General features: G+C 34.4%; 4 protein-coding genes, 1 non-coding gene and 3 pseudogenes across 6 annotated transcripts; 6 read left to right on the plus strand and 2 right to left on the minus strand.

Annotated features, from left to right (window-relative positions):
- The first annotated feature begins 2,506 nt into the window (after nt 1-2,506).
- LOC143637324 (arogenate dehydratase 1 pseudogene) lies at nt 2,507-3,830 on the plus strand (annotated as a pseudogene).
- Nucleotides 3,831-6,086: 2,256 nt separating this feature from the next.
- Nucleotides 6,087-12,167, plus strand: LOC143637347 (uncharacterized; annotated as a pseudogene).
- Nucleotides 12,168-22,093: 9,926 nt separating this feature from the next.
- On the plus strand, nt 22,094-24,288 carry LOC143637298 (uncharacterized protein At4g22758-like). The gene is made up of 2 exons (XM_077104726.1): nt 22,094-22,652; nt 23,992-24,288. Exons 1-2 carry the CDS (start codon nt 22,349-22,351, stop codon nt 24,159-24,161), a joined length of 474 nt encoding a protein of 157 aa, XP_076960841.1. The 5' UTR covers nt 22,094-22,348; the 3' UTR covers nt 24,162-24,288.
- Nucleotides 24,289-26,111: 1,823 nt separating this feature from the next.
- Nucleotides 26,112-53,255, plus strand: LOC143637325 (histone deacetylase HDT1-like). Of its 2 annotated transcripts, none has more exons than XM_077104742.1 (8): nt 26,112-26,153; nt 26,228-26,298; nt 26,964-27,187; nt 52,282-52,298; nt 52,439-52,486; nt 52,594-52,820; nt 52,957-53,047; nt 53,134-53,255. In XM_077104742.1, exons 1-8 carry the CDS (start codon nt 26,141-26,143, stop codon nt 53,217-53,219), a joined length of 777 nt encoding a protein of 258 aa, XP_076960857.1. In that variant the 5' UTR covers nt 26,112-26,140; the 3' UTR covers nt 53,220-53,255. The 2 variants fall into 2 exon arrangements, with proteins under 2 accessions (XP_076960857.1, XP_076960858.1); XM_077104743.1 differs by having other exon boundaries at nt 52,624-52,820.
- LOC143637299 (UPF0481 protein At3g47200 pseudogene) lies at nt 32,179-33,708 on the plus strand (annotated as a pseudogene).
- Nucleotides 53,256-55,834: 2,579 nt separating the features above from the next.
- LOC143637326 (splicing factor U2af small subunit B-like) lies at nt 55,835-58,085 on the minus strand. The gene is made up of 5 exons (XM_077104744.1): nt 57,813-58,085; nt 57,034-57,120; nt 56,864-56,945; nt 56,659-56,785; nt 55,835-56,563 (listed from the first exon to the last, which is right to left on the minus strand). Exons 1-5 carry the CDS (start codon nt 58,047-58,049, stop codon nt 56,182-56,184), a joined length of 915 nt encoding a protein of 304 aa, XP_076960859.1. The 5' UTR covers nt 58,050-58,085; the 3' UTR covers nt 55,835-56,181.
- A 137-nt stretch (nt 58,086-58,222) lies between these two features.
- TRNAL-UAA (transfer RNA leucine (anticodon UAA)) lies at nt 58,223-58,305 on the plus strand. The gene has a single exon. It is a non-coding gene; the product is annotated as a tRNA-Leu (tRNA).
- A 3,241-nt stretch (nt 58,306-61,546) lies between these two features.
- On the minus strand, nt 61,547-70,912 carry LOC143637327 (DNA repair protein RAD5A-like). The gene is made up of 20 exons (XM_077104745.1): nt 70,319-70,912; nt 70,115-70,248; nt 69,896-70,031; nt 69,754-69,807; nt 69,514-69,660; nt 69,259-69,410; nt 68,273-68,357; nt 67,896-68,126; nt 66,914-67,060; nt 66,671-66,826; nt 66,071-66,138; nt 65,706-65,828; nt 65,513-65,612; nt 65,308-65,420; nt 64,115-64,390; nt 63,076-63,276; nt 62,880-62,973; nt 62,722-62,793; nt 62,531-62,629; nt 61,547-61,888 (listed from the first exon to the last, which is right to left on the minus strand). The coding sequence occupies exons 1-20, from the start codon at nt 70,829-70,831 to the stop codon at nt 61,766-61,768; spliced, it is 3,024 nt and encodes a 1,007-aa protein (XP_076960860.1). The 5' UTR covers nt 70,832-70,912; the 3' UTR covers nt 61,547-61,765.
- Nucleotides 70,913-72,089: the final 1,177 nt, after the last annotated feature.

Genomic DNA, 72,089 nt, shown 5'->3' on the forward strand with positions numbered 1-72,089 from the left:
TTTGGGTTCCGTTAGACATTTCGCATAGGTCGAAATGTTGCCAAATATCTTGGTTTCGTTTCGTGGGGATGACCCGAACGACGGTTTCTCCCGTGTTCGAGGCACCCATGTTGACCGATGAAGCAGCACTTTGGGAGGCCATGATAATCGACTACGAATTAAGAGTGGTATACTCGAGTATGAAATAAACGACTACGAAAGAAGAGCGTTTGGAGTTGTATAATCGCGTATGAAATAAACGTTTAGAGCGTTTGGAGTTGTATAATCAAGTGTGATCTAACCAATACCCAACCTAAACTATATATAGATGTTTGTGGGGGTAAAATGGTAAAAAAACAAAAAAAAAACGGCTAAAAAACGGTCAAAAAAAAAAAAAAACGGCTATAAAGCCGTTTGGTAACGTTCGAAAACCGGTTTAACCGGTTAACCGGTTATTAAAAAACCGGTTAACCGGTTTTTTTTATAACGGTAATAAACCGGTTATTTTAAAAACCGGTTAACCGGTTTTTTAATAACCGGTTATTAAAAAAAACCGGTTATAAAAAAAACCGGTTATAAAACCGGTTTTGGCTCCAAAACGTATAACCGATACGTAAACCGGTTACGTAAACCGGTCAAACCGGTTTTTAAAAAAACCGGTTTTTAAAAAACCGGTTTCCGGTTGAACCGGCCAAACCGGTTCCGTAACCGGTTTTTTTGAACACCTCTACTACCAACCAACAAAGAGGTCACGTGTGAACACTATTTGTATGTGAATGAAATAAATGTTACAACAATGAAGTGATGAACAACCAAACCATTACTAAATATTTTCATAAATAATTTCATGATAAAAAATATGTTACCTTTTTTATTTAATTCAAAAGACAAGTTCTGAAGTAATTAATAGTTTTGTCTACGACTTAATTAACAAATTCAAGAAAACATGTCTTTTAACCATACCTTTTAATTAATTAAAAATACGTTAAAAAAATACTATAACCTTTCAAAGAAATAATCGCTAAACACGCTTTCCAAATCCAGGCCCTTCGTATAAACTTTAATATTCCAAAAATAATTATTTAATTATTTAAAATACAATGCCATTTCCAACGTCAGTTTTTTAATAAAGGTTTAACTTCAATCTTTACAGACAACACTTTAAGGGACATGAGAGGCTTAACGAAGAAAAAACTAAGATTTTTGTGATCTCTAGTTCGATGGTCTTTCGGGTTTTACCATCAGTGGTCTTCAAACATGTACACTGCATTCTTGAGTTTTTTATTTAAGAGATTGGAAAAGAAAAGATAAGAAAATTTTTCTTTATTCATTATTGAGTTTTTTCATTAAAAGAAAAGAAAGAGAATGGAAGTAAAATTAAGCATTTTTTCCTTCAAAACTTTCCTGCCATATATGGCCGGATTGTGAAGGAAAGTTTATATCACATTACCATATTACCAATTTACTCTATCTTAATTCTATTTTCCATGTTGCTATGAGGACATAATTGTAAAGTTACAAATTTTTTTCCTATCTTTTCCTTCCAATTTAACCCAAGAATGTAATAAACACTTTCTTTTCTTTTCTTTTATTTTAACTCGAGAATGTCTTTTAAGTATGTAATTTCTTTTCCTTTCTTCCTCTATCCAATCTTATCATTTCTTTTTCTTGTATTTTAAACCAGAGAATGCAGTGGTAGTTTTCTCTGAATCTGGAGACAACTTTGAAACGCTTAAGACTCCGTAGAGCTAGGTTAGGCCAGCTGGCAGTAGGGGTGAGCAACTTAACAGTCATAACTATTTAACCGAACCGATTTTAAACAATAACCGACATAACCGGTGGGTCGGTTTAATGAAATTTAAAAACGTCAAATACACGGTTTTGGTTAAATATAGTTCCAAAACCACCATAACCGAACCGACCCATTTATTTAACCAACGATATGCTTGAGATTAACTTCCACCAAACATGTTGTTGGATTATATCATTTTGATGTTTTTGGTTCAACGATTTTATCAAATTAAGTTGAATTTCATTGTTGGATTATATAATTTCATTCTTTTTTTTTTGAATATTTGGTATTAATATTAACGATTATATACTTTGTTAGATTATGGTTTTTTTGTAATAAATGGTACCAAACTTTTAAGCTAAATTAATTTTTTTTTGTTATGGTTAACCGACTCACTTACCTACAAAACCAATTAACCATAACCGTCATAACGGGTCGGTTATGGTTATGGTTATCCATTAACCGACGTATCAGTTATAGGTTTGGCTCAAAACCGCTCCAAATCGACTCATACACACCCCTAACTGGCAGTGCACTTTTGCTGTTTAACAAAAACAATAATTTTATAAAGAAATTATTGGTGACGTATAATTGAGAGTGGTAGGTATGAGATTGACCTTTTCAAGTCTGCAACTCGGTTTCTTTTTCCCAATATATAAACCCCATCCTCTCATTTCCATTGCTCAGCTTGGCCCTCAAATTAACCAAGCTTTAAAAAACAAACAACTTCAAAAGATGCAGTCGTTAGCTCCATCTTCAACAATTAACATCAAGTCAATAATGCGAACGCCGTCACCGTTACCGTTAGCTAACCCCCGTCACCAACTCACCTTCACCGTTCTATCAGCCGCCAGCCGTTTCGACTCGGCTAAAACCAATCCAGCCGTATCACCACCAACCAGTAATAATAATAATAATAATAATAATAATAATAATAATAATAATAATAATAACCGCACCGATTGGAAAAGCTCATGTGCAATCCTCGCAAGTAAAGTTGTTTCACAGCAACAGAACACCGAGAAAACCGGCGGTGCGGATAACATAACCGTAGTAAACGGCCACAAGACGCTGGATCTGGTACCGGTTGACAAAATACCAAAACCGTTAACGATAACTGACCTTTCACCGGCGCCGATGCACGGCTCCACGCTGCGTGTGGCCTACCAAGGCGTTCCAGGCGCGTACAGCGAAGCCGCCGCCGGTAAAGCTTATCCGGAGTGTGAAGCCATTCCGTGTGACCAGTTTGAAGTCGCATTTCAAGCCGTTGAGCTTTGGATTGCAGATCGTGCAGTTTTACCAGTTGAAAACTCGTTAGGTGGAAGTATTCACCGGAATTATGACTTACTTCTCCGGCACCGACTTCACATCGTCGGAGAAGTCCAGCTTCCGGTGCACCACTGTCTGTTGGCCTTACCAGGCGTACGGAAAGAGTATCTCAACCGTGTGATTAGTCATCCACAAGCACTATCTCAGTGCGAGTTAACGTTAACGAAACTCGGATTAAACGTGACACGTGAAGCCGTTGACGATACCGCCGGAGCGGCTGAGTTCGTGGCGGCGAATAACCTCCGTGATACGGCGGCGATAGCATCCGCACGCGCCGCCGAGCTTTACAATCTGAACATCCTAGCCGACGGAATCCAGGACGATTCGAGTAACATCACGCGGTTTGTGATGCTGGCACGTGAACCGATCATTCCGCGTACGGACCGTCCGTTTAAGACGAGTATCGTGTTTGCTCATGATAAAGGGACGTCCGTGTTGTTTAAAGTGTTGTCCGCTTTTGCGTTTAGGAATATTAGTTTGACGAAGATTGAAAGTAGGCCTCACCGGAACCGTCCGATTAGGCTTGTGGATGATGCGAATGTTGGAACGGCTAAGCATTTTGAGTACATGTTTTATGTGGATTTTGAAGCTTCGATGGCGGACGTTAGGGCTCAGAATGCTTTAGCGGAGGTTCAGGAGTTCACGTCTTTCTTGAGGGTGTTAGGTAGTTACCCTATGGACATGACCCCGTGGTCACCTTCAAGAGAAGACTAATGGGATGGAATTATGACGTCATTACATTTATATTTATATGTTATTATAAAAGTAAGTTTAAACCCCCATTTTCATAATACGTTATTTGTTGTTTGTTTATTACTGTATTTACTTGTGACAATGTGAATACAAATTACAAAGTTACCAACCACCAAAATAGCCAAACTCTTTTTAAAAATTGAAATATATATATTTACACGTGTGCTCAATCATGTGTTGTCATTTTCAATACAACTAGATTAAGAAAAGGAAATTCCTGGTTTATTTTAAGCAATGTGGTTAAGCTTTTATCTATCATCATATATTTCTTAAATATTTATTACTAATATTCTTGGCTCTTCATTGAACTTCTTTAGACTTACTTATTTTAAACCTCGACCTTACTTATATGCCGCCGGAAGATGGTATATAATGTCAGCCTCACAGATATACCATCGGATCTTAACTTATTAATTTATTAATGGCAAGTAGCTATTGGTTTAAAATAAGTGAGCCTGACATGTTTAAGAGATGATCTGACGTTATTAATCATAAACATTTGAAGAATTTATAATGGTTATAGACAAAATCTAAACCAAATTATTAAAAATGGACATTTTAGGAATGTTTCCATTAAAAAAACATAGAAGAAAGAAATATGTATTTTTTACTTTTAAGTGAAAAGTTAGCTTAAAAAATGCCAACCAAGATGTTTTGAAGCTTCACACGTTTTATCAAACAAGCGTTTTTAGGGCATAAAAAGACTCAATGGGGTGATGACATGCGATAAGATATTGGTTAAGGAGTCTATCATCAAAGATAAGAGTTGATTTAGATGTAATTGTGAAAAGAGGAACGTAAAAAACACCTCTTGCTAGTTTTGATGGATTAAAGTGTCGATACTGAAAATAAAGATAAATGTATTTAGCATGGGATTAAGCTATTGTACAATTGAAGCTTGATCTAATCATCTATAAGACTATAACCATGAGGAGTGCGATCTTGACCTTCGCTAATTGTAAAGGCATGGGAAAATAAATATTTTTATAGTTCAGGTCAAGAAGTGTATATAGGTACCGATGATCAATATTAGGATACCATATCATTACTTAGCACAATGCAACTAAATAAAAAAGATTTGAGCTGAGAAATAACAAATTAGATGTGAGATAAAGTGTTTTTAGAACTACATCGGCTAGGGGTGTTCATCGGATCGGATAACGGATTATTCGGGTTATTCGGTTCGGGTTATTTGGATTTGAGAATTTTTGGACCCTATCCGAAATCCGATCCGATTAGGAATATTCCTATCCGATCCGAATCTATCCGAATTCAATTCGGATCGGATTCTGATAATATCCGAAAAAACCGAAATTATCTGAATAATCCGAAATAGCCTAACAAATTTTCCTATTTTTTTTGTTCATAACATTTAATAGTTTAGAATCACAATAAACATACAAACCGTAAAATACGAATTACTCTTAACACAAATTTAAAGTTTAAACTACAAATAATAGTCTAACTAATATACCAAACCGAAAAATATCACTAAAAACATGTTTTTTATTTGTATTAAACGGGTATCCGAATAATTCGTTTTTTGAAATTCCATATCCGAATCCGAATAAGAATTCGGATCGGTTATATGGGTTTCGGTTTTATTCGGATTTCGGATTTCTTGAACACCCCTAACATCGGCCAATTAGATCGGTTAGGCACTTGCATCGGGACCCGGACACATTGGTTTTAATATTATGTTCATACCATCTTAATTTTAACCATTTAAAAAGTTTGATCTAAAGACATATAGTATATTGAAAAACTCATTTTATATTTTACTAATATTGTAAGTTAACACCAAAAGAAATATTGTTATGTTTTATTTTTAATTCGTTGCATATTTAAATTTTAAATTTACAACACTATCTGGTTTTTAAATTATTTTTCGACCGATCTATCCAATAGAGTCTCAAGACGGCTAATTCGATAACCGATCATTTCACAAGAAAATTGGTTGGATATATTAGTTGCTCTAAGTGGAGATAGCCTATCATTCCATGAGAACATTGGTGGGACAAATTAGTTGTTCTAAGTGGGTATGATATTTATAGTCAAAAGCTCTTATTTTCCTTATAAGCAGTCAATCTAAAAACACATTTTTGTTTTGTCATAGAAAAGTTACTTTCAATCCATGTTTTAGGCTTGGCGTAGTGGGGCGTGAGATTGGACGAAAAGGGGCGACGAAAGCAAGGAACCCCCCCCCCCCCCCCCCCCGCGATATTGGGGCGAAATGGGGCGAGGTGTTATTGTCGCCGGAATAAAGAAAAAAATAATAATATAATATTATTATCACCGTTGGATAACGGTTAAATTTAAAAAAAATAAATTAAAAACATAATATAAATATCACACCAATTAAACCATTTTCACAATATCATACACAAACTCAAACATAAAAATACCAATCATTTTCATCATTTCATACTTCTTCAAACTCAATAAGTTCCCCGGATTCCACGAATTCTGCCGAGATTTGGGATCAAGCAATCAAGGAGAGTCAAAGAATTCATCAAATTCATCACGAGTGGCGGAAGAGCATTTAAAGGTCACGAACGCGGTTCGGGCCGTCGCCAATAACATAGTGTCCGGCTCTACTATCTATTCGCCACCACGTAGACGGTCATATATCATTCGGGATTGTAAGCAAGCGAACGATTGTTTGTTGAAGGATTGCTTCAACGACACACCTACATATAACCACGCTATGTTTCGACGTCGTTTTCGGATGTCTAAGCGGTTATTTTTGCGCATCGGTGGAGATATGGAGCGGGAGTATGAATATTTTCAACAGAAACCCGACGCAACAGGATATTTAGGATTCTCCGCCATCCAAAAGTGTACTTCGGCTCTACGCATCCTCGCATACGGTAACACGACCAACATCAACGACGAGTATTTAAAGATGGCTGAGAAAACGACGAGAGACTCGTTGGAGAATTTTTGCATCGGTAAAATTTAAATTGTTTGTATTAATTATTGTTTTTAATATAAATATTTTTTAATAATTTATTTGTATATGAATAATACAATTATACTCTCGTCGTTATCTGAGGATACCAACCTCAAATGACCTGACTTGCATATACGATGTACACGAAAGCAAACATTCTTTTCCAGGCATGATCGGGAGTATAGATTGCATGCACTGGGAGTGGGCCAACTGTCCAACCGCATGGCGAGGTCACTACACTCGTGGTGACCATAGAGTGCCAACGGTTAGTGTTCAAGCCATTTGTTCACACGACCTCTGGATTTGGTCAGCCTACTTCGGCTCAGTCGGGTCCAACAACGACATAAACGTTCTCAATGCGTCACCCGTGCTAGAGTATTACATCAGCCGTAGCATACCGGCCTTACCGTTTTATGCCAACGATACCTTCTATCGTCACGAATACTATTTGGGTGATGGGATATATCCAGAGTACTCGATCATCGTCAAAACGTTTCAAGACCCGATCGGAGAAAAAAGAGAATACTTTAAGAAGAAGCTAGAGTCCCTGCGAAAGGATATCGAGAGGTGTTTCGGGTATTTGAAAACACGTTGGCATTATGTGAAAAACCCATGTCGCGTATAGACGATGGCAAAAATGAGCGATGCCATGTATACATGTATCATATTGCATATTGTGATTTTAGAAGACGAGGGAAAAACAATATGTCAACACTATATACCAGGAAACGTTCTAGAACAGTTCCCTGCACTAACCCAAGACCAACGAACGTATAACATTCACCAGCTCACATCAAGTGATATACATAACCAACTGAAGACGGGTTTGGTTCAACACATGTGGGATAATCGTCCCGTTGAGGTCGAAGACGAGGACGAATACGAGGACGAGGACGAGGACGAAGACGAAGATGAAGACGAATATATTAGTTTATTTATTTGTATTTTTATATGTATTTTGTTGTGGTGTGTTTTTTTTATTATAATTTATTTTTATTATTGGTGTTTTTTTTAGTTTTATGTATTTTTTTGTATTTCTTTCTAATTTTAATGCATTTTTATTTAATTATTTAAATAAATTGATTTTTATTTGTTTAGTGTAATTATAAAAAGAAAATAATAAAAAAAGATATGGGTTCAATTTGTATTCCCTACATCATTACACCAAAAAAACAAATTTTCACCCCTTGCTGTTCGCGCCTAATGTCGCCCCCAAATCGTCTAAAACCAAGCCCCACTACATATGACCTTAGGGTGGAATTGGTATATAAATCATATTATCAAATGAGTTTAATATAGTTTTTTCTACAAAAGAGGGTTAACTAGGCTGCACGGTCACATATTCTTCAAAAGCGACTATGCGGCTATAATTTTATGAATATCCAAGTCAAATGCCACCATTTATTCTTTCTTTATTGGGGTTGAACTTTTATTTCTTCTCTTGATGTCTTTACATCTAGAAACACACGTCATACAAATGGTAGAAATAGAGGTGAGTGACGCAATGTTGTAACCTAAAACAGTAAAATCATAAATAATACAGTACATTTATAAGAAAACGCTTTATTAACCACCATACATAGATGAAAGTGGGGCGGAATCAGGGGAGGCCACTTTAGAGTGAACATAGTGGACGATAAGTTGGTTTTTCTAGGTGATAAGGGCCTACAACAACACCCCCTCTCGGCGATAAGTGGAGTGGTGTGGGGGTATATAGATTTGCCGCTAATGTGTGATGAAAATAATAATAATAAATTAAAAAATGTGGCTGGCAAAATGTAACCCAGTTTTTTAGTCCTCCACTACACATAACTTTACTGAAATATGTCAGCTTATTATAGATAGCATTGAGTTTTTTTTATATATGAGTCGGACTTATTCATTGTACTCAATTAAAATTATAATTTTATAATGACCATCTCTGACTAAACAATTCTGGTTCACCCACTGAATAATATTAAGAAGCACAATTGTTGTGTTATGATCATGTTTTGGCCATTCATGTTCGGCCATAGTTTTTTACGGCTCATAAACAAAAACTCAATAATTTGAAGTGTTTGTTTCTTGGTATACGTGGTATGGCGTTATTACTATTTTAGTTTTAAGTAAAGTTATACTTAGAGGTCTCAAGTCGTATAACAGGTCTCAAGTCACTTTTTTGTAACACTTTTAGTTCTTTCATTAACTGTTATCAAAAGTTTTGTGAAGCTTTTAAACCATGACTACTTTACCTTACTATTAACTGGTATGACTACTCTCTCTCTCTCTCTCTCTCTCATAATTGTATGTAGAGAGGAGAGTCATTTGTTTTTAATTGAACTAAAAAATAAAGAGAAGAGAAACACGTTTCAGTGACCTAGATAGTATTAGAAAATGGTATGTGTATATTTGTATTTTCTATCTCAATTGAATACAATTGTGAAATCTCTTATTATAGTATGATAGGAGTTTGATAAGATAGAGACTACAAAATGTTAAGAGTTTAACAAAAATGATAATAACATTTGTTGTTATAAAAATATTAATATGATAGGAGTTCTAAGAGACAACGACAAACTACATAGCCAATGCAATACGATATATTTACACTAAATTCCCCGCTCAAGCTAAACGAACTAAACAATGTGAAGCTTGGACCTAAAAGTTCAAAATACAAGTAGATGACAACCTTGGGATCAAAATATCAACAATCTAAGCAATAGGAGGCACATAACGAACAATAAGAGGCTTAGCAAGAACCATATATCAAATGAAAAGCAAATCAAAGTACACTAATGAAATACATGTTGTCTTTTAAATATGTGGTGTCAATATTGTCACAACATAGTCTAAGTGGACAAGGAAGGGTATAATATGTAGGTCATATAAAGCGAATGTAATCTAACGAAGCTCAATACAGTGTGAGCAAAAGCATGATACTAAGCTTTATACAAGATTGAATGATTGGGCAATGGTATGTTGTTTCTTAAAACTCCAACTTGTGAGGTATGGTCCAAGAATGACACAATAACTTGTAGTAATCGACGATAATTGGGGCGTCCAGTCCAATCAACATAAAAATAAGCATGCATAGCAAGGGTAGTTGATCTCCAAATAGTCATCCCATGAGAGACGGAACTCTTGATGATGGCAACACAAAATAACCCATAAACTATTAGTAGGTCATGTTGATACATAGGCACCTTGTTGACTGCTAAAGCAATCTAAGGTCGTGTTATGAAAAGATATTGGAGAGCACCCATAGTACACTGATATAAAAGAGGCCATCTAGAGGAAGCCGAGTAAAGATAGAAAAGTGCCATTCACGTGATATAATCGTAGATAAAGGTCGATAGTCAGCGAGGACAATTTGTTTTAAAAATCATGCAAATGATCTAAAATGTATGTATGTGTTTTGTATTCTCGTTATCTCAAATGAATATAGTGGTGAGTGGTTACAACTCCTAACTATGGTATGATAAAGAGTTCTAAGACATTACAACTAATGCAATTAAAGAATAACTACACTAATAGAGTGAATACTATAAGAGCTCACTATACCTCATTGTAGAACTTCGAACATCGTCAAACGCTCAGAAATTTATTTACTCAAAGCCCCAAACTAAAACTTAGAGATGTCGGCTGTCAACATATTATTATTATTTTTTAATTAGTGTTTTTTTTCTATAGATTATAGTCTGGGTTTGATGAACGCTAAGTTGTGTAAGTATAAGGAAAATTTTGATTTTTCTTAATATTATTAAACTATAATCATGTCAACTTAAACCAACTTGAAAATTTCACGTTTAATGCATGTTGACCCGTTTTTATCCTGTTTATTTCGTGTCGATTTATTTGATATTAAATACGTGCCATGATTTAGCTAGTGTCATCAATTGACGCCTTACAGATCCATAACTAAACTTTTAGCTATAACCCTAAGGGTCATGGCTAACAAAATCGAGTTAATTTTAATAATTTAATATTCCATGTAGACAAGTTTAGCCCTAAATAGTTCATTGATTTTCTATCATAAAACGATGCTATTAGAGGTTAATGGCTATAGTTTTTACTCAAATGTGAACATGATTTGGATTATGGTTATAAATTCCTTGTTTATAATTTTATATAGATACTAATTATGGGTTAATAATAAAATAAATAAAAATAGGGCAAAGGGGTTAGGTGAGAAAGTGCCAATGGCGGCAATTCTCGTAGGCGGTTGGTAGATATTTGCCATTTCCGTCGGTAAATCCTCTTTCTCGTCACTATTTCCACAACCATTTTTTTTAGAATAAAATACATTTTTTCAAGATTTAATAATATGTAAAATAGTTCGTGTAATATACCTCTTGAGAATACTTTTAGGTTTTATATAACTTGCTTAATAAGTCATATTTTTTAACGAAAGATTTAACTTTAGAGCATGTTTGGGATTGAGTTTGAAAAATAATTATTGGCTTATCGGTGTTTTTAAAAAGTCTATAAGTTAAAATGTGTTTGTTAATCATAAAAATCTTTTTTATTTTGGCTTTTTGAGATGGTTAAAAAAATAAAATGCAATTTTTCAAAAGCCCCAATTAAATCCTGGCTTTTTTAAAATGGTTTTTTGAAAATGTCAATAAGCAATAAACATTTTTCAAACTCATGCATAGATGATATAATGTACGTATAAGTGTTTAATTTAAAAACTTTATTAATTAGATTAACTTCTATTTTTTCACTATTATGACAAATTTCATTGACGGTCCCTTAACAGGTTTTCATAATTTGAAGGAAAATTGCTTTTAAATACTCCAAACTATGATGTATTGACAAATAACATGCTCAACTTTACACTTGGTTGGTGATGATTCCAACTAAAGGGGTACTTGTTTTTAACAGTTCTCGACAAACGGATTACTAACTCCGTTAGTATGATGCTGAGTTGGCAATCCTTAGTGTTAAAAACCATATGGCGTGGAACGCTTACGTGGTTGTGAACTCTTTATAAACATTGGTTGACATCGTTGAACAAAATCATAACCCTAAACATTAGGTAACAACTTCCATGCTATGGCGGTGGCGACGGCTTCTGCCAACGACAACACCGCACCTCCGTCACAATCCATGGACAAATCAGTTACAACAAACTCGTCTGATGCTGCAACCTCCAACGAATCTCCGGCGTCAGATCCGGTTGATATCACCGATTCGTCTCGTAGATCGTCCGTACAGCTCGAGTTTCAAGTGCGATTAGGTTTTGTAACGGATTAGAGATTGAGATATTGAGTTGACTGTTTGACCTAATTGCATCAGTTGACAATTCTTATCATTTAGGGTTCTTCAGTTGCTCAATTGGGTGATTTTAGGGTTATGATTATGTTCTACGATGTCACCTAATGTTTATAAAGAGTTCACAGCCACGTAAGCGTTCCACGTCATATGGTTTTTAACAGCTAGGATGGCCAACTCACAACTCAGCATCATACTAACGGAGTTAGTAATCCGTTAGTCGCAGACTGTAAAAAAAATACCCCTTTAGTTGGGACCATCACCAGCCAAGTTTGAAGTATTTAAAACCAATTTTCCTAATTTGAAAAACATACCAAAAACAAACTCAAAGAATTCAAGAGTAGTGCATACTAACACGGAACTCAAAAGCAGACTTATATTCATTGTCTTGATTTCAAAATAGCCGACAATAATATATTTACGTGTGATTGATTCTTGTTATCATTGAAATGAAGACATGTTTATATTCAAACTTTATAAGCATTTCAAACATTAAGAAAATAGACAATATATCTATCATTATAAGGTTGAATCAGAAATAACCAAACCATTAACATCAATACATTAAAACGTGCAACCCAACACGTAACTCCTATAGCTCGAATGAAGTCCTCAAGTTGGTTCAAGTGCAATTAAATATTATCAACCATTTTATTTAATTGAAATTTAGAAAAGACAATAGAGGATTTAGGTTAAGTTGTGGTATGGATTAGGTGTTGTGAAAGATATGTTAGTCTAAGTCGAAGTGACCCTGGCCCGACTTTACATGCCAATGACAACACCGTTTGTAGCAGCTAGCCATTCGTTTGTTCATGTCAAATTAACTAATTGTCGCTTTGTTATCATACATATAATATGATTTTCAGCCATAGAGGATGCATACAAACATAACGATCTCTATTTCGCTCTAATCATTCTGTTGTCTAAGACTATAGTACAAATTTCATTTATGTCATTATATAGACTACACTCCCAAGCAGTTGTTGAGTTGAAAATCGAAATACAACTTTTAGATAGTCTGTCTACTCGATCCATGTTTTATTTTATACTTTTCATAGGGAATTCAAAATGTTATAGCTATATATATTTAATTCCCATAAGTACATTGTATCATTCTTCTAACAAGATATAACTATATAAGGCCAAACCAAAGTCATCGAATTTATATATAGTGTATACTAGTATTTAATAATAAGATCAACCACCCCACCCACACTTGTGGTTATGGTTTTTCCAAAGAATCAACATTCATTTTCTTAAATATTATTCTTGTTCACACTTATACATGTGTAGTCGATGAAACCTCTTTGTAAGCGTTATGCGATATGTGACGTCACATCGGCATATGGGTTTTTTTTTGCTAAAATGCGTGTATATGGTGAATAGGGTCCATTCAAATCATTACCTTATTATTATTATTTATTATTAAATTTTATTATCAAAATAAACAAAAAAGAACACACAAATCACATCCCCCCCCCCACCCGGCGCTGTGTATGAAGTGCCCACCCCCTTCAAAGCGCCCATAGCATCCCGGGGACGTGTTCCCGAAGCTATCGGGCGCTTTCGAGGTAGACGGCGCCCCACTACGGTGGGTCTTATGCTATAATATAGTTATAGATAATGACGTCATAAAACTAATAAATAAGTTTATACAATCTCACATATTCTATATGTCCTGTAACAATGTGAACTAAACAAATGGTAACATAACATCACACCAACCAATATAAACCAAATGGGATGCTCCTCAACAATGTCTTCAAAAGGTTGGTGACTCCAATAGCTAACATCATCATCAAATGATAATAATTATATTTCCTTATACATATAATATTATGCTTACCTACTTCAAAATCCCGAGTCACACCAACTTCATCAATATAATTGTATAGTTTATAAAACTAAGCATGAGAAAATGGACGGGCCAGATTTGGACGACTAGTAAATGGTGGTGATGCCTACAACAATGATGGTTGGTGGTGATTACTTATATTGACCCTTTTAAGTTTACAAATTTTATAATAATAACTCTAACTTAAATGGACCATTTATATCATTTTTATTTTTTTTATCTAAAAGGCCATTTTTTTAAAAAGAACCTCAAGCAAGATGCCTATAAGGACGGGTCAAATTGAAATAATTTTAATAGAGTTCAATAAAAGTGTACGCAATTTTTTCTTATCTGAATCAAAATAAACTAGTCATAAGTCTATTAAGTAAGAGAGTTTTTGTTTGTTCTTTTTGTTTTTGTTTTTGTTTTTTGGTTGTCATTCCCACTTAGGTGGGGTAGTAAGATGGTTAGGGTGTAAAATAGGAGGTCGAAGGTTCAATCTTTATAGAGTGTAAAATTCCAGGGTTTATGCATCTTAAAATACGTGTACTTGCACCAAGGTAAGATTTTCTTAACCTAAACTATGACTTAGCGTTGACTTTACCGGTTTTTGAGGGAAAAATTTCGGGTTTTGCCTATTTAAAACCAAGTTTTAAGTGGTTCGATTAGGTTTGTCAAGATTCAAACCAGCTATAAAGTATAAGGTAACAACCTGATTTCAACTCTTTTGTTTGGTTTTAGTTGAAATCGGGCTCACTTAAACCGGTCGTAAAGATCGGGTTCAGTATCCAACCCATGCACCTCTAAACTGGACAAAGGTATCATGATATGAGTTTGATTGCTTAAAGTTGGACCAAGTGGGCTAGGCTACGTAATATGGGTGTAAAAAAGCCCAAATAACGTCTATTAAATTTGGGCACTTTGACATGATTTATCCAAGAGGAAACAGCCTTTTGGTATATGTTTTACAACTTTAGTTAATTTTAAAGTAATGAGCATGTATGCATATGCATATAGAAATTCGAAACAGGTAGACCATCAAACTGAAAAAACATATTTTCTGTAGCACGTGTAGAATACGTGGCATGTGTATTTTTAGAACGAGAGATAATTGCGTCCATTCTAGTACACAGATGTTTCACAACAGTATATTTATGTTGGATGTATTGTCGTAATGATTAGACATACAGTTAATAGGGAGGGGGAACTTTGTTGAAACTCATTGCAACAATGAATTTAACGCACCATGGAAATGGTTAGAAGCCCCCGCCAGGGCCGGCTGGACTATATATGGAGCCCAAGCCCAAGCTTGAGGCCTCCACTATATTTGGGCGCCTATTTTCTCATTAAAAAAATAATAATTATATTACTTATGTTTTTTGCTGAACGTCTGCCTAATCTTTTATATTAAATAAATAATAAATTAATGATATAAATGGTTTAGTTATTTTGTCAATTGAAAAAGATTTTTTTAGAAGAACTTAATTATGAATATTTGATTAAACAATTTGCATCAAGTAAAGCAAGAAAAGTAAGTTTTGTGTAAGTTTATTTATACACAAAATTAATACTAATAATAATAATAACAATTTTTTTTAACCCCATCAACTATAAGCTTTTTAGTTTATTATTGCCGGTCCCAAGCCCGGGAAAAGGAGGAGGGTTTAAATCAAATCATTTTGAAAAAGGCCCCCAACAATTTAGGTTGTGTTTGTTTTTGCTTATAAGGTCTGTAAGGAGCCTATGTCTGTGGGCGCGTAGAAATAAGCTCTTGAAGACTGTTTGTTTTTTAGAAAAAAAAATCTGAAAATTGCTTTTATGGTCTTCAAAAATAAGATTTTTTCATCATCTTCACACATGTTCACACTTCTTAACATCATACCAAATACCAACACCCAATGTCCAACACCACCACCACCCACCACCCGCCACCATCCACCATCCGCCGCCACCACCACCACCCACCACCACCACCGTCCGCCACCACCACCACCACCCACCACCATCGTCCGCCGCCACCACCACCCACCGTCCGTCACCCACCACCACCACCGTCCATCACCACCACCCCCGTCTGCCACAACCACCGTCCACTACCACCACCACCACCACCCACCGTCCGTCGCCACCACCATCCAACACCACCCGCCACCGCCACCGCCACCACCCACCGTCCGCCGCCACCACCATCCACCACCACCACCCGCCACAACCATCCACCACCATAGTCCACCACCCACCGTTCATCACCACCACCACCCATTGTCGGCCACCATCACGGCCTACCACCCACCACCACAACCGTCCATCACCACCACCCACCGTTCACCACCTACCACGATCGTCTACCACCACTCACTTCCATAGTTCATACACCACTAACAATTATTTTAGCAGCGTACAAACGTTAAATGACTTCTATCTACTGTGATATATATGACATGTAACTAATTTTCAGCTTATGCAGACAATATCCAGTTTATTAAACAAATAGTCTTATATTTTCAGATTGCAGACCTTCAGACCACATCTTCAGTTGCAAACATTAAATCAGATGAAATCAGATTGCAGACAATTTTTATCTTAAAAAACAAACAGCACCTTAGTAAGCTTTAAGTCTCCAAAAGCGTTGAGCCGGCTTTGGCCCCCGCTGTAGCATGTTTTGATGCAGCATTGTGAATCAGACATTTTAGAGAAGGTTGATTACTTAAATATAGTAATGTTATACTTAATTAAATGAAATAATTTTTTTTGTTTTTTATTATATGAAGTTTGAAAGAAAAGAGTAAAGTATATGCAAAAACCTTTTGAGAATAAAACCTCTATATTTAAAATTAATTGAGAAAATTGTTTTCCTATTCTCCAATAACTATCCACACTCGTCCTATATTAATATTGTTAGCAAGTGAAATGCTACGTGAGTTTTGTTTTATTTAATACTTATAAAATAATTTATATATTAGTATGTAGCGCAACCCTTTAAACAAGTCACACGTCGTATTGTAATGTCCACAAGACTACAAGTGACTGCCTCATTAAAAATTTGTTTGTCCAAAGGAGAGATAACGCCTTTTAAAGAAAGTACAGTCTTAAATGTTATCAACGTGTTTTGAACGCAGTGGTTGTTGATGAGAAGAAAACACTTCACGGTTAAGCAAACTCAAGTGTTGGTATTTCAAGAACATATAAAACGGATAATATTGACTGGTATGAGAAGTAAGATGTTATATATTAAATGATGAAAACACTATTAACTGTCATTCTAGTGACGACTGTAAGCAAATAAAAGATCTTATAAAAGTTGAAGTCGAGAGATATTATATTGTAAGGTCAGAGTTGTAAATAAAAGAGAGAAAAAAATAAGTGGGTGAAATGTGGAAAACGGAAAACATTTGTAGAGTACGTAGATAAGGTTGACTTGAGTTGATGTTGTTTTGTCTACCATCGTCACACAGTGAGTATAAAAATTGACCTTACTTTGGACCACTTCACTCATGATAGTGACCGAACCTACCTCTCACCAATGGCAGTTTCACATGACTCATTGTCGAAGCATGAAATGAATCTGACCTGATCCATGACGATGTTTCCACGGATTTTCGAGATGAACGAACCACGTCTTGATCTTCTTCTCCGGCTGCTTGAGACCTGCAATGGTTTTTTGGGGGTGTGGAGGTGACTGCTAAGAAATCCTGAGGATCTCTTGTTTACAGACACAAAAAAGTGGTGGCGGCTCTTATTGAGCATGACCCTTTAATAAGGAGGTGGAGACCTCCTTATATAGAGAGTCTCATGGCCACCATCATGGTACCCTAATGGGCCTAGCCCAGTTAGGGTTACCTCCACAAAACCCCCTCAGCCCAATAACATTGTATTAGTCCATATAATAAAATAAGCCAAACATAATAAATTTAGGGTCGTAAAACCGGGTTTAGCACCATACCCCTACAAGCCCCCCAAGTCCAGCGTTGCTCCTGGGCGCGCAAGCGTCTAGGTGGAGCGCTGGACTTTATGAGGTGTGTTAGGTCGTGGGGCGGTTTTTTCCCTTTCCTTCGGCCTTGTCTTTATTGTCTTTGAGTTTTGGGAGGTTTTTCCCATGATGGTGACATGTTGCGGTCCTTATGATAATGATGGTGCCCTGTCATAGATAAGATATAGCAGGCATCATAGTGGCGCGAGGCCTGACAAAAGATGGAGCGCGCATCTTGATAATAATGTAACATAACTTGCGCTCGAGGCAGCTTGAGAGTTATGAAAGTAATAAGGCCTGCGCGCGAGGCGACTTACGGATTTATGAAAATAATAAAGCCTGCGCGCGAGGCGACTTACGGATCTATAAGAATAATAAAAACTGCGCGCGAGGCGACTTACGAGATAAGAATAATAAAGCCTGCGCTCGAGGCGACTTACGAGCTATAAGAATAATAAGGCTTGCGCGAGTTGCGGCTTACGAGCTATAATAATAATAATGAAGCTTGCGCGCGAGGCGACTTATGAGCTGTAAGAATAATAAAGCCTGCGCGTGAGGCGACTTACGAGCTATAAGAATAATGAAGATTGCGCAAGTTGCGGCTTACGAGCTATAATAATAATGAAGCTTGCGCGCGTGGCGACTTATGAGTTGTAAGAATAATAAAGCCTGCGCGTGAGGCGACTTACGAGCTATAAGAATAATGAAGCTTGCGCGAGTTGCGGCTTACGAGCTATAATAATAATGAAGCTTGCGCGCGTGGCGACTTATGAGCTGTAAGAATAATAAAGCATGCGCGCGTGGCGCCTTACGAGCTATAATAATAATGAAGCTTGCGCGCGAGGCGACTTAGGAGCTGTAAGAATAATGAAGCTTGCGCGCGAGGCGACTTACGAGCTGTAAGAATAATGAAGCTTGCGCGCGAGGCGACTTACGAGCTGTAAGAATAATGAAGCTTGCGCGCGAGGCGACTTACGAGCGGTAAGAATAATGAAGCTTGCGCGAGTTGCGGCTTACGAGCTATAATAATAATGGAGCTTGCGCGAGTTGCGGCTTAAGAGCTTTATTGATAACTACTTCTCTGTTTCGGCTTTTTGACGCCATTTATGTCAATCAACCCATTCACAGACAGACTTGAGAGTGAAGATAATTAAACCATGAGCTTGGGTTTAACAAGCCACATAAGTGTTTGACCCAATACATAAATACATAATACGTCTCGACCCATTAAACTTAACTTCTGTTGGCCCAAAAGTCTGGATTATAAATTGATTAGATTTCAAAGGTCCATTAATTGAGCCATACAAAATTTGTAGCTTTTCAATCTTTACTTACGCTTTTCTTCTTCATCCTCAAGGAGACTGAAATCTTCATTTTCGTCACTATACGAACACGAGCTTAGATAGTTAGGCACTTACACCCATTGTTAAATTGTTAGATATCAATGGCATGAATATTGATCACAGCTGGTCGACTATTTTTTTTATTATTGAAAATGAATTTATAATTAACATAAAACAAATAAACATAGGTTTATAATCTTATATGGACCCCAAATTCCTACTGTTGCTAGGCTTCAAATATGAATTGAAAATTCAAATAAAACAAACGGATAAACATAACTAAAACTTAAACTTCGAGTAATTAACTTAACCCTTTAACTTTATGATCTCCTTCGTAACCACTCTTGAGATCATCCGTACCCCCCTTTCATGTCCTTCGAGTTCACCCGTCTACGAATACTTTATTACTTATTATTATTAGTTATGGTCATGTAACATGCCATACAACTAGTAATTGTTGGACTGGAATTATTCCAAAAATCAGTTTGTCTTAAGAACAATCAACGCATTACACATGTAGGATCTCATTGGCGAAATTTATGGTTCACTTATTATTATTTAAAATAGGTCAATGATTCATCAAAATATACCAATTTGTAAAGCAATCACGTTTATAGTTTTCTAATTTAAGTTATGATTAACGCGTACTCATTATGCATACATATAATCAATAATTTAGACAATATCTTCTCCATTATGTTTAAATTAATGATAAATCAATTTTTAAGCCTTTTAATTTAGTAAATCACCCACTACACCATATTGGATTTTTTAACTTTTGGACCAGTCGAACATCTTGTAAGCCAACAATGAATAACAGGGATATTGATGCCTTTCGTTCACGACAATTAACAACATGTTACATTTAGATTACTTTCACTTTGTAACCTTTCAGTTTCAATGTCCTGCGTTTGTTTCATTTGGCCAGATTAAAAATGTAAGCACGTCAAATGTAACACAAAATCTATGTTTCTCCTATTACTTATATTTTGTATCATGACTCTAAAGTAATCCTTCGAACTTGAGACCTCCAGGAAGAAAATCGTAAGAAAAACCTCCTGACCACCTCATTAAAATGGTAATGCAATAAAGAATATGCTATTATTTTCAAAGTTCTTTTAATAAATATAATTAAATTATTAAATATTTACAAAGCTAAAGAGAAGAGAGAAAATTAATATTTATAATATAAGCATGTAAAGTCTCGAAAATTTTATAGAGGTATTGCCTTTAACGTAATGGTCTTAAGGTGTGTAAATATTGAGCATTCAGATCTTGTATGAACAATAATGCAGATTTAGAGGTATGATTAAAAAGTTGAGAGTTATAAAAGTAAGGTTTGGATCAAATATAAATGATTTTTATTAAGAGAAGTGTACAACTAACTAGTGATTTTACGTTAACAACTAGGATAATTATTATTACACTATAACTTTTGAACTAAATTAATTACACTTATTTTTTACAACATAATTACTCTAATTTAAAATTGTAATTACTCTAATTATTTATACGGAAATCACCCCTATAAAAATATGTGTAAAATGTATGTGAATTGTAGCTCAACCTACAATATCTGCTTTTTTATATTAGAGCATCCACAACAATATTCAATTTTCTAGGTTTAGATCTATGTGGCAAAGAAATAAACTTGTGTGACAAACTTTCCTTGTTGTAGGATAAGTTTGTGAAGGTTGAGTTTGTGAATACAAACTTGCAACAAACTTACAAGGTGACATGTTTGTAGGGCCACTCTCTTTCTCTCTCTCACATGCATATATACATATATTATATATATATATAATTTTAATATATTTTAATGAGTTTTGTGTAGGTTTGTTGTTGTAGAAAAAGTTTGGGTTTTTGAGAAAAGTTGAAATATAATGCGGCTATTATGTGACGATTTGTGGATGTTTGTTGTTATGGATGCTCTTATGAAAATTGGTTTTGTAAAAAAAGTTACATTCAAGTTAAAGAGCCAATAAGCAAATGCCACTTTTTAATCGTTATTTGTAAAGAAATCAAACCAGATCTAACCATCTACCCAAAAGTTCATAGTACTCGGCTCGTAGAGTATCCAAAACATATTAGCGAGTGTTTCATCTAAACAAATACGATTAAAACAATATATATGAGTTCTCTTTCTTCTCGCATTATTTATATACTTTAGCACTGATCGTCCATCTCAGACCAATCTTTATATAGATTTATTAGACGGTTTGTACATGAAATACATAATACTATAAAGTTTGATTTTATTACTATGAATGTTATATACAAACGTCACACTCCTGGTGTTTGTACAGGCCCATGCAACTTGTAAAGACCACACGTGACCGATAAATGTACAAATAGAACAAAGAGCTAGACAGTATTTTGTAACATATACGACCACTATATACATACCCTATACGGATTTGTATAGGTTTTATATTGTGTCAGGCTATATACAAGTTTTATAGGCCTCAAATGATATGTGAATAACCAAGGTGTGTTGGAAATCAGGCACAAGAACACGAACACAAGGTTAATCACAGCCAAGATCGACTCTTTCTCTTTATTATAATGATTGACTCTCGCAAATTACATAAACCCTAACCATCTATTTATATGCTAACTAACAACTTGTAAAACAAGACAACTCATTCTAAGAGGCTAAATAACTAGTATATTCTCATCATACTAAATAAACTCACTACAGTACTTCTATTTAACCCTTTCAACTTTCTCGATAACCTATTTTAAGATTAACTTCCAATAAGTAGATGCTTGAATAACACATACCTATTACTATTTTTATGTTAAGTTTGGTGAATTCTAACGTGTCTTCATTTTCCTCTCAAAATAAAAATTCGTTGGCTGGTAAGTCACGTTATGTGCATTCCAACTTTTCTTGATGCACAACATAACACATGTCATTAAGAAAACCGGCTACTGCCGGTCACCACCACCCCTCACGATGGCAACGACCTGCAACATCCGGTTTCAAGCAATTAGCAACTCAAATAAATATCTCCTCCTGTTCGCCTACAATAATATTCATCCACGCAAATATGTAAATGCACATTCTACTCTAGGTTATGGTTGCAGTAATTAACCGCAAACCTCACCGGTGACGGAAACTTAATTCAACAATTATACGATGACGACGAAGAAGAACAGTCCGAAGAAAGCGAGATTAACGGAGAAATGGATGCCGTTTAACGGCCGTGTGGCTGAAGATATAGCCGTGGAGTTTACGAGGCCGAAACTGACGAAGTTATTGCTTAAAGTGACGGTTCAAAGAAGCTTAGTTCCTATGAACGTGTTGATATCGCCGGAATCCACGGTTGGTGACCTAATTGCAGCCGCTCTACGGCAGTATTCCAAGGAAGGCAGACGGCCGGTGTTTCCGACGATTAATCCTCCCGGATTTGACCTCCATTACTCGCAATTTTGCTTAGAAAGTAAGTTTAACCCTTATTCTTACACGCAGTTAGAAATTTTCGATCACGATCCATCAATTACGTAAAAAGTAGGCTGTCTTTTGCTTAGGGCTGCAAACGACTCTAGCTTTAACCGATACCTTTTATTTTACTCCATGTCTCAATTTAGACCGGGATACAAAGCCTTTCGGTTGAATTTTTTAGCTGGTTTATTATTTATTAATTGTTTTTCTATATATATTTTGAGAAAAATAATAAACGAGCCGAAATTTGAGCTTGGCTATGTAGTGTGAATTTATTAGCATAAAAGTTCATAAATTGTAAAAACAAAAATACACAACGATTAACGCTTGTTTCAAGCTTTTTTGCTATGCAGTGGATATCGCCGATATATAACCGATACATCGGTGATATATCGGTTATCGGTCCTTGACGATATATAAATCAAAATATCGGTTCAGAATATCGGCATCGATAATATCGACGATATTGACCGATATTTGACCGATATCGGACTAATATTTGACCGTATATCACTGATATTCACAAGATTAGTGTTTTAAGTCTTAATTATCAACTTTTAGTGTTCAATGTTAGTGCTTTAAGTCTTAATTATTTATTACTTGCTAAGATTGTTAGTGTTATGCAATTTGCAAAAGGTTATTTGTTAATGGTATGAGACTATACTGAATTATTAGTGTTAGATTGTTATATATATGAATTTTACATGATATTAAAATTACCGATATCTCATATATCGACCGATATCCGATATTTTTCCACATTAACTGCTTACTGGCTTAGCTTTTTTGTCAGTTAGTTCACCAAACTGCTTGGCTTGTTTGCACCCCTAATCCATACGTCATAGTTTTTTGTGGGTCAAAATTATATTGGCATTAGCCTTGGCTTGACTTGTTTGTTATTATTAATTAATTTATATATATATATATATATTTGATTATTTACCTTTGCACATTTTGAGAAGACGTTAAATGAGCTAGAGCTCGGCTTTGTAGTATGAATTAACTAACACATAGAAGTTCAAAAGTTGTAAAACTTGCATCTACACTAGTATCGTTCAGACTTGATGAAGGGACTATACGAGCTTTCCATACAAGGTTCGAGCTAAGTCTCAATAAGTTAGCTAGCTTCATTTGAGGCTCTTAATTTCGAGCTTTTTATCCATTTGGTTTCAAGTAGTGCATGAGCAGCATGACTTGTTTGCACCCGTAAATTTTCACTGTACGTTTTGCATTTTGATTGAAAAATCCGTACGGCATCTGAATTTACGCTAGTGATGTTAGTTGACCGAATTTGTTGCTGATCTGTTAATAATAATGTCAATTGTCAACTATGACAGGATTATCTCCAGACGAGAAATTGAATGAGTTAGGTTCACGTAATTTCTTTCTCTGTCCTAAGCAAGAGGCCGGAAGTAGTGGTGGAATTGGAATTGGCTATGGTGGGATGACGGCGTCGTCCACCTGCTCGGAGGAAACGAGAGAAGTGGATCAGTTTGGCTTAGATTGATGGAATTCATGCTCTAATTGAATTCTACAGCATCTCTAATTTTTAGTTCAATGTTTCACTTTCATAATTAATATTATGTCAACAAATCATGATGAAATTAGATATTTGTAGTAACATGTCATGACTCCAAAACTACTGCTTCACTACATTAATAATTAACTTTAAAATATCTTAAACTTCGAAGTTGACTACATTAAATAACTTTAAAATATCTTGGAGTTCCACACCGTAGAGAAGTAACCTTTTTGAATTAACCGGTTTTGATCTGAAGTTGTTCTAACTCGTAAGTCGTAACATGAATCCTAGCCAGACCTAGGATTCAAGATTTAAGGAGACGTAGCCACCTCAAGGAATATGAGAGGTGAGCAACCGTCCAAGGCTCGGTTTCTAGCCTGATATTCTTCTAAATTCATGTTATATATAAGAAAATAATAAATTTTAAAAATCAAATTTGATTTTAGAACTCAATAACCAATTAACACTGATTTAGTTTAGGCACGTTCAAATGTAGTTTCAATTAAACTCATTTCAGCCATTTGTCCAAGTAACCAACTATACCTATAAACCATTAGCCTATTAAATTGTAATTTTAAGACCGAATAAAAAAAGGGCATGGGAGACAAGAAGTGGGATGATCGAAGGCCAAGGGTAGAAGCAACAGTCAGGGACATCGATGATCAACATTGATTTAATCGGGCGTTGACGATCGAATATTGACTGAAGGAACACACACTACTAATCATTTAATCTCATATTTGATTTTTATTTTAATTTTTCATGTCTTTGATGTTTTTCATTTTCATATATGAGTTGACTTTATATTTTAGGGGTTCTTTTTTTTCTTCTTTTTCTTTCACTCTTTATGGTCCCTGAAATTCTTACGAATTTTCTAGGACTACCCTAGGACCGCTCATTTTGACCCGCGTTTACCTTTCATCGGCTCATTCTTGCTCGCAATTGTATAAGACGATTCACTCATTATACTCCGTTGAACTCACCTAGAAAGTAATTGACAACGAGGACTAAAATTCCAATCAAATCGTTATAACTATTCATATTGACCCAAATTCAAACATTTGAGTTTGTTTTGCCCAATGTTTTAAATATCGGTTCGTGTCGACCCGTTGAACCGACATTACCGGGTTTCGCATATCAGACCGGTATTTTAGCCCGGTATTTTTATGCTTTTTTTCTAAAACATCAAACCGACGATTTTTTTCTAAAGTACCGGTTAATAGCCCAATAGATTTTCGATATTTTGCGGCCTATATTTTTAAAAAAGTTACTTTTGACATAGTGAATAACATTGAAATGAGTATACTGAGTTATTTTCTAAAAAGAGTGTTTTTGTATTATATTTTGGTTATATATTACTTTTAGGTTGTATTTTATTATGGAATCTTATGCTTTTAGTTTATTTTTTGAGTTGAAATTGTAATCATATCAAATTACAAGGCAAACTATTCAACCCGGTTGTACTTCCCGGTACAACAACCAGTTGTACTATTTTTTTAATCCAATCCGGTACGAGTAAAAACCCGATTTTTAGAACACTGGTTTTGCTTTTGCCTGTCTAAGTTAGAGGTGGGGAAATCAGGCATTTTCAGGATTCGGTTTCAGGTATGGTCAATAAAAGTCAAAAGGCAGGTTGAGTAGGAACCAATTACGGATATGATCGGATATTTAAACCGGGTTTTTTCCCCCACCTCTAGTCTATAATATTTGTTGTTTAACAAATCAAACTGAGTTTTGAAACCCGGAGAAAGCCCAATACAAGCGGCCCAAACCCAATAAAATGAACCATCAGCCTATCAGGTCCCCAACAAAACCCTATGATAAACCCTAAAGTCTAAACAGTGAGCCTATTTAACCCTTCTTTCAAACCCACTTATTCCTCACTCCGCCTTCATCTCCACTTAACAATACAATACAATACAATACAATACACACATCTCTTCCTTCAATCTCTCTCATTTGCAATGGAATTCTGGGGTAAGCTTCATCCTCTTATATCAATTTCACCTATTTCTGTCACGTTTTTAATTGAAATTTGTTGGGTGTTTCAGGTGTTGAGGTTAAGCCTAATGAAACCCTTAAGGTTACCGTTGAAGACCTTAAGCTTCTTCACATTTCTCAGGTATGAATACTTCATCTGATTCAACTTTTGCTCATTTTGATTGTCGATTGAGTTAGTTTACTATTTACTAACGCGATGTAGTTGAAACCTAATTCTTTTATATAAATATGAACGGGTATGAATTTGTAGCTAAGTATTTGAAACCTATATTGCTTAATAGATATGAGCATTTTTAAGTAATACTTTTGAAACTAAAACCTAACTATTTAGGTTTCACTTTCTAATGTGTTGCTTTTATATGCTCATATTTATATTAAAGAGTTAGGTTTCAGTTTTATTGTTATTATTTTATACATGTTCATATTTTTATTAAAATTTCAGGTGTTAGTTTCATTGCTACTACTTGTCATAACTCATAAGTGTTTATATTTATATAAAGTATTGGTTTATTTTATTTTTAATACTTTATACTTAATTTTTAAATGAAATATTATTCCTTTTCTTTAACTTTTGAAATTTTAAGTCTATTAATGAAATTTTTGTTGAATTAATTTGTTTATGTTTTATATCGTTTGTTTTGGGTTCAATGGATCATCATATTTGAGCTCAATGAATATTTTAATTTGATTTTAAGCTAGTTAATGAGCTAGGACCTGGATCATGTTTATTACTACTTTATATTCATTTGGGGTTTTAAATAAAATTGACTCTATTTTTTTACAAAGGTTGCATTAGGAGAGGTGAAGAATGGGAAGAAAGTGGAGAATGTCCCTGTGAAAGTTAACATCAATGACAGAAAGTTTGTTGTCGGGACGCTATCGTCGGAGCATGTACCTCAAATCATATTTGATTTGGTATTTGAGCAAGATTTGGAGCTGTCTCATGGCTGGAAAGATGGAAGTGTCTACTTTTGTGGATACATTGCTGATAATCCAGTTGAATATCCTTTGTCACTTGCTTGTTTTGCATTATGTGTTTTTTCTAATTATGTTGATTACCACTTGTTTAATGATTATTTTGCTTCCTTAACCGTAGTGTTTTTCTTTGATCCACTATGGGTGATGATTCTTATTTTGGTGAGTCTTATTTTAGAAACAAAATATACGGTTTGTTATTTATTTCTTTTGTTCATTTTACTAAAGTTGTATAATCACTTGTGTTTTTACAGGTTCATCTGATGATGAAGAAGAGGCACTTAACTTCAATGCTAATGGTATAACTTTTGTTACAGTTTGTAAATCTTTTTTCATTTTGGAATTATGTTTTATTGTTGGATTGGTGTTATGTTTCTTATTGTTATTAATAATGATCAGGCGATCTTCAAGAAAAGCCAAAGGCATCATTGAAGAAAGTACCTGAGAAGGTAGAATCTGAAGATGATTCTGAAGATTCTGAAGATGACTCGGATGATGAAGACGGTGATGATTCTGATGACTCCATGGAAGAAGATGAGTCTGAAGAAGAAGAAGAAAAGGTATTAACTTTTTCCTATTTTTATTGTTGTCGAATCTCTTTAGTTGTTAATTTGCTCTAATATGTTGTTAAATGTTACTTTACTTAGCTTCTTTAGTTAGATTTTGAGACTTTCTTGATGTTATGTCTTGACAGGTTGTTGTGAAGCCTGTGAAGAGACCTGCTGAGTCTGCGCCGGCTTCTGCTAAGAAAGGAAAACCAAACACTCCTCAAAATGGAAAACCAAACAATCCTCAAAATGGAAAGTCTAACACACCACAAAAATCAGGTATTAATTTGATTGTCTGCTTAGTTGACTTCTGTTGACTTTGAAAGAACTTAACGTATGTTCTTAACCAGGTGGAAAGAAAGGTGGACAAGCAGCAACACTGCAAGCGAATTCGAAGCCTAACTTTAAGAAGGGCAAGAAAGGTGGCAACCGATCCTAGATTTGAGATGTGCTAGTGTTGGTGATTGGGGTATACTAAGTTTGGTTTTGGTCAATTTTGATTTTAATTTGTTTTTAAGATGTATTGTGTTTTTTGGTTTGGCAAGATCATTCTTGACATTGTACACCAGGGGAAGTTTTGTTGCAAAATGAATGGACGTTTTGATGCTGTTTTGTTTTTAGTTTTTTTGGTTATAAAAGTATATTAAAAGAGAGTTGGTTTTGGATTATAATCTCGCATGTTACACAAAAAAATAATAGGGGTTTAAGGTTGGACCAAATAATTTATTCACCTATGATGGTGGTTTCTGGAGTGGGTAGACCAAATTTGTATATTAAATTGCAGAGAAAAGTTGAAGGCCCAAATTTGCATTAAAAAACAGGTAGATTAGAATACGGCATCTATATTATATAGAGGTGTACAAATCGGGTTGTTCAAATACTCGGGTTCAAGTATAGAATCGGGTTTGGGTATGACCGGTATTGAAAAATCGGGTAGTGGTTATAATCGGGTCGGGTTCGTTTCTGGGTTTTGTCTCTAAAAACATACCATATGCATCGAGTTCGGGTCGGATATATAACCGGGTATTCTAAAATTGGATATTTGAATACCCTATTTTCGGATACTAAAAAAACCCTATTTGTGGGGGTTTTTCAAGCTTTTTTTCGGGTATTTTTTGAGTTTAAATTGAATTTTTTAAAATCATGCATTTTTAGGGGTATTTTTCGGGTATTTTAAGATATTTTTCGAACATACATTGGGCATTTGATATACCCGATTCGAGTATTGGAAATACCCGGTTTCGAGTATGGTACCGGTTCGGGTTTTCGGGTATTACTGGATACAAATCGGATCCGGTTCGGGTTCGGGTTTTAGTACCGAAATGCATACCTACGGGTACGGGTTCGAGTATTAAAAAAACCGGTTCCGGGTTTTTATTTCGGGTCTAATTTCAGGTTCGGGTTTTTTGTGCACATCTATCTATATAACCAAAAAGTTACACAAAAAAATTATATGTTTTTTATTTACATTTTCTCTTTTCTACTTACAATAACTTAAAAAAAATAAAATGAATAAATATTATGCGTCTCTTTTTGTTTAGTTATATAAATAAACTAGTTTTAGAGCCCGTGTAAGACACTAGATGATCTAATTAATTAAACTATAATAAAACAATACATAATGTATATAGATTAATGTATTACATTTAATCATTATACATAAATTGATTTTATTTATATCACAAAATGATTTTTTTCAAAAAAAAGCAAACTTAATAAAAAAACAATGTACGTGCAAAATCATACCAAAAACACATTATTTGTTGAAATTTATTCTCAGTATCATATATATATATATATATATATATATATATATATATATATATAATTGAAAGAAAATTTATTTATGAACCAATTTCGAAGAATATTGCTCATATAATAATAGTTTTGCGCTACACCATAAAAAAGATTTTGACGAAGTTTGAGGAGCTTCTCAACTTTGTCAATTGACAAAAAAACACAGTTTGTGAATGTTTTGCTTAACTTGAGCATAAATTTGTACCACATGCTTCACATACAATATTTTGATCGCCATTCAAGTAAAAATTAACACTGACACAAATGTTTCTAATTTGATAAAAGTTAGAATCATTGATGGCCTGGAGGTGACACAACAAAAGTGTTTGTTATTTTTTATTAAAACTTAAAAGTCATGGAAAAAATATTCAATGTGTAAAATCCTGAGTCTTTTGACTGTTTACAAAAATTTAATTAAAAATAATTTGAAACCTAATCACATTTAAAATTCTAACTTTATTTGTTTTACATTTTCAAGTCAAAACTTTGAATCTGTAACAAGTTTGACAATAAATCTATTTGCATTCTCAAAATTTTAAAATTATTCAGATTACCCTTTTTTACCCATAACAAATTTGAGCCAAATGTAGTTAATTTGTATCAAACGATCTGGTTACCGACTTTTAACCCGTAATAATCAAATTTAAGATCACAAAAAAACCCGAAACAATCCTTGATAAAAAAGCCCAAGAATGAAGAAACTAAATATGATAAACTTTATTATATTTGACTGAAAGTAATTGATATATAATATCCTTACAATTTAACACATATATGTATAATTTACTAAATTAATAGAAAAAAAACAGATTGATTTAAATCATATATTTATAATTTATAAATTTATATCATTATATGATAATGTACAAAAAAACCAATAGATAAATGGATTTATTTTTAAAATAGGATCAAATTTTAAGCATAATTAAAAAAATTAATTCGTAATACATAGTTTTAAATGTTATACATAGTATAATATGTTAATGATAACATTTAAAACTATATTCTTTTCAATATTTAACAAACACGGTTTTTTATTTTATTTTTAGATTTCATCAAGTTTGTTGTGAAATATATTCTAACAATGTATAGTTAGGGCTGTAAGCGAACCGGACGTCCGGCGGACGTCCGGGCGTCCGTTCGACCTGTTTAATAAACGAACCGGACATGGACACAAAAATTTCGTTCGGTAAGCTTAACGGACGAACACGGACAAGGGCCAAGTCCGTTCGATAGTGTTCGTGAACGTCCGGTAACGTTCGTCCGATTACGTCCGGTAATGTCCGTCAGGTATCGTTAGTGTTTATATCTATCCAGTATCGTAATTTAACTGCAGAATTTCTAGTGTTATTAATAACACTTTTATATTACTACACATGTTTGATGTCTCTTATATTATAGTGATCCACTTTATGTTAATATATTAAGTGTTAAGTATATTTGGATGTTATATGGTGTAATTCCTAATTTGTATGTGAAGTTGTTTAGATATATGCTTGGTGTCAATATGCAACCATTTATATTTGTCCATTAGTGTTCGTTGTCCATTAATGTTCACATGATTGTTTGTCCATTAATGTCAATTAGTGTTCGTTTGCCCATTATTGTCCGTTAACGTCCGTTTAAAATATTAATGGACGGACATGGACGGACACGGACAAACTCAATTTCTTAATGGACGGTCACGGACATGAATTTTCGTTCGGTAGAGTGTTCGTGAACCGTTCGTTGGTCCGTCAAAAGCTTAACGGACGGACACGGACATGCTCTCGTCCGGTTCGGTCCGGTCCCTGTACACCCCTATGTATAGTAGTATAATATGTAAATATTTATTTTTATAAAAGTGTACAGATCTAATATAAAAAGAGTTTAAAAAAAGTGAATAATTTAATCATGTTATAAATATAATATAAATTGAGTGTAAAATGAAAGTGAATAATTATTTATCTATGACATATATTAGTGTTGGATGGAAAAAAATTGTGAGGACTAACCACAAACTGACATTTGTCATAAATTATTTTACTTTATTAGAATATAGGCAGATAATACTTTTTATATATTTATCGTTATATTTCTCTCTATCATTTATTTATCGTCACATTTGCAACTTTTTAAATATACAAAAATATCTCAAACGCTTTAATTATTCTTTATTTTATGAAAACTCTTACACTCAAAATTTAAAGGATAGGATGCAGATAAAAAGTGAAACTACTTACTACTCCTTACACCAAAATATGGATCAAAACCATGTTATTACAATTGGCAAAAAGGTAAAAATTATCAATACCCGTCCAACTATAAAATATAAAACGTGATAACATGAACTTATTTACTTATGTTATAACGAGTTATATTAGTAAAATACCAAAATTTAGTGTATGTAAAAATTTGATTGTCGTTACATATTTAGGTTTGTGGCTATAATTTATACACAAATATACAAATATAGTTTGAGTCAGTAAATGTTAAAAAATTAAACGAAAATATAAATACAAAGAAAAACAACTTGTATATGAAATTGAAAGGAAATAGTTGAATGCCCAACACGCAAAACCCTTCAAGTTGTTGATAAACAATGGTGAAAGGAAGCACAGAAGAAACAATGAAATCCTTAAGATATTGACTTTTTTCATTCAGTCCATTTTTTCACTTCCAAGCACCAAATCAATTCAAAAATGACCACAAACATGAATCAAAGCCATGCTATCACAATAGATGAAGAAGAAGTGAAAGTCATGATGACTGAAATAGAAAAGCCACCAAAGTTACTCAACAAATCAGCTGGCAAGAGTTCTTGTTGCATATTTAGAGTCCCTCGAACTCTAGTTGAATTACACAAAGAAGCATACCAACCTCAAATTGTGTCCATCGGCCCGTACCACTATGGCAACAAGGATCTTGAGATGATTCAAGAACATAAAGGGAGGCTCCTCGTTGATATGATTACGAGAACAGGTAAGCCACTTGGTTTCTTTATGAATATTATAGCGCCAATGGATGATAAAATTCGAGAATGCTACTCGGAGTCTATTGATCATGGTCCTAATGATCTAGCTAAAATGATGGTCCTTGATGGTGTTTTCTTGATTGAATTGTTTAGAAAACTCGGGAAGTTGGTTTCCACTCACCAACATGATCCCATCTTTAAAATGGGTTGGATTTATCCAATTTTGAATAGAGATCTTTTGAGAATAGAGAACCAAATCCCGTTTTTTGTTCTACAAAAGTTGTTTGAAGAGTTTAAAGCCAATAATACGCGTACCCTTCAATCTTTAATCCTTGAGTTTTTCAATTACATGGTTGGTAGGAAACCTGAAGTTTTGATGAAGTGTGAGAATCTTGATGGGAAACATTTACTTGACTTGTTCCGAACAAGCTTTATATATACTAGGAAAAGAAACCTTAAAGCTTCAAATAATAATTATAAAATCAACAACCCTTCCCTCAAACTCATTCGACCCGCGACCAAGTTAGTTAACGTTGGGGTCGAGTTCAAGGCAAACAATCTAGCCGATAGCTTCTTGGATGTAGAATTCCAAAATGGGTTGCTTTTAATTCCTCATATCAACATGGACGATTTTCAAACTACATTTCTTATGAACTGTATGGCTTTCGAGCAATGTTATTATTGTTGCACGAAAGAGATTACAACATATGTTGTATTCATGGGATGTCTAATGAGCACCTCTGCCGACATAAGTTTGCTTTAGGAAAATAATATTATTGAGAATTATTTTGGTACAGATGAAGAGCTTGCAAAATTCTTCCAAAATGCCGGGAAAGATGTGGCCTTTGATATCAAGGCTCATTACTTATTTGACTTATTTGAGGAGTCAAACGAGTATTGGAATGGGTGGAATGTAGGTTGGGCTGGGTTTAAGCATACCTATTTTGAGAGCCCATGGGCTTTAATTTCGGCATTTGCGGCTTTTATGTTGCTTTCTCTTGCGGCTCTCCAAACATTTTACACCATTTTTCCATACTATCATAAAAATGACTAAGATAAGCGGTTCAAGGAAGTGGGCAGTGGTTGTTCGAGGAACAGTCTGGTGATGGTGCATTATATTGTTTTCTTATTAGATAGTCCATCTTATAAGAAGGTTGTTCAGTTTAAATAACTTCTTATTTGATTTGATTTGTTGCAATGTAAACGGATGTTTTGATTATTGGGAATGGTTAAATTATGTTTTGATTTCACTTTATGCATCTCTTTGTTCAACTCTGGATCCTTGATTCATTTTTGCTACTTAGGAGGTGTTTGGGATTTGCATAATTATGACTTAGGTTTTACAAAGGTTTTGAGATTGTTTGATATTGTAACTTATAACTTAATCTTAAAAATAAGTTATAAGGAATAATATCTTTTGAACTTAACAACCCTTCTTTGTATATGGTTTTTGTTTTGTAGTAACATGCCTTTAAACAAGGTTTGATGATCCTAGCAAGATCATAACTTACTATGAAACTATGGAATTTCTTCTCTCTTAGGATGCTAACAAACACCTACTGGACGATTATGAACTTGCTAGGACTACCCTTGCCCTTTTGACTGCTTGATCGATAGACGTTTTCTCTTTTACATGAGTTTTATGAAAGAAAGCTTCCGGGAACATGAATAAGAGTATACAATCACCTATTAGACGATTATGAATTTGCTAGAGAGACCACAAAGGCACAAAAGTTGCAAACTGGCTAGAACACAAGAACATTTGAATTTTCACTCTAGGACCGTCACAAATAATTAGACAGCCCGTTTAACTAAAATTTTGCATATTTTCAGTTAGAACATTGACTTTGACTTTGCCGTATTTACCATTTGGACCTTCAAGTTACAAAGTTGATATATTTTGGCACAAAACTTTTCAAGAAGTTATATTAAGTTTAGATGGTTGCTAATAGCTTTGCCTTAATCCATTTTGTCAAACAATCGATTTCTACCACAATGAATTTAACCCTCTTTGAGCCTAAGTGCAAAGGACCCACTATGTCAACAGGGAACATCTCATCTTTTGGGTGAAAAGATCACCCACTATGTCGCACATATGGATTTTGCCAACATTATTGTGCATTTCGGGTCACTAATATCGATGTTGATGAACTTAACCATGTCCATCCTAAGGCATGCATGGGTGCAACTAATCCCATATGAATCTGCAGCCTGAACCACACCTTTGAATAATTTAAGAGGTGAAAACGAAGCATTAGAGTGAAACATAGATGCCCTAAGTTAATGTCGGACACATTATACATCCCTTGTTTCTAAAGTGTACTCTCTAGGCTCTGGTATGAATAACATATATTATGTCGGGGTCGTGACTACATACTTATAGCAAATGTTCTGCCAAAGCTCATGGTCGGCCCAAGCATAGGGCGAGCCGAACAACCGACTGAGGCACATAATTTTTTGGGGCCAAAATTTCATACATTTAAAATAAAATAGGTATGAATCTTGATCATCCTATTATATATTGGGTTCAATACCTTTTTTCTAATCCATAATCAATTTAAAGTGTAAATTACTTGTCCCAAACTAAATTATAATAAAAACAAAAAAATATGACTGACGATTGTCGATTGAATTCTAGATTTCTAGTCACGATCCTTCTTTGGTGAAGATCAACGATTGACTAGAAATCCAGAAACTATCGTCGGTTGTAACATTAATTTCAATTATAAAAAATTAGTTTATATATTATGTTACCCACAGGACCTATGGGCCCTTTTATTATGGCTCAACCGAGATATTCAAAATTCTCGAAGACGGCTCTGCTGGAGCTACGTAACTCATATGTTTAGTTGCAATGTATGTTGGGTCAAGGATTGTTCATGGGGCTTTAGTAATAAATAAATAATAGGATGGTTTGAATTTGTGATCAATCGGGTCGGATCCAATTTTATAACCCATCGGGCTATACGGCAAAACCCAATTGTTAAACCCTAATCATTAGGAGGCAACTTCACCTATATAAACTCCTCTCAAACACACACAAACATTGGTCTTAATTAATTAATTGCAATGGAATTCTAGGGTACATAATTTCTCTTCTTTTCTTATAATAAAACCATACGATTTTGTATTTATAATCATCGTTTAATTTAATTATAACTTTGTATGTGTTGTACATAGGTGTTGAGGTTAAAGCTGATGAAAAGCTTAAGGTCATCGTTGAAGAGGATAAACTTTTTCATATCTCTCAGGTAATATCATTCATTCTTATTATTCAACTTTTAATCATCCTTCAATCTCTCTTCGTCTTCGATTTTTAATTTTTATTATTAACCAATTATTTATGATTTTAACTTAATTGATTAACCAGGTTTCACTTTCATAATTTATTATTATTATTATTATTATTATTATTATTATTATTATTATTATTATTATTATTATTATTGATTCAGATCAATTAACAACTCAATGAAATTTCAAATTTTATGTTAACCTATTTAAGTAACTAGATCAGTATTTGGTTTATACTTTCACTTGTTTTCGATTTGTTACAATTTTGGGATTAAATTTTTTTTACAAAGGTTGCATTGGGAGAGAGAAAGGATGGGAAAGGTGAAGAATATCCCTGTGAGAGTTAACATGAATGGCGAAAAATTTGTTGTCGGGACGCTATCGTCGGAGCGTGTACCTTAAATCATCTTTGATTTGGTATTTGAGCAAGATTTGGAGCTCTCTCATGGCTGGAAAGATGGAAGCGTCTACTTTTGTGGATACGTTACAGATCAACCAGATATTTGAGCTAGATTTTGATTACATGTTTTCCGTAAACATTACATTCCCAAAAACTCTATCATTGTACCTATATATATTTTTCTGTTAATCAATGATTGATAAAATTATAACATTTAAGTGTTACAAGCTAAAATGGTAAACGTATTCACCTTAAATAATATCATACCATTTGAACTAAACAATCCTTCTTTGCATATGGTCTTTGTGATACACCATAGATGTGCATCAAATTTCTATATTATTGTAGGATGTAGCTCCAGATCTTTTCAAAGTCTGGTTTTAAAAGTTTTTAATATTGTTTAAAATTGTTTGGTTTGTTTAAAACTTGCTAGAGAGACCACAAAAGTTGATAGGCTCCTATACAAACTGAAACATAACCTTCCTCCATGGTTTCTAACTTGCAAAGCGGCTAGAACACAAGAACACTTGAGTTTTCACTCTAGGACGGTCACAAATAATTAGACAACCCGTTTAACTAAAATTTTGCATTTTTTCAGTTTAGAACATTGACTTTGACTTTGTCGTATTTGCCATTTGGCCCTTCAACTTACAAAGTTGATAATTTTAGCACGAAACTTTTCAATATGTCTATGGTTGCTAATAGCTTTGCCTTAATCCATTTTGTCAAACGATCGATTTCTACCTCAATGAATTTAACCCTCTTTGAGCTGTACACACTATGTCGATCCGCCATTTTCGGTATTGTGATAGGGAACGCCTCATCTTTTGGGGTGAAAGGACCCATTGTGTCGCACATATGGATTTTGTCAACAACATTATGTTGCATTTCGGGTCGCTAATATCGACGTTGATGAACTTAACCACGTCCATCCGAAGGCATGCATGGGTCCAACAAATCCCATATGAACTGCAGCCCGAACCACACCTTTGCATCATTTAAGAGATGAAAACGAAGAATTGAAGTGCATCATTTAAGATGCCTTGAGTTAATGTCGGGACACATTATACATCCCTTGTTTCAAAAGTGTATTGCGTAACCTCCAAAATGAATATACATTATGGCGGGTGTGACTACATTCTTATAGGCTAACAGCAAATGTTTTGCCGGAGCTAAGGGTGGCAAACCCAACCCAAATGGATCGTTTTGGGTCAAGATGGATAAACATTAAAAGTTAAATAGGTCAGGATAGATCAAAAAAATTCTTCAAGGAGGTCAGGATGGGTTGAAAATATACAAGTGAGTTTCATTTATAGGTTAAAATGGGTCAAAACAAAATATCCAAGTTATCCAAAATTTATCTAATTCAAAATACCCACACTATCACGTGCGAAACAAAACTCATCCGAAACACAAAAAAACGACCAAAACAAAACAAAACCCCCCGAACTGACAAAAATGAAACAAAAAAAACTAAAATGAAATTGGACCGAAATAGAAAAACGAGCAAAACAAAACAAAGAAAACTGAAATGAAACCGAAAAACTGACCAAAACGAAACACAAAACGCGAAATGCAACCGAAAAGCTGACCAAAACTAAACAAAAACACTGAATCGACCAAAACAAAACAAAAAAACAGAAACAAAACTGAATCGGAATAGAAAAACAACCAAAACGAAACAAAAAATGATATTAAACCGAAAAGCTGACCAAAACGAAACAAAAAAAACCGAAACGAAACTGAATCGAAATAGAAAAACGACCATAACAAAACAAAAGATGCACTATGAAACTGAAAAGCTGACCAAAACGAAACAAAAAAAACGAAATGAAACTAAACCGAAATAGAAAAACAACCAAAAGGAAACAATAAAAACCGAATAAAACTGAAAAACTGACCAAAAGGAAACAAAAAAAAAAAGCTAGATGCAATCGAAAAACTGACCAAAATGAATCAAAAACACCGAACCGACCAAAAACTAAACAAAAAAATTGAAATGAAACTGAAAGGAAATAGAAAAACGACCAAAACGATACAAAAAACCGAGATATGAAACCGGAAAACTGACCAAAACGTAACAAAAAAAAGTGAAGTGTAGCCGAAAAGCTTACCAAAACGAAACAAAAAAGCTTAAACGTAGCCGACCAAAACAAAACAAAATGAATCAAAACGAAATGAAACCGAAAAAACTTACTAAAACGAAACAACACTGAAGCCGACACTGACCAAAAGGAAAAATATTAACCGAACCTGAACTGAAATGAAAAAGAAAAACCGACCAAAACAAAACAAAGTAACTGAAAAGACCGAAACCTAAGAGCTAAACTAACCCTTAACGCTAAACCGAAATTTCTCGTGTTTTTTTTAATGAGCCAGGATGACGGGGGAAACATTTTAGTTGTTTTACATTTTTCGTTTTTTATTTATATTTTGAGTTATTATTTTTTTATTATTTTATTTTAATATTTTTAGGGGTTTTCTGAAACCCTTTGTATTTTAACTTTTATATGGGTCATGATGGATTAACTTAATCCATCTTGACCTTTATTCATCCTAACCTTTGTTTAAAAAAATCCATCATAACCTATACTCATTCTGACCCAAACTCATCCTAACCTATCACCCTAATCCAACCCAACCCATAAAAATTGCCACCTCTAGCCGGAGCTCATGGCTGGCCCAAGCATAGGGCGAGCTGAACAACCAACCGAGGCACTTAATTTTTGGGGGTCAAATTTTATATATTTTAAAAAAAATTAAATAGGTATGAATTTTAATTATCTTATTATATATCTAATACTTTTTTTTAATCCTTAATTCATTTAAGCTATTGGGCCCAAACTAAATTTTAAAATAAATAAATAAACAAAAACATACGACGGCCAACTGTCGAATGAATTCCAGATTTCTATTCATAATCCTTCTTTGGTGAAGATCGACGATCGATTGGAACTCCATAAGCTATCGTCGTTATACAACGTTAGTGTCACACCCCGACGAAAGGCGGGGAAACATGCCGGGGTGCAACGGATTGCCCATGAACACAAGACACTATTAAAGTGACAATATTTAAACAACTCATTCATTTCATTACATCATCCAAATAACTCAAACTTGTTCATACAAATAACCGAATAAATAGTCAAACAAATAAATTATTCATTTATATCTAATAACCTAAACAGTCACAAGATAATATTTCTTCAAGTCTCCAAATCAACCAAGTAATAAACCTGAAACATTGTGTCACACCCCTACTTAGGGCCTAGGCGTGTGACCACAAGTTGGTACTTGTTTTGTAAATATATCAGAGTTTATGGGTTAATTTTAGCGGAAGACTTTTAGGTTTGAATATAATATTAATTTACATTGAAAATTTACTCGGGAATTAAATACCCAAGTATTAGTTTACAAAATATATGTTTCAAATTACAAGGATTTTAGTTATCAAAAACGGAGCCATCTCGTACGCGCTTCTATCTTCATTAAGACTCCAATCCTTACTAATGCTATTTATGCTTAATTACCTACAATGAGTTGGAAAAATACGTCAGATATATGCTGGTGAACACATATGACTCTATAAAACATTTGAATGACATTACAATACAAATATCGTTTTCTCGACAATCTCAGCGGAAGCTTTTCTACTTCCAGTATATGTACCACTGCCCCACACACATAACGGTATTCTCCGAGCCACGGGGCCCTGAACAGAGAACTAGTCATGACCGTTTAGCCTGCGGCTACTGTAACACCGCGTCTTGTACCCTCTTTAATTTAAGCCTAAATATACTAACTTAGAAAGTATATGGACCAAAAGTGTAAATTCTGAAAATGTTGTCCCATCGCGGTACGCGACGGGGTAACACTCAACCCATCGCGTAGCGCGACGGGCTTGGTGAGTTACCGGACACATGTCCAACACCGTGTCAACACGTGGCGCAATGTGACAGGTCACGTGTCACCACCGCCTAAGGCGGCGTAAAATTGCAGCGCCGCGGTACGCGACAGGTTCCAAAGAACCGGTCGCGTACCGCGACGGGGGTCCAATTTTGGCTATAAAAGGGGGGTGACGGGCATGAGCTCCATTCATCCCAAAATACACCTCTCTTTACACACACATAGCATTGGAAAGCGTGCCCCATTGCCGTAACAAGCCGGCATGCTGTTTTCTCGTAATTCGTGCAAGAAACGAAGTTATAATCAAGTAGCAATCACTTAAGCGAGTAGATCAAGATCCTGCCTTTTTCTTATTATCAATCTAAGCATCCGAATTAAGGTAGGAGTTATGTTTAAGTTATTTGAATTATTGCTTAGATTATCAATCGAGGCTATGACCTTTAACCTTGATCGTATTTTACAAATCATTCACAATCATGTTTTCATAAACGTTACTTCATGATGAAGTAATGTTAAACAAAAGAGATATTTTGACGGGCATGTAGTCTCTGGAAGGGGGATATCATTAGTAGTAAGTTTCTTGCCTAAGGAAAAGTAATTCGCATAAATCCAATCAATTGAGGGGCCCGTTTACTTACCTGGAGAAACTTACCAACGTGATAGAACCTATTAGGCTAAAGCATGCTATATCAAACGTCACATAAAACAAGTGTTTTCAATCACAATCAAAGATAAACGATTTCAAGGTTAAGCTTACAATCATAGCTTAACATTATTCAAAACATTCATACAAACCTATTTATGTATAGGTTAAGTATCATTCACAATCAATCAATCAATCAGTCAAGGTTTTCAACACCGACGATACAGGTGAATACGTTAACCTTTTTAATCAGTCAAAACATATTTATACTCAATGAGACGAACCGGTGTTTGTCTTAACGAGTCAATCAATGTCTACATGAGATAATGAAATCTCTAAAACGTTATAATACAAAGTAGAGAATAATATCAACTCAGACCGAATACGCATATGTCTGGATCCAAACATAACTGTTAAAGCTCAATCAATCAATCAAAGGCAATGAAGCCGCGAGCTTAAACGGTCATGACCAGTTCTCAGTTTTGGGCCGTTTGGCTCGGGGAATACCGTTGTGTGTGTAGGGCAGTGGTACATATACCGGAAGTAGAAATGCTTCCGCTGAGATTGTCAAGAAAACTACATTTGTATTGTAATCGTCATTTAAAATGTTTTATGGAGTCATACGTGTTCACCAGCATATAGCTGACGTATTTTTTCAACCCATTGCAGGTAATTAAGCATAAGTAGCATTAACAAGGATTGGAGTCTTATTGAAGATAGAAGCGCGTACAAGATGGCTCCGTTTTTTATACAAAATCCTTGTAATATGAAAACATATCTTTTGTAAACCAATACTCGGGTATTTAATTCCCGAGTAAATTTTCAATGTAAATTAATATTATATTCAACCTAAAGTCTTCCGCTAAAATTAACCATAAACTCTGATATATTTACAAAACAGGTACCAACTTGTGGTCACATGCCTAGGCCCTAAGTCGGGGTGTGACAGCTACCTAGCCTTTTATTGATTAGGCTTAACAGTTATGTTTGGATCCAAACACATGCATATTCGATCTGAGTTGATTTTATTCTCTACTTTGTATTATAACGTTTTAGAGATCATGTAATCTCATGAAATCATTGACTTACTCGTTAAGACAAACACCCGTTCATCTTGTCGAGTTTAAATATGTTTTGATTGATTGAAAAGGTTAACGTATTCACCTGTACCGTCGGTGTTGGAAAACCTTGACTGTGAATGATTGAGAATGATATTTAACCTATACATAAATAGGTTTGTATAAATACCTGAATGGTGTTTTGATTAAGCTATGATTGCTAAGCTTAACCTTGAAATCATTTATCTTTGATTGTGAATGAAAATACTTTGTTTTTATGTGACGTTTGATGTAGCATGCCTTGGCTTAATAGGTTATAACACGTTGGTAAGTTTCTCCAAGTAAGTAAACGGGTCCCTCGGTTGATTGGGATTTGTACAAATTACTTTTCCTTAGGCAAGAAACTTACTACTAGTGATATCACCCTTACAGTTACTACATGCCCGTCAAAATATATCTTTGTTTAACATTACTTTGTGTAACATTCGTTACTTTTCAAACCCGAAAATTCGACCCGTTTCAAATTTTCGGTTTTATTTATGAATATATGTATAAATATAAATGAATATTTCAAGTTTCATTGTATGCGTGTTCGTCAACCAACTCATTTTGATGTTTCGATGTATTCGTATAATTCTTTTATTATATATAATTATTGTTTATTTATTTAATAATATTTACAACGCATTATAGTTGTTATTCGTTGTTTATCTATTTCGTATTGTTCAATAACTGAACTTCAAGTTCTAAATGCTTACTCAAACGAGTCACAACCTAGCCGGGTATAATACGTAAACGCATCCAAGTTTGTAAACATTATCTCATTTCTATACATTTCAAAGTACAAGGGTTCCTTTGTAAATATACTTTACTTTATGTTTTAAATCAATATGAAAGTACAAGGGCTGAAAGTATAAATTGATATAATAATAATAATAATGAAAAACACAGTAGCCCAGCCCCGTTTCCCCTTGTCACTCCCGTTTTTCCGGCGCCGTTTTCGGCGACCGGAATCCTTTTCCGGCGAAGCACCAAATCACCATTAAAACCCGTTTTGCGCCAAATTAATTCGTATAACGTAATTCTCCGCTAACTACGAACGATAATCAACAATAATAACTCGTAATAACATGTAATCACAAGACACTATGTGATTACATGTTATTACGAGTTATTATTGTTGATTATCGTTCGTAGTTAGCGGAGAATTACGTTATACTAATTAATTTGGCGCAAAACGGGTTTTAATGGTGATTTGGTGCTTCGCCGGAAAAGGATTCCGGTCGCCGAAAACGGCGCCGGAAAAACGGGAGTGACAAGGGGAAACGGGGCTGGGCTGCTGTGTTTTTAATCGGGTTTCTAACGAAAACTTAACGAAATAATAGTTATAACTACGAATTTAATCTATTAACAGCAGGAAATAATTAAGATGCCATTAACTATCAGTTAACCTCAAACGTTCCAATTATCACTATAAATAGAACCTCAGGCTTCGTCTAAACTCGCTCACACTTTCACATCTATCGAAAACACTCTACAAAATCTCTAATTTATCCGGCGAGGCTTGGGTCCCCTTCATTCTGACACCAACCGAGGTAAATAATATATGGGTTTAAATCATTTTAAGCCGTCTAATAAAACCCTAACCTATTTTGATCGAACTTATAATAGATTAACAAATTTGAATCTAGGGTTTGGTGAGGAAGATGATGAGCTTTAATAATTTGTATATAACTAATACCTTTTGATAATTCAAACAAGTATCAAACTGGTCCATTGGTTAGAACATGATTATTTAAGCCAGAGGACCTGGGTCATAGCGGTTTTGTTGTTTTGTTTTTACTTTTAAACTTTTTTAATATATATTAACCAAATAAAATTTATAAAAACTATACTAAATCAAATAAAATTATTTTAAATTAAACAAAATTAAATATAAATTATAGTTTACCTTTTTTCACTTAAAAACCCGACTTTCGTTCCCGTTAAGTTTTCGTTAGAAACCCGATTAATATTTATAACTATTATTTCGTTAAACTTTATATTACACTAACACTATTATTTTTAAAGCTAAATTCCGTTAAGATTCATAACTTCATAAACGTTATAGATTTCGAACCCATCAAGTTCGTTTAAAAACTAGTTTAACTTATATATATATATATGCTTGTATAGATATTTTCGTCTGTTAAATCTTAAATTCGGTAACATATTCAGTTTTCAAAATAAAATATATCGTTGACACCAATATTTCTGTAACCCTTAAAATATTCAAACATGGTATTAATCTTAACTTAATAATTTGTTAATAACTCGTTAAAATTCGTTAAAGTACAAAATACTATTATAATATCCAACTCTATAATAAAATATACATTCAACACTCTAAAAACCCGACAACTCGATTTATCTACTTTTTATAAGACGTTAGTTAATATTAATTTTGTACGTTTAATTTTAGTTCGTGACGCTCAATTGCTTCGATTTCATTTACGTACTTTCGGTTTTATTTCAAGTTTGTCTTCAACATCAAGGTGAGTTTCTCACATTCCCTTTTTACCCTTTTTAACTATTTTGGGGGTAGCATATATATCCTATCAAAAATGCAATTTATTTTATTTATTATTTACAAACTACAATTCGCATCATGGGCTTGTGTGTTTACTTGTTACTTGCTCAATTATTACGTGCATGGATTTCTTCGATAAGTATGATCATACGCCCCCCTTTGCACCCATGGACCATTTGTTTCTGGTGGAAAATGGACTCCGATCTGAGTTCGTTGGTGCACAATCCCAACTGGAAAAGACCTTCATTTATTCTTTACACTCATGGACCATTGTTTTTAGTGTAAAGAACCCTTATATGTTTTTCACAAGTTTTCATGGAATTGTATGGTTTTTTTATATATTATTTCAAACTGTGTGAACTCACCAACTATTCAATTAGTTGACTTTATTTTATATATATATGCTACAGGTACCTTCATTAAAGGATGAAATGACGAAGATACTAGAAGTTAGGTTATTTAAATAATAAACAAGAAGATGTTTGTTTTGTTCCTTGTTCTTTGTGTTTGTTCATTTGATAAACTTGTGTACTTGGATTTGAATGAATTAATGATAATATTGTCACTTAATAGTGTCACATGTGTTTTGGGCAATCTGTACGTCGCACCCGGGCATATTCCGCTTTAGCCGGGGTGTTACACTTTGCTATGAAGTAACGTTTATTAAAACTCGTTTATGAATGTGTATGTTTACAAAATACTTTAAAGGTTAAAGGCCATAGCCTTGATTGATTGTATAAGCTATAATTCAAATAACTTAAATATAACTCCTACCTTAGATAGGATAGTTAGAATGATAATAAGAAAAAGGCAGGATCTTGATCTACTCGTTTATGTGATTGCTAGCTTGATTATACTTCAAAACTTGCACGAACTTCGAGAAAATGGCACGTCGGCTTGTTACGGCAATAGGGCACGCTTTTCAATGCTAAGTGTGTGAAAATAGAGGTGTGATGGGATGAGGAGAGCTCAATACCCGTCACCCCCTTTTATAGGTGAAATCCGCACCCCATCGCGTATCGCGATGGGTTCCTCTCACCCCGTCGCGTATCGCGACGCTGCAATACGTCGCCGCCTTACCAACTCGTGATACGTGGCCTATCATATCGTGCCACGTGTTGACACGTGGTTGGACACGTGTCAAGTGACTCAGCATGGTCATCGCAATACGCGATGACCTTGATGATTTGGGCCGTAGTGTATCGCTACGCCGCCATTTTCTGGGACAATGTGCAAGTCCTTCGCGCTACGCGAAGGGTTTACATGTTACATGTCGCGTATCGCGACGGGAGAAGATTTTTAGAATTTTCAAGTTTGGTCCATATACTTTCTAAGTTAGTTATTTTAGCTAAAATTTTATAGGGTAAAAGACGTGGTGTTACACATTGCTTAAAATAAACTTTGTCAACACGAATTTTGGTGAGCAATTTTCATAGTTTTGAACAATAAGTATATAATAGATGAAATCCACAACTCGTATATGGAACAATAAATAATAGCAACAATTTAGATATGCAAATAGTAAATAATTTAAGACACCTTTCTATATGGTAACAACCAAATATACTCGGGTAATAGTTGCCCTATGCTACTAGCACGAGGCTAAGTAGTTAGGGGTGCGTATGATCATACTTAATAGTTTCATAGAGGCCAACCCGCCTAAAGCAATAAACATATAGCATGTAATCATGTAAAGCATATAACACCAAATCGAGCATTTATTTAAGTAGCATATACTAAAGAGTTTGTGGTTTGAGACACAAGTATAAATCATTTGAGTTCGAATAAGTATGCAATGCCACCCCCAAAACGTAAGATGGAAAACGGGGGATGAAAAAGTACTCACGTTAACTAAGTAACTTGAAAGATTGATTCGTGAATAATCGGAGATCGGTTTAACGAGCAAGACCTAGATTAAACGGGTCTTAAGTTAGTAGGTAGTCTTGAGAGGGTTTAAAGTAAAATATATGACAAGTAAAGTACATAAATGAAGTTTATGGTTTTGAGAAATTAAAGACATGTTTCTTGAAAAATAAGTTTACCCGAAACCATGTCTTGGTATTACATTCATAAATATTACTCAACCTATGTCAAGTAATTATGTGGGTTATAATGCATTATTGCAAGACCCTTTGTTATATAAATACCAAAACGAGGTTTCAATCGAGTGTTCGGATTTGTCGATTCGAGTTTTGATAATTAACTAAACTCAAAGTTAACTTTCCAAAGTGATAAATGTTATGAGATAACTCAATAAAAATCAAAAGACTTAACCAAGTATATAGTTCTATTACAAATAACCTTAACGTCCGTTAAGCGAGTATTTGGTTTTACCGGTCCAAACTTGTTATAAGATCAAGTTGGATTCGACACACCAAGTATGTTGATAAAATAATTTAAAATTAGTTTAAAATACATTCTTGAAGAAAAGATGAGTTTCGGTGGCCCAAAACACACTTGTGTGTCTTAAGCGAGTGAACATAGTTTAGTTCGGTTTTGGTTTGGTCCTTGACTCGGAATAATACCGAGGATGGTTGCCACATACCCAAATACCATAGAACTATAAAAACGATTTTAGGAGTTATAATATCCAAATCTTACATAAACATGTTTATTTGACTATTTAAAACAAAACTAGTAAACAAGAATTCGGTTTTGGTTCGGTTCTCAACTCGGGATAAAACCGCTAGTGACCACATACCCATTACCATGGAACTCATTAAACATGAATTAGAAACTAAACTACTTATAATTTAAACAAGGCTAGTAAGCATTAAAGGAAATACAGTATAATCAATGACTATATTGAGTCCTCCATGTAGCCTTGCCTTGTAGCGTATCACCTCAACTGATCATGGCCGAAGAACGTGAAAGTCGAAGGAAACAATGGGTGCATATAATATATATGTTGTACCACAAGCTTCAATTACTAAGTAACAAAACAAAAATTAAAGAATGATTTTTGTTTGATTATTAAGAAACCTTGAAGAGATGAAGTTGTATTCTTTGTTTAGGAGAGAAATTGTCACACCCCGGCTTAGGGCCTAGGCGTATGACCAATAGTTGGTACCTGTTTTGTAAATACATCAGAGTTGCAGTTTATTTTAGCGGAAGACTTTGGTTATAATAAAATATTAATTTATTTGAAAACTTCTCGGATAATAAATATTCGAGTGTTTGATTTATAAATCATGTTTTAAATCTTATTACGATAGTTTAATAATTTAAAACTGAGCCATCTTTACCTTGCGAGCGTCTATCTTCATGAATGACTATATTCCTTGCTACATGTGCTAATATGTTTCCCTGAAATGTGGGAAAAATACGCCAGCTTCATGTTGGTGAACACGTATGACTCAATAAAACATTTTGAATGACGATTATAATACAAACATAGTTTTCTTGACAATCTCAGCGGAAGCATTTCTACTTCCGGTATATGTACCACTGCCCTACACACATAACGGTATTCCCCGAGCCACACGGCCCTGAACTGAGAACTAGTCATGACCGTTGCAGCCCGCGGCTTATTTGCCTTTGATTGATTGATTGGGCTTTAACAATTATGTTTGGATCCAGACACATGCGTATTCGGTCTGAGTTGATTTTATTCTCTACTTTGTATTGTAACGTTTTAGAGATCTCATGATCCCCTGTAGACATTGATTGACTCGTTAAGACAAACACCCGTTCGTCTCATTGAGTATAATATGTTTTGACTGATTAAAAAGGTTAATATATTCACGTTATAAAAGGTTTGGACGTATTCACATGTGACTGTCTGTTCTGATTGATATGGTGATCTCGTTTGAAACTTTGACTGTGAATGATTGATTGATGATTGACCTATTATAAAATAGGTTTATATAAATATCCGGATCGTCATCTGATCCGGCTACAGACCCTTAGTCTGGTTTTGATAGCTTAAAACCTTGATTGATCATTTGTTTGAATGAAATATTTAGACTTGTAGTCTTTTTGTTTAATTACTAAATCATATGTTGAGTTTCTTCTTCATGAAGAAACATCTATAATTTGTTTCTTCTTCAAGAAGAAACATTCATTGACTGATAGTATTGAATGTAAAATCTTATGTTTCTTAATTATAAAGAAACAATGTTTTTACTATATTTTTTGTATATGAAATGATATGTTACTTAATCGTTAAGAAACTATATCCTGACTATATCCTTATGAATGAAAAACATGTGTTTCTTAATTGTAAAAAAAACATATAATCCTTTGTATGTTTAAAAGCTTATGTAAACATAATTATGATCAAGGTTTGGGTTTTATCCCTGACTGTGGTCTAAGCCATAATAATAATAAAATAATGGCTTAGACAGAACCCCTACCTTACATGGGTATTCGAAGTTCTATTACTAAGATTGATCAAGCAGCACTTCCACTCTCTATCGCGTTCTAGAGCTTAGACTGTTGGAACCTCAGAGCTTGGCACTCACTATAATGGTTGGCACGCAAAACTAGGCGACATATGGTGGACGTCGTGTTGTGCACGTACTTCGAGATAGATTGTCAGGTTATTTTCGGGTGGCACGCATTTCGAGGTATCGTCGGTGTATGACACGGATTACGAGGTGACGGTTGTCGGGTCGGGGCACGGAAACCGAGGTAGTGAGAGAATAATTCTAGAGAGAAACAATTTTGGTGTGAAGGAGAATGGTGTCGTGAACGTCCTATTTATAGGCTGAACTTACAACCTATCGCGATACGTGATGGGTCTTGGTGATCCCGTCTCGTATAGCGGCGCCGTATATTCTACGCCGCCATACCTTGTGTTGACACGAGTCTGCTGACTCATCAAGGTCCATCGCGATACGCGATGACCTTTGTTCTGGGCTCATCGCGTAGCGCGATGGCTTCCGAAAATCAATTTTTTCTCTTTTGGTGTAATATGAATCAAGGAGATGGAATATATATATATATATATATATATATATATATATATATATATATATTTGTTTGTTGGGTAAAATTGTTCTCAAAATTGTGCGCCTGTTTCATGAGCAACTTCTAAAATCTGGATTCCTTTCATCCAAAGATACATACCTATCTATATATAATAGTTGGTGAATTACTAATTGGATGACACGTGCTAAACTTGAAGATATTGTTGGCAACATTAAATTGTTGTGGCATTCCTGTTCTTTCTATGTGGCCACTAAATGAATGATGTTTATTTTATTAGTTTTTTATCTTTATTTATGTATAAATAATACATAATATGGGTAAATATAATTAAGTTTGAAGTGAACGTTGGTTACCCCACTTGATATTGAACATCTTAATTGAGATATAAAAACACACCATATTATAATTGTTATGTATATATGTATGCGTAGATGAGTGTTCTCGTATACATTATGTAGGCATATATATTAATTATATGTATTGTTGTTAATAAAGGTTATTTATTTTCTTATATAATTTTTTTTTTCTCCTTACATATTTTAGAGAATAATTCATTCAACTTTACTAAGTTATCAAAATTGGACCAAAATTTTGGGGATGTTACATAAATGAAATGAATGAACAAGGTTAAAATGAAGAAGATAAGCTTGTATATATAGGGTAATGGTCAAAATTTATTTTCATGTTTTATCACAAGACTTGCATGTGTTTTAATTGGTTAAACAAACCAAAAAATACAAACAAACAACAAAAAAACGAATCTGCAGTTACCAAAAGGCGTCGCGCGACCAACCTGGCCTCCCTGGCTGCGCGGCGCGCCTTGCTTGGGGGGGGGGGGAGTCAGTTTTGGTTGTTTGGCAGATTTGGTCCTTGCAGTTCGTTTCGAGGCGTTTTAAGCGTTTTTTTAAGTGTTTTAAAGGTCGTAAAAAGGTGTTTTCGAAATTCGACAAATATGAGATGATTATGTAACATAAAAACCCATTATTTTATATTATTGAAAGATCCGGGTTACAAATCGGGTCGGTTTACAGTTTAATCGTACAAACAAGTTATCCAAAATTGACGAATGTCACAGTTAGAAAGTGACTTTCGTTTAAAAAATTAGTTTCTATACTTCGTTACTCGTTAGGGCATATGGACCTTTTTATTTGACTCGACCGATATATTTTAATTCTCGAAGAAGGCCCTGCTAGAGCTACAAAACCTAGGGGGAGCAGAAAACCGAATTATCCGAACCGAAAAAACTGAACCGATAGAAACCGACCCGAAGCATTAACCAACGGTTAATTTTTTTAGTTTTATTCGAAAAACCGATTTTTCGGTTTAGGTTCGGTTATCCATTTTAAAAAAAACCAAACCGATTGATCGAACCGATGTTTTATAAGTGATTTTTAGATGTTATGACTGGAAACAAAACACCAAAAGAATCTACCATTTATGGTGATGAAGATTATGAAGATTGAGTATAAACTTTGAAGATGAATAAGATAATGAAAGAATATTCGGACCAAACTTTTAGTGTTTTTTTATTAAAAACTTTGTTGAATTTTAAACTCTCCTACTCAAGCAACTTTGTATTTGTTTGGTTCCACGTAACACGTAAATATTTTTGTATTTTGAATTCAATATATATGTAGTACTCTATTTTTTTGAAATTTTTTTATAATGTCTACTCGCAACTAAAAAACCGAAAATAACCGAGACCGAAATCGAAATAACCCGAAAACCGAAAACCAACCGGTTGGTATTCTAAAATATCCGATAGCTTCGGTTTCGGTTTGGGTTTCACCTAACAACTGAACGGAACCAAACCAAACCAAACCAAACCGTGCTCACCCTTAACGGAGCCAATATGTTTAGTTGCAATGTATGTTGGGTCAGGGATCATTCCTAGGCTTTAGTAATAAATACATAAATAAATAATAAGATGGTTTGAATTTGTGGCCAATCGGGTCGGATCGAAATTTATAACCCATCGGGCGATACGGCAAAACCCAATTGAAATTGAAATTGAAATTGAAATTGAAAAAAAGGACTAAAACCCTTTGATAATAATGATAAACCCTAATTGTTAGGCGGCAACTTCAGCTATATAAACCACTTCTTCCTTACCAATTCCGCCTCTTCTTCTCAAATACACAAACATTGCTCTTAATTGCAATGGAATTCTGGGGTACATAATTTCTCTTCATTCTTTTCTTATTTTATAACTATACGATTTTGATTGTATAATCGTATAATTAATTATGAGTTTGTTTGTTTGTTTGTTTGTATTATACTATTATATATAGGTGTTGAGGTTAAAGCTAATGAAAAGCTTAAGGTCACCGTTGAAGAAGATAAGCTTCTTCATATCTCTCAGGTATTAATATCATTCTTTCTTATTATTCAACTTTTAATCATCCTTTAATCTCTCTTCTTACTCAAAAGTCTTCGATTTTTATTATAATCCAATTATTTATGATTTTAACTTAATTGATTAACCATGTTTCACTTTCATAATTACTACTCTATATCCGATGCTTCTGTTTAATAATAATATTAATATTATTATTCAGATGAATTAACAACTCAATGAAATTTCAAAATTTTATTTTAACCCTGTTTAATATTATTGGTTTATACCTTAACTTGTTTTCGGTATCGGTATATATGTTACAATTTTGGGATTATTATTTATTATGAAGGTTGCATTGGGAGAGGTGAAGGATGGGAAAAAGGTGGAGAATATCCCTGTGAGAGTTAACATGAACGGCCAAAAATTTGTCGTCGGGACGCTGTCATCCGAGCTTGCACCTCAAGTCATCCTTGATTTGGTATTTGAGCAAGATTTGGTGCTTTCTCATGCCTGGAAAGACGGAAGCGTCTACGTTTGTGGATACATTGCAGATAATCCAAATTAATATCCTTTGTTTATTCATTATCTTGCGTTATCATAGGGTTCTTGATTGGTTTAGGTACCGATTGTTTGTTGGTTATGTTGGATCCTTGACTGTATAGTTTGTTTTCCTTCGGTTTACTAGCAGTAGTGATGATTCTGGACCTGGTGAGTCTTGTTTTTAATAGATTATTATAATTATTATTATTATTATTATTATTATTATTATTATTATTATTATTATTATTATTCTGTGTTTGTGTCATTTGGCTAAAGTTGGATTGTAAATCATGTTGTTTCAGATTCGAATTCAGATTCATCGGATGAAGAAGAGCCTGTGGCCGTAAATGCTGATCGTAAGAAGTTCTTTACTTCTATAAGATTTATTTGATGTTAAATTTGTTGGCTACTGTTAGAATGTTTGTATGACCGACCCGTATTACTTTTGTTTATTTATGTTTAGGTGTTCCTGAAGAAAAACCATTGAATAAAGTAAATGCAAAGGTGGAATCATCATCTGATGATGATTCGGAAGATGAATCTGATGATGATTCAGATAAGTCATTGAATAAAGTAACTGCAAAGGTGGAATCATCATTTGATGATGATTCGGAAGATGACTCCGAACATAGCTCTGATGATGATTCAGATGACGAGTCGATGGAAGATGATGACTCTGAAGAGGAAAAGGTGGTTACTTTATGACTTTTGTGGTCTTTCTCGATGAATTATTATGTTCTAACGACAGTTTTTTTATATGTTGTTGAGTCTTTATGTGATGCAATTGTTTAATTTCTTAAACCATTGTGCTTTAATGTCTTGATAGGATGTGGAGCCTGTGAAAAGACCTGCAGAATCTGCATCTAAGTCTCCGGTTTCTGTTAAGAAAGCAAAATTCAACACCCCTCAAAAATCAGGTTTTACATATTAACTATTTGTTTGTTTAAATCTAAACATGTCTTTATTTAAACCTCTTGATTAACAGAATCTTTATTATTTGCAGGTGGAAAGAAAGGTGGTCAAGCAACTCCACAAGCTAATTCAAAACCCAGCTTCAAAAAGGGCAAGAAAGGTGGCAATCGTTCGTAGATGATGATACATATATCATACTGTTACTAAAGCTTATTTTTGGCCAATTTTGATTTCCTTATATATATATATCTATTTTAAATAGTGTTACTGAAATTTTTGGTTTGACAAGATTACCTCTAGACGTCGGGAAGTTTTGTTACATTGTGAACTGATGTTTTGCGTATTAGAAATGGTTTAATTTATGTCTTGTGATTGTGATTTAAAAATTTTCATCTTTTCTGTTCAACTTAGATACATGAACCTTTATGTAAAACATATTGGTGCTAGGTTTTTTTGTTTTTTTTTGGCCCAATTTCATAGCAGACTTGACCTTTGGTTGTGTTTAGGTTCTTGTAGTATGAATGAGACCCGTTTGTTTAAATTCGGAATTTTTAATCTACCAAGAGCTGTAAGCTTGAAGTAAGCAACAATATGCAGATAAGCATTCATTGTAAATGTAATACATTCCCACAAAAAGTTAGTAAGGTATATTACTTTTATTTGTTAACTTAATACAGTTTCTTTAAATTTATTATGTGTTTTTTCGAAGACATTCTACCATTTTACTTGTCTCAGTTTTAGATTAAGCATCTCAATTAAACTTGCAACACTAAAACAATCTACTAGAGTAAACCGACTTTTATGTAAAGTGAATTAAATCTACCTTACTTTGATGAATGACTTAATTCATGTTAGTGATGGTATCCTTATAACTTTTGTTGTAGCATTGGGGTAACTTTGGAATAGAAAGTTGACCCTTGGCCCCAACTATATTAATAATCAAAGCATGAAAAAGTTTTATCACTATACGGTCATCAGCACTTCTATTAGAGTCGTGAAGTTGTGGTTGGTCCTAAAGGGAGAACCTTCTTACTAGCTATATTCCCACATCCTTGCGCAGCGCGATTCGTTCTTCGAGCCATGCTTCCCACTCTACCCGTAAACCGTCCAAAACAGGCCGTATGAAGTATAGCCAAGTGGTAGGGCATCGACCATTGGTACCATTATGCAAAAGGATCGAATCCTTTTACACCAGGTTATGAACACCCGATCGGATCTATCAGAATTGAGCTGACGACTACAGGGAAGCGGCTGACTGCAGTCCCTGAGCCCAGCTTGTAGCAAGCCAAAATATTGACTTGAGCCTACTACTTTGCTAAGAGAAGACTGAGAAGGAAAGGCATTCTAATCGCGGAGGGAACACAACACTGACTTCGGCCGGATTCTTTCATCAGTCTCGATTCATAACATTTTGTGAAACAACTTAACAACCAACTTTCTGTGAAACAAGTTGATACCTAAGATGTAATACATACATATACGAAAATAAGAATCAAAGAATAAAGGTAACTCTTATCATTTTACTTTTTTTTTAACAACAAACTTTTTGAACTCACCACCTTACATTTATAAAGAGGACATCATACCACTAGATTGATCACCGTACCAATAGACTAATATAGATCATGAATTCTTATTATTTAATTGAGTAGATGTAGTTTTAGTTACCAATCCAAACCATGAACACACAAACACAAAAGCCTTAAATATCCAAATAATTACCAATTTAAATGCAAAGCCAACATCCAAACCTCTTAAAAAGTATAAAGAAAATCTAAAAGTCAATATATCACCAACTACTGTAAAATAAAATCCAATAAAATCCATTCAATCTAGCAATTCCTCAACCCTAAACTCATTACATTCATACTTCATTCAAATGCAACACCAAAGCTGTAGCTCACATCTTCCCCTGCAGATTCCTGTCACAAATAATCACCTGTAAAACAATTCACAACAAAACATAAGGTTATTATTATTCATGGTTAGAAGAAGCAATGCAGAGCACCCTCCACTTGCAAATCTTTAACCTAACTCTGCAAAATTAAATTCACTAAGCATCAACAAAATAAACTAGAATGTGTAAAATTTATATCACCCGGCCTCGATGCATAAGCTATCATAGAGAACCCTAACTGCAAAAAACATAACTTTATGCACAAGTGAAGTATGCATGAATGCTTTTCAAAACCAAAGTTTAAACATGATTAGTGGCAAATAGCTAGTTTATGCTAAAGCCAGATATTACAAGTGGCAACCAGCTTTTGTTATTTGTGAGTGAACATATACGGGTACATGAACCAAACATAAAACAGAATTTTTAAATGTGCATTGTATGCCACACATCATGACAGACTAATCCTGACAAACTGGGCTGGTCAGGCAGGTTCGGGTGACCGGCCAATACAGGTTTGGGTCAATACATGTTTTGGGGCAAATGAGAGAGTAAAAACGAGTTTGTTTTAAAAAAAACTATCAATTTGGTCAGGATCAAAACAGGTTTGGGATAAAGTCATAAAACAGTATGGTGGTACTAACCCACTTGGACCCTTTAAGTTAACGAGTTTTGTGATAGTTGTCCGTCTTGACCCATTAACGAGTTTTAGTAGACCCAAATTGACCAATTGACTATTTTAAGGTAACCCGAATGGACCCATGTAAAACTGAACTTCACCCAAATCAACCCATTCGTTTTTCAACGAATGGGTCATGTTTGCCACCTATATGATAGACTCGTATGCAAAACAAGTGAAAAACACACTAAGAAAATAAGTTCTAACAACCCAAATCATGGAACTGTAAACCTGCACACCACCTGCACAGTGGAAATGGTAGTGAGACAAATGATTGTTGTGGTTCAAGACAAAAAAACAAACCCTACCTAGAGATGGCAATTTCAAACCATTTACAATAGTAGATGATTATCCAATTTATAAAGGTTGTATAATCATAATTAACCCACTTGTTATTCATCAAAAAGGTTAAAACTTTTGAATAAAAAAAGTGTTTCAGGTCAGCCCAACTCATCCATTTTGCCAACTCTAATTATCGAAACCAAATACCATTTTAATCTTTATCTAGGAATCAAGAATGTTAGTTAGAAAGAGGAGACTAACCAGAAACCGGACATAAAACCAAACTAATGCTCATATTGATCCAACCGCTCCGTATGATCATTAACATCATCACTCCCGTTGACCTCTTTGACTTTTTCCTGCTCTCTCTGCTTGTTCCATTGCTCAATTCTGGCACGCCTTTCTTCACTACCTTCCCTAACAGGGGATAGGTTTTTTCTGCCTTCTGAACTCCGGCTACGGTCTCTCCTATGAAGCGGGCTCGTGGTCCTGTGCCTTCTAGACCAGCTCTCACGGTCGCGGTCCCTGTCATCATACCTTCGGCTATGACCGCGGCTCCCATAGTCCTGTTCTTCATAGCTTCTGTGTCTGTATGGACTTCTGCTCCTGCTCCGGCTCCGGCTATGCCTTCTTCTGCACCTACCAAACAGTTCCCGCCTTAATTCCCTGAAAGAACAGAAAGCAGAATTAAGAATACTTACAACACTAAACCTTGAACCCTAAAAAGAAAGATCAAATATGAACGGAAATATGTCAATAACCTGCCAATCTTTTTAAGATGCATGAAGTTGCAATAACCGCCTCGGTTGCAGGTGTTTTCCTCATACTGTCTGCAAGTAGATTCTCGGAAATCAGTGACCGGTGAGAAGTCAACGATAATCGGTCTACCTGTAACATGTTTCAAATTAACAAAAGTTGAAAATTAAAATATCTGAAGACTGATCATAAAACAAGCAGCCACAATACCAGCATAATATCTTCCACTAAGATTCTTCAATGCTTTTGCAGCATACTCTTCCTCCCTAAACTGAACATACACATTCCCCACCTAATAATAAAACAAAAACAAAACATTAGATAACAATTAAAACAATATAAAGTATGCAAAATCATAAACTTGACACTTAATTACTTACCATATGGTCAGCAAGATTATCACAAACATTCAAGCTCTCAATCTCCCCATACTTGTTCAGCTCCTCAAACAAATCTTCATAGAAATCCTAAAATTTAATAAAATAAAAAGCTCAAAACCTCATATAGCTTGAATACTAACAAAATCCATACCCTAATTACATCTAGGAGTGTGTATGAGACCCACATAACCAGATCACAAATCGAAAAAACCCAACCAAAAGAAAAACTAACGGTTTGGTTTGCATGTAATAAAAACCGAAAACACTAAACAAAACCGAACTTCTAAATCTTCATTTTCAATATATTATTTTAAGTAACTCAAAACTTAGCCCAAAACTATTTTTTTGGCCAAAATTTTTCTCTACTGCCAAAACAGAAAAAATCGAAACCCAACTGTCAAAAATCCCAAAATAACCCAAATGAGGAGTTAGAGATTCCAAAAATGACCCGTGAAGCCCGTATCTTCACTATGAGATTCAACGTCGAACGAGAAACTGACACATGGCTTCAAAAATTCATCGTCACGATGAAACTGAGCTCAAATCTCATCGTCGTGTCACAGCGATGAGATTTGAAGCCACGTGTCAGTTTCTCATTCACCGTTGAATCTCATATGGAATTGGGACATTAACGGAATCTCTCACCTAATTTGGGTTATTTCGGGTTCAATTTAAGCCGAAAACCGACCCAAACCTAATTACCTAACCATGCACACCCAAATTAGTAACTACAATTAAAACCAATTGATTGAAACAAATAATAAGTTAGGGTTACATGCCTCGAAGTGATCTTGTATTTTTCTCGGATCGATGGGGTTTCCTTGCGCATCAACGCCAGGGGTGATCATATCAGGTCTCTGGTACATGTTGGATAATAATAACGTGGGGCTGACGCTAGGTTTAGTGTGGAGTCTAGAACAACGATCGCCGTGTCTGCAAGCACCGATTTTGAAATAAAACGGGCAATTCACCCTGTCTTTCTCCGTACCGAATATTGAAGCTAAATGTTCCGCCATTGATTGATGAGGAAATCAAGCACTGGAGTGATCTAGGGTTTCAGTTTTGTATGCAGAATGGATGAGAAATTGTTATTATTATTAATATTATTTGGAGTTCTTTCTGGATGCTTCTATTTGCAGATATAAATGTCGATTTTATATATTTACACATATTTGATTATAAATAATGAGGTGGTTTGCCCGAGAGGTTAAGGGGGAAGACTTAAGATCTTCTGCACATAAGTGCGCGTGGGTTCGAACCCCACAGCCACCATTTTGTTTTTACTTTTTTATACTGTTTGTAACAAGGTAGCATAAGTCCATAACTTATTTTAGGGGCGTGCGTGCTGCAGTTTTAGGCTAAAAACAAACCAAAACTTCGGTTTTTGGATTTTTGAAACCGTTCGATTTTTCGGTTCGGTTGTGGTTTATTCGGTTTTTGTGATTTGAGCTTGAAAAGTTTAGGCCGAAAATGATGAATTTAGGTATAAGTAATTTTGTTAATTGTTAACTAATAGACTATTACATATTTGCCCACAATTATTTAAGTTACATATTTATTAATTTCTTATAAATTACTTATAATAAAATAAAAATCTAGAAATTCGGTTCGGTTTTTTGCACACCCTTAACTTATTTAGTATGGTTTTTTTTCACTTTTTATTACTTTTGCATCAAATACTTTTACAATAGTTATTATTGTGAAAATACAAAACATAAACCTCCATTATTTTAATTAGGAATAAGTGTAGTATATTCAAGCTTTGTATTCCGCCCATAGTTGATCCACTGTCTTTCCTAACAAGTCAACGAAGAAACCATCATTATAACCATCTCTCATCTTCTTATTAAGTTCGGCCACAAACCCATCTCTAAGACCATTACAATAGGCTGCACCCAATGGCTAGGCACGTTCCCGGCCTTTAACCTCACATAATCTGCTATTCCTTCAATCAATCCTCCGGGAGCTTGACCATTACCATACATGAGTCATCTCATGATAAAGTACTCCAGTGATCTCATTTTTGACATCACCCCTGAATGTAATTTGCACTGACATGAATCTCGTCGTTTGAGGTATACGCAACGCCATCCATGTCATCTATGAACACTTTTACGCTTGCTACATTCTTTTTGTCGGTTTCGGTGGTTTGTTGGAATGTGGTCCATATGAAGTTTGTGGCCGAGCCTAGAGTTTGGGTGGTGTATTCGACACCGATCTCATTGGTGAACCTGACACCACCAGGGGTTGCTGCAGCCGTGTTGGTGACCCACGGCTGCTAGGATTGTTGCAAGGAATGAGAGAAAGGATGATATCTTGTGAGCCATTTTGTGGTTGTGTTCAAGTTGGATATATGGTTGTGTTTATATAGAAGGTGCAAGTAAGTGGTGCATAATCGGACTAATTAAGAGTAGACCAAGTCAAGTAGACTCCACCATTTGAAAATTTATTGTGAAATTTCGTTGCATCAAATGGTCAAGTAGGCTCCACCATTTTTATGTATAGGAAAAAGAATTTTCAAACACACTATAAAAACAGAGAATCAGAGGCTATAAGATGATTAATCAACGAAACATTAATTTAAAGGAAAAGAAGTTTGGACTTTTTATAAACGTATAACTCACTCTTTAATTTCAAAGTTTGTATTAAGGAGTTTTAAAAAATGTTTATTTACAATGTTAATAAGTTATAGATTATTCTTTAAAATTTATGATGACAAGGAGCCTATTCAGAACGAAGACAGGCCTGAAACCGTCACTGAGAATATGGGTTTTGATCTTGATGGACTCGACAATCCAACCCGGGCATGTGATTAGAAGATGGCGAGATGATGTTGTTGATCATAATCTTTTAAGTTTGAATTGTTTATCCCTTTTATTGGATATGTTTTATGTCTATAATTAAGTTAGCTCTCGGATTATATCGTGTCAAGGTGTTGAATAAGGTTTTGTCTTTTCAAATGATAAGGTATACACTTTTTTCTGTTTAAAGAAAAAAAAAAGTTTGCCACTGGATTTATTGTTCCAAAACGTGTTGTTCCGGACACGCAAACCGGCCTACGTCAGACCGTCCCAGGCCCATCACGTGAGAGGTAAATCAGCCTCACTCAGCAGCAAGGTGATTGGCGCTTAGGGTCGGTTTCGAACCCACGACCTCTAGGTTATTGTTCCAAGTCTTACGCCTCCTTAACCAACTGAGCTACACGACGGGGACTGCCATTGGATTTAAAGTGTGAGTATGGGGGCTTTGAGCCTTTTAAGGTTCAAGAATATTTAATTGAATTTCTCAAGTTTCTTTAATCTCACTATTACCAAGTCTATTGTGAAAAACATGACATACCAATTCGAAGGGCCAAAATGATTGATGTGAGAAAGTACAAGGGTGATACGGTAAACTTTAAAGAGATGGTTGGAGGAGACTAATAAAATCGAATGATTAATTTGAATTACATGGAATTTAAGACTTTAAGTTGGTTATGGTTATCTTTCTAATGTTTAGATAATGTTCATTTCTAATTATCTAGGCCAAATTCGCTGCAAAACGTCCATCCAACAACCTATTTCAATTGTGTTCATGACCACTCATCTTGCCACCTCAATCATTAAGAACTTATAATTTTGTTTAGTTTTTTTGTGTGTGTGCTGATGGTCTGTCGATGATAATAAAATCTATTAGCGTCATTGTTTTCAAGTACTACGCTTGTGGTGATGAACTTATGGCCCCTATACCAAGAAACTTTTTGAACCATAATGGTAACCCATCATGATTCATTATGATGATCAACACTTCATTATGCTCCGACTCTCGGTTCTTGCAGTAGGAAGTAGGGCTGACAATTTACCATTGTTTATAATATTATAGATAAAAAAATATATGAGAACTATATATTAATATATACGAGTATATGCTATTTTTATTATATAATGTTAACCGTATATGTTATTTTTATTATATAGTGTTAAGTGTTAACTGTATTATTATTTAACCATATTTAGTGAATCATGTAAATGTTAATAATTGTGTTAAGATTGTGTTAAGCGTGTCATGTTATTGAAATGGTTACATTTAATAATGTTAAGCATGTTGTTGTGTCGTATAACATGCTTAATATTCATGTCCAAGTTATTATTTAAGAAAATGACTCATTTAGTTAAATGTGTCGTCCTTGTTTGACTCCTTTAACATAACACGAAGTGTTTTACTCGCTCTGGTTGGAAGTACACTAAACGAGTCTAAGAGTCTTCTACATGAGCTTTCAGAATAAGAAAATCATTATTAGATTTCCGTTTGTCATTGGATGTTAAAAATATAATTTATGAAGTATGAGATTATTGAGTGAAGACATGTTGTCTTGGTCCCCATGTCTTACTTCCAACTTTCCAAGTTCTAAACACATGAGACAAGAACATATAAATAAAGTAATATCCTAGTGTTGGCAACTTTCACTTCAAAATTATCAAGAATTACATATAGTTTATCAAAACCATGTCACAAATTGAAATCGGTACAAAAATCACATATAACTAACCTTACAAACTTAAGCTAGATTACAATCGCTCTGTATAATGCTTTACACTTACTAGCCTTGCCTGTCTGCGTGTGTACTCAATCCGTGAGCCATATCAGGTTCAACAAAATTTGACCATTGCTCGTATACAAGACCACAAAGCGCTAAATGATAGGTAAATATGAACCCACATAGGTCACCAGATGTGAACCAGATCAGACCCAATTAAGTAAATAGCATCTTAAGTTCCTCAATACGTGCTGTTCGAACCTCCTGGTCTGTTAAGGCCCCAGAAATCATCCTTTGTTTACGTGCTTGAACCGCCTCCATTCTTTCCTCAACCGTACCCTACATATTAATCAAGTTTAAGTACAAGTGAACAAGATCTAATCCTAAACTAAACTTATGTAATGTTTCGATGTGCGTTTAAATTATAAAACATCAAAATTTAGTTTCATTCCCGTTGCAACAAAGAAGATTAACAAATTAGATAACCTGTTTACCCCTCTTTTAATCTATCTAGAGATAAAGATGTAAACGAGCTGAGCCACTCAATATCAGCTCGCTAAAAGCTGAAACAGGCCAAGCTTAAATGAGCTTAAGCCTATAATGAAAAGGACATTAAATTACCTATTTACCCCTCTAAGAATTAGAAAAGAAAAAGAATCATGAAAATTACATATTTTTCCGTTTAGGCACAAGGGCATACTAGCCATTTTTGTAAACAGTATATTTTAAACCATTTAGTGAAAAGGCCGTCATGTTTACAGCTTTTCAAATAAAGGATTTCATTTTTGTAATTAGCTTAGTTTAAGGACAGAACCTATAAATTGGTATATACCTGAAGAACAAAATTACTCAGAATTTTAATAAAAATAACTACATAATAATATGTTATATATAAAAACAACTGACAGCACAGACATATGTTATTTCAAGCTTTCACGTGTTAAAAAAAGTGTATATATACGAAAAAGAAAAAAAGTATACCTTCACGATAAAACGTTTGATAGAAACACTTTTCGTTTGTCCAATCCTGTGAATGCGCATAACTGCTTGTTCCTCAACAGCAGGATTCCACCAAGGATCCTAAAAAAATAATGAAAAACATGACAAATTTCCATCTTTTAATAATGTTGGTACAATAATGATATGTACACAAGACATGCATAAGTGAGTACCATGACAAATGCATTAGATGCTGCAGTAAGGTTGATTCCAACTCCTCCGGCTTTCAATGACATTAACAATACCTACAAACATAAATAATAATGTGATGTTAAAGAACTTAGAAAAATTTATATAGAATTAATGTTTTTTATTTGTAACAGAAACACACCATAATGTCATTTTCTTCTGAAAACTGCTTTATGACCTTTTCACGTTGCTGTTGATTTAGAGTCCCATCAAGGCGAAGAAATGAAATGCTATTCCTGAACACATGTTTTACATAAATTAGTTAAGATCACAAAACTTAATTATGGTAGTTAAATATTTAGAATACAGTTTACAAATTTCATAATATTGATGGTTACCTTGAAAGGGGAACCTGTAAAAGGTCTAAAAAGGCGGTCCATTGACTAAACACAATGCTTTTGGACCCTGATGACCGAAGAGTTTCCAAATCACGCAACAATGCAGAAACTTTTGATGATTCCACCCAATTTTTTTCTATATCAACTCTAAACCGACTATCGGTTGGTGCTGTAATCAGTTCCTGTTTGCTCACAGTCTTTCTGCCAGATGAACATAATTGTTTAAATTAACAAATGAAAACAAAAACAGTAAGCCAATTAATAGCATCTGTTTAATAAACCGCTTATCTGATTCACAATTATTATACAGTGTTTTATTTATTTATCTTATTTTTATTATTCGAGTAAAAGATTTATTCTACATCACATAATCCACTTCAATCGCAATGCCGAACATCCACCAATATTAGGGGTGTGTATGAAACCAAAAAAAAACACCATCCAGAACCAAAAATACTGTACCAAAATAATTCAACTCAAACAAAAACGTTTGCTTTATGTTTCAAAAACCGAACTTTCAGTTCAGTTTTGGTTTTGCGTGTAGTTAAAACTGAAAAAACTGAACCAAATTTATAGATTTTTAATTTTGAATTACAAGTAATTTACAAGAACTAAATAAATAGTGCAACACAAATATTTAGCCCAAATACATAATAATCAGTTAAATAATAAGTAACAAAATTAATTTAGGCCTGAATTATAGATTTGGGCCAAATTTTTGGCCTAAAAATTTCACGCCCAGATGACAATACCTACAAAACCGAAATCAAAAACCAAAAATATCAATATTGAACGGTTTTCAAGGTTTTTGGTTTTGTTTGACCCCAAACCGACCCATGCACACCCCTAACCAATTCTTTTAGTATAACAAATTCAAGACGTTGTAGCGTTACGAACAAATAGATGACTTTTGAACTTTCAATCCATTTGAAATTACGGACACCAAATCGACCCGTTTGTGATAAAATAAATTCCAACTGGGAAACAAATTATCACCTTCAAAAAAAAAGGGAAAGACGAGCTTTATCTTAAAAGATACCTACAAACAGGACAAAGGCCCGAATTAGAGTTTCTCCAGCTTGATAAAAGACATTCACGACATAAACGATGAGCACATGGTGTCATAACTGCATCTTCAAAAGCTTCAAGACAAATAGGGCATTCTCCCTCTTCTCCCTTTTGTAACTCCTTCACAACTTCCTGTATGTAAGCTTTTGAAGGCATTTCTTTACCTTCTTCCATGGCTTCTTTACCGCCTTTAAGAAATCGTTTTGCCAATTTACCCAAATCTGAAAACTCCTGAGTATCCCCTCGACTGTCAAAACCAATGTTCATCAGAAATTACAAATTATATAATAACAAAATAATGGCAGTTACTTATAATTGACTGTTTCATTGAATAGGCAAAGAAAATATATTCTGCATTGAGATTAGTCACAGTAATAACATTGTTTCCATATTTGTTTATTTATTGGAACATACTGTTATAAGTAGTTGGGCTTATTTAAACATATTTTATGTGAAATGAAATAAAGTTAGTTAGTTGCAACACCCTTCACATGATAAACAAAGAAAACATTATGCAACTGAGATGATTCCTGGTAATAATGTTGTTTTCCACTTTTACTATTTGTTTATTCAGTGAACTAGAGTGTTATAAGTTACTGGATTTATTTTATTTACTACAAAATGGACAAATATAATAAGGATATAAGTTAATTACACAGATGGCCCTTGTGGTCTGCCCATGCTGCATGTTTGGTCCCCACTTTTCAAAATTACAGTGGTAGTCCGTACTGTTCAGAAGCGTGCAACACTGATGATCTGATCACTAACTTCTGTTAGATTTTCCATTAACTTTTTGCAAAATGACTAAATTACCCTTTTTATTAGAAAAATTAGATATTAACTATCCTAAATACTAAAAACAACGCAAAAAAAACCATTCGTAAAGAAGTATGTGTGCATATAGGTACACACTATGTTGAGAATTGCAAGAACCGCATAAAGCACTTGTACGTTGTGCATTAAAGACTCAATGAGATAGTGAGTAGGCGATTATCTAACCGTCTTCTTGATAACACTTAAAACAAGAGATACAAGTACATTATGCGGTATGAAATTAATGGAAAAAAGAGGTACAAGTACATAAAGCCCTTGTGTGTTGTGAACACTCCCGTGTGTGTGTGTGTGAAATTAATTAGAAGAAAGTATGTAATGGTTGCTTCATACCTCATAACAAGAAAAGGGTGATCACAACATTGACGAAGACGCAGGAGTAATTCTAAAATGGATGCATAGTTGTGAAGAACCCGCCCTTGCTCAACAAATTGATCAAATTTCACCTACAAGATTAAATCCAAACAGCTTATGATTTAGGACATGATGCATGATCAAGAGTCAAGACAACAAAGTTTACTATTAATAAAAAAAATACCTTGGATCTTTTAAAAAGGGCATCATAAAAATCCTTCTCAGTCTCCGTTTGTTCACAATATATTACCTTCATCTCAGCAGGCGGAAGAACTAATATAGGCCTGCAACAAAATAACACAAAATAATACCACATAAAGAATAAAAATTACACAGAACAAATGAAAAATAAAAAAATCATGCTAATAATTCCTAACCTGCCTTCTTTGTCAGTGCTGAACTTAGTTCTTCTCAGCATTATTGGCCTTAAAATGTTTTGGACTATACTTAAGCCTCTCTCATCACCATCTTCAAAAGGTTTCTGGATTAACTTGTTCCACCTATTTAAAAAAATATATTTTTTTCAAATTATGTGAAACTATGATTAAAAATGTATACTGTATCGTTCATAATCCAAAATTTGGAATAAAACGATTTAAAAGGGTTTTGTGCATTTAAAATGTAGTTTGGGTGACCGTTTGAAGCTAGTAGCATAAAGCTATCTGATCTATATAAAAATATAAAATAAATTTATACCGTACAACTAAACGTACATTTAAAATGATAGGAAAACAACACATACCATGACCAGCTTCCCCATGGTTCAATCCTTAAGAACCGAAGAAGACTAAAAAGATCCTCCAACTTATTCTGTGACAAAAAGATAAGATGCCAGAAAATCTTAAGCAAATTATCAGCTATAAAAATTACCATGCAAACAGGTATATTGATTATATTTTATCTTTAACACGCCGAGGGTCTCGCTGGAAGCAACAACTCTATCCCCATGGATAGAGGTAAGGTTTGCCTACATCCCACCCCAAGTTTTAATTGTACTAAAATGATTCGGTTTGACCGGTAATACGTACCCGGTCATCTATTCCCGCCTGAACCAAATTAACTTTATGGGAGGAAACGTAGTGGGGTTTAGCCAGTAACAATTGGTAGCAGAAGTATTAGTAATCCCATTCTTCATTTTTATTGGATCGTCTATTTATGTTATCAGTTTTATAACTGTAAATTGGACATTTAGTCCACGAATTGGATTACAATATCAATTCAGTTGTTTACTGCCTTTGATTTTACAGTTTCTATCACCCGGTTACTCAACCAACTCGACCGACCTGTTTTGCCAAATTTAAGCAAAAGTATCGAAAAACTATATTATTAAAAGGTTGCATACTTGAATAGGGGTGCCAGTAAGGCACCACCGCCGATCAGCAACAAGGGTAGCAGCCGCCAGTGAAATCTGGCTTTTAGAAGATTTGATGGTATGTGCCTCATCAAGCACCACCCTAAACCACCGTACAGAATAAAGACCGCCACGTTCTTCAGCATTCTACAACAAATATATAATAAAAAAATGAAAAAGAAAGTAGTTTTATATTTATAAAAGAAATTATATAAAATGAAACAACTAGGTTACCTCAGATGAATATTCTGAAGCCACAACTCCATATGTCGTCAACACGACATCACTTTGAGCTAATATTTTGGCATCTTTTGGACGACTTTGCCCATAGTGAACATAAATAGACAAAGACCCCGGTTCAGCATGGCTTTCAATCTCTGCCTATTAGCAATATTAACAAGAAGCTAAATTTAGATCTTTCTTGATAGAAATGTTTTATAATTCATAAATTTGATTAAGGGTGTGCATGAAACCAAAATAACCAATTCATAACTGAAATAACCCACCTGACCGAACTGAACTAACCAAACTCGGCCCAAAACCGATGATTTGGTTATATGTGTTTTAAAGAACCGTATTTCCGGTTGGGTTTCGGTTTTGCATGTACTCATCCCCACAAAATTCTAACCAAACCAATAAAAAACGAATCGACTTATATAACCAAACCCTGTAAAAAACAATTTTACATAGAATAAATCGTTATATTTGGATGTTTGCTATTAAATTTATGTCTTATAAACTTCATTTTTGAATGTTAACTAATTTATAAAAACTGAATACACGATGTAGCCTAAAAATTTTAGGCCTTGATGTGTAATAATCATTTAACTATCAAATAACAAAAAAGTTTTAGCCCAAAACATTGAAGCCCAAAATTGCATAACCAAGAATTCCCAAAACTGAACCCACCATGAAAACCAAAGAAACCAAACGATTATCAAAAACCTAAAAATCAACTGTTCGTTATTTGGTTCGGTTTGAGCCCAAAACCGACCCATGCACACCCTTAAACACAAATTTAAGTTGAATTAGGTTCACCCTAACACTTTTGTCCACTTTTTTATTTATTAATAATGTCGTGATTATCATTAAGAAATTTTAGTGCAAAAAAAGAACTTGGGCCAAATTTTAACTTGTTCAAGCCGTTTCCTTTTTAGATAGTTTTTTTAAGCGAGTCAAAATTGTCATCTTTTAGTGTGAGCATACAAGGTTTTACCTTCCATTGGCCAATAAGAGTCATAGGACATATGATCAAATTCCCTCCACCAATAAGCAACTGTTTTTGCTTTTTAAGCTTATCAAAACTGGAAAATTTAGTCAATTTTTTTGGAGATTGATCTGACACTTCTTTATTTTCACAATCTAATGATCCGCCTCTTTCAGTATGAGCTAGAAGAAGTGATATTGTCATTATTGTTTTTCCAAGCCCCATTGCATCAGCCAAAATCTTCATATGTATTATGACCACAAATTAGTCCTACACCTCAAAATATAAAAACATAACAAACAGGGCCAAATGCATATATGTCCTCTAAATTTCATTATATGAAAATAAACTTATCATAAACACTAAAATTAAAGCTAGAAACATACTCCTCCTCTTGCCATTTGAAGGGTGCTAGGAAACTCTACTGTGGCTTCTCCTGAAAACGCGTTTACATAAACTATAAACTTCCTCCTGCATAAAGAAACAAAATAAAAGGTAAAAAACATAAGTTTAGATGATGTGACAAACTAGCTATCAGCCAGTGCACTTTGTGACTTGGAATTAGAGTTAGAAATTTGGATATGTTATTTATGATTGAGGTTGATTTGGATTATGTTAAATCTCAAATTGGCCAAAGGAAAAAAAATGGCTGCAAACAAATAGGGATGCAAATGTTGCAAGCCGCCCGTGAGCTACTCGAGATATGCTCGGTAAAGACTCGAATCGAGTCGAGCTTAAATGACACTTGAGCCTAAAATAAAATTGTTAAATAAATTAGCCCAAGCCCGAGCTTCACTTATCAAGCTCAAGCCGAGTTGCAAGCCTAAGAGAGCATGCTATTTATATAACTATTATTTAATAAATTAGAAACATATTTATATAATAATAACTATTATATATAAATTTTTGATAAAACTAAATAATATATATCATGCTATGTATGAAAACTATGATATATATATATATGATATATATAAATAAATTATAAAAGGACTAAGCCCAGGTCCAGCTTGAGATTGAAAAAAATACTCATGGGCTGAGCTCGAGCTTTAGATAGAGCTTGAAACAAGCCAAGCTCGATCCCTCGTAAGTTAAATGAGCCAAACTAAAGCCTAGACGAGCCCGAGCTCGGGCTTGGCTCGACTTGTTTACACCCCTACAAAAAAAAAGTAGTTCAAATGGTTCGCAGTCGTACAAAGTGTATTATTCATGTATATAACATCCCACGCCCCTTAATTCAAGATTTAGATTACTAATGTAATAACATTGTAGCCATATTTACGACATTAGCTATTTATAATACATCAAAAAAGGTTTCTGCAAGCCAACCCAACCCGTTTGACCTGCCCGTTTTGCATAAAAAAAGATATACTTGTCTGCAAGGTGATAAGCATCCCAACATGGATGAAGAGTTGTAGCTGCATCATCAACAGAAGGTCCCTTCTCCAAATTAACCATCCAATGAAGTGCTTGCTTTTGATAGGGGCGCAGATCACACAATAAAGCACTTGGGGATTCCATTTCCTAAAACAAATAACGTATTTATAAACGTTTTCAGATTGCATACAATGCATAAAGTCACTATGATAATATGATCATTCATCATATAATAAAGTTTAAAAAATACCTCTAACTCGGAGCCACTTGCAACACCAACAATATTGTCAAGATCATTATCTGAGATGATCTCCTCGTTTTCAACTGTACTCCCGTTGGAAGATGAGTCCTTAATTTTGCTAGAATTAATTAATTGAGCAGCAACACCAGAACTGTCCTGTTTATGTAAAACAATAAATAAGCAATATACTGTAAACATAATAACTATATGCTACAAAATAAAAAATAATAAATGAAAAAAAAAGCATACCTTTACATCTAAAGGTCTCTTCTTTGTGTATAAGTCACTAGGCGTAAATTCTGCCTAATTACAAAAAACAACAATCAAGAATGAAACTTTTCACTATCCTTGTTAAAAATTAAAGGCATAAATAAAATTCTGAAAAGAATACCTTTTTAAATGGAACGAGTCCGAGTAACCGAAACAAGGTTGGAATGGGATGTATGGAGGTTTCATCATTGGAAGCGTTGGGTACTTTGACAGAGGTTTGAAGACTTTTATGTAAAATTGAACTATTAATGTAGACACTGTTGTACAAACATAAACAAATTATTAATCTAAATGAGCATATTTAACCTAAATACGCCAATGAAGTACAGCATTTGCATACCTAACAGACAAATTAATAGTATCCATAAGTCCCAAATTAACAGGAGCCGATTTACAAAAACCTTCAATTTGAATCTTCTTATCTCTAACAAGAGGCAAAAGACATCTAGACCACTCATTCGGAATCCTACCAATCTGCCAAAGATTTGTTAATAAAAAAATTCAAGTTTAAATGTGTAATAATCAACTGTTAACTAACAGATACCTCCCCGGAAGCTGATGTAGAAAACCTCACAATCTCCGAACACGCGGCAGGCTGCCTACCACGCCCACCGCCAAATTTCCCAGGCGACGGCCCGGTCAAAGACCTCTCGGACGGAAACGTAAAATTCACTCCATCACCAGCTTTAATCTTATTCCCTTTACACGTAGACAACCCTGCCACGTCAGCACAGCCCACAAACCACCACTTACTACTCCCAACGACGTCGTTTCCTGCTTTGACTTTAATCTCTGTTGACTTGCTTGTGCTCGGCTCTTCATGTACAATTAAATTGACACGATTATTCGCAACCGCAGTAACATTAGGGCTTGAAACTTTTGAAATTTTGGGGGTTTCGGATCGCTTGAAGGTCGGTATGTCGAAAATGATGTTGATTGCGGCGGTGGCGTCGTTGTTGGCCATGTGAAGAGCTCTGACTACGTCCATTTTGGAATACTCTGGACCGACGATGGATTGGACGGTTGTGATGAGTTCATCGGTGATTTTGCTTCCCATTTTGCTAGACCCTAGCCCTAATTGATATTAAATTGAATAAATAGGCGCCAATTGATTATGAATTCAAGTGATTGGTGTGAGAATTTGATATGGGGTTTAGGGTTTGATAATAATAAACCCAGGTGGGTGGATCTTCTGGTGGCTCTTTATCTTCGGTTCCCGCCATTTATTAATTCATTAGTCTTATTTATTATTTCATCTTTTCATTTTTCTTTCTCCTTTAGTAAAATATGAATTGTTGTTTGTTCACGGACCAAGCTGAACTGAGCGAAGGTTTGCTCGTTGTTTGGCTCGTTTACAATCAAATCGAGCGGCTGAAATTCAGGCCGATCGAAAACCGAAACGAGCATTTTTCGATCGAACATCGAGCGATTTTCGAGTATTAGTTATCTCATTTTCACTTTAAATTTTTCAATAAGAAACAAGTTTGAAGGATGTAAATAATATGTTTTGTAAATAAATAGTAGTTTTTAAACAAACATGTAATAGGTTGTAAATTTTTATGAGAAGTAATATTGAACTGTGATATAATGAACATGTAAACAAACTTCTAATATTTTGAAAACTTGAAACAAATAAATACAAACTATAAAATTGAGGGAATTGGGGAAATTTTAATTGGTTTAAAAAATTGTATATGCTTATATTTTTGTGTGTTGTGTATACATTTATATATTTATTCATATATAATAATATATAAAATAAATTAAAAATATTCTAGTCGAATTGAACCAAGCAGATCTTTGCTCGATTACAAAACGAACCGAGCAGAGCGACTCATTTACAATCGAGCGAAAAACGAGTGAGTATTTTCCGAAAAATTTTCGAGTAAGCGGTTTGGACGGCGCTAAGCCTAATTAGTTATTAATTAAACTTACATTACAACCAAAAAATATGTTACATGATATCAAAATCAAGTTGAATTTTCATTTTTGTAAAACTATCAAAAATCAAAATGTTGTGTTGGTCAAGTACTATTTTTCATTTAGAAACCTAATGCTAGCTAGTAAGTGTAATGTTTTGATATTGGCTATAAAAATAGATTCAATTCGACTTTTTTGATTTTTTTTCGCTTTTCAGTGTATGCAAAACGAAAATCATAACGTAATTTTGCTTTTGAATAAATGTAAATCAAACAATTAGGATTAGATTTGGCTCAGTTATTTCAGTTATCTCGATAACATGTCATTAATTTCGGTTGGTATAGCTAAAGTAAACTATTGAAAAATCACATTTATTGAATAAAGTTAATACACAA

The sequence above is a fragment of the Bidens hawaiensis genome, unplaced genomic scaffold, assembly GCF_021521415.1.
Source record: "Bidens hawaiensis isolate Kalapana, Puna unplaced genomic scaffold, B.hawaiensis_p1.1 tig00008219_1, whole genome shotgun sequence".
Taxonomy (NCBI): Eukaryota; Viridiplantae; Streptophyta; class Magnoliopsida; order Asterales; family Asteraceae; genus Bidens; species Bidens hawaiensis.

Bases quoted from the DNA above. Each gene is read 5' to 3' on its own strand.
- LOC143637298 (XM_077104726.1), top strand. From the start codon at position 22,349: ATGACGACGAAGAAGAACAGTCCGAAGAAAGCGAGATTAACGGAGAAA. The intron at 22,653-23,991 runs GTAAGTTTAACC...CAACTATGACAG, and splicing joins CTCGCAATTTTGCTTAGAAA to GATTATCTCCAGACGAGAAA.
- LOC143637326 (XM_077104744.1), bottom strand. From the start codon at position 58,049: ATGGCGGAACATTTAGCTTCAATATTCGGTACGGAGAAAGACAGGGTG. The intron at 56,946-57,033 runs GTAAGTAATTAA...TTTTATTATTAG, and splicing joins ATAATCTTGCTGACCATATG to GTGGGGAATGTGTATGTTCA. The intron at 56,564-56,658 runs GTTATTGACATA...CTGTTCTTTCAG, and splicing joins CATCTTAAAAAGATTGGCAG to GGAATTAAGGCGGGAACTGT.
- LOC143637325 (XM_077104742.1), top strand. The intron at 26,299-26,963 runs GTATGAATACTT...TTTTTTACAAAG, and splicing joins AGCTTCTTCACATTTCTCAG to GTTGCATTAGGAGAGGTGAA. The intron at 52,821-52,956 runs GTGGTTACTTTA...ATGTCTTGATAG, and splicing joins ATGACTCTGAAGAGGAAAAG to GATGTGGAGCCTGTGAAAAG.
- LOC143637327 (XM_077104745.1), bottom strand. From the start codon at position 70,831: ATGGGAAGCAAAATCACCGATGAACTCATCACAACCGTCCAATCCATC. The intron at 70,032-70,114 runs GTATGCAAATGC...TTTGTACAACAG, and splicing joins ACTATTAATTTGTCTGTTAG to TGTCTACATTAATAGTTCAA. The intron at 62,630-62,721 runs GTACTCACTTAT...TTATTTTTTTAG, and splicing joins CATCTAATGCATTTGTCATG to GATCCTTGGTGGAATCCTGC.